The sequence below is a fragment of the Amblyraja radiata genome, chromosome 12 (genome assembly GCF_010909765.2).
Source record: "Amblyraja radiata isolate CabotCenter1 chromosome 12, sAmbRad1.1.pri, whole genome shotgun sequence".
NCBI lineage: Eukaryota > Metazoa > Chordata > Chondrichthyes > Rajiformes > Rajidae > Amblyraja > Amblyraja radiata.
This window is the reverse complement of record NC_045967.1, coordinates 44347438-44414375: the sequence shown is the minus strand read 5'-3', so window position 1 is coordinate 44414375 and position 66938 is coordinate 44347438. Positions and strand designations below refer to the sequence as shown.

General features: G+C 43.1%; 1 long non-coding RNA gene across 1 annotated transcript; it reads right to left on the bottom strand.

Moving 5' to 3' along the window:
* Nucleotides 1–20388: 20388 nt before the first annotated feature.
* Nucleotides 20389–42131, bottom strand: LOC116979402. The gene is made up of 3 exons (XR_004413712.1): nt 42120–42131; nt 31191–31195; nt 20389–20452 (listed from the first exon to the last, which is right to left on the bottom strand). It is a non-coding gene; the product is annotated as an uncharacterized LOC116979402 (long non-coding RNA).
* Between the last annotated feature and the right edge of the window lie 24807 nt (nt 42132–66938).

The following is a 66938-nucleotide window of genomic DNA, read 5'->3' as shown; positions in this document are numbered from 1 at the left end:
GAGTAACCAGAGTGAGACTGGCCCTTGATTATGCTGGTGGCTTTGACGAGGCAGCATGAAGTATAAATGGAGTCAATGGAAGGAAGTTTGGTCTGCGTGATGGTCTGGGCTGCGTCCACAATTTTCAGAAATTTCTTGCGGTTTTGGATGGAGATGTTCCAAAAAAATGATGTGATGCATCCCGAGCTTCTCGGCATTCCGGTCCCGGAGTCACAACCCCCTGCGGCAGCCTAACGCTGATGTGATGGTTACAGTCAGGGTCTGTTGCACATTCCCAAAGATCCTGCCTCAGGAAATGAGTCAGTCATAGCAGGGAGAGCCCACCTGCTAGAATTCTAACCCAGATTGCAGTCAATACCTCCCGAGAAGACAATATCTTCATTGAGAAACTCTTCACCTTACCATTCTCGTTTAAATTTCTGCTTTAAAAGGAATGTTGATTCTTTTAGTTTCTGTTCATGGACCTACAATTTGCGTATCAATACAAATGTGGATCTTTTCCTCTTTTTAGTGACCAATTTAGATCGATCCATGGCTACAAAGGCATTTTGCTAAATCTTTTTCTCTTAAGCAATCCTTTGATAGTGAGGATCCCTTCGATGGTGGGGTGGTCAGTCCCCGTGAGGAAGTGAGTCAGAGAGGAAATGGCAATATTTTCAAGGAGGATTTGAACTCATCGATAGTATTTTTCCTTTGACTGCCTGGTGATCTGTTTCCATGACAGACCTTAGAATAGGGTGTCCATTTGAAGGTCTGGCAAATGGCCTGTCGAAAAAGTGGCTTGCACAACGGAACATACTCAATATGATTAGGTTCTTCATTGCTGGAGATGTTGGCCTGGAAGAGGATCCTAACATTGGTTCACATTCTTCACATGAAAATTGAGTAGTTTGCAGATACATTTTTTTGCTGTACCTCTGCAGTGCCCAGTTTTACTGTTAAGTCCAGATCTCAGAAGATACAGAGGGAATAGGGATTTCTGGTGCGCAATGAAACAATCTATTTCATGCCAGGTCTAAGTGCTGGCCCTTCTGTTGACCTTTTAACTAAAAGCTGTGCCGCCTTTAAAATTATTCACTGAAATATCTTGAGCTGGATTGAGTGCCTTTAAGCATATTGGGAGTACCAATACATTTTTAAAATCTACAAACAGGTTGTGGGTGGAAATAGAAGTTAAGAGTAAAGAGGAATCCCACAACTTTGATATTTAAGGAATGACAAAGGAGACACAGGAATGAATCCGTAGTTCAAAAACTGAGGATGCCACGAAGAGTTGAAATAAGTTGCAGAAGATATATCAGTAAAATAGAGAATAATTAAAAATCCAGTGATGGAGAAAAACGTGTTAAGAACCAATGATGAGAGAGAAATCCTAAAAACGTGTTAGGAACTCGGGCGGCACGGTGGCGCAGGGGTAGAGTTGCTGCCTTACAGCACCAGAGACCCCAGGTTCGATCCTGACCATGGGTGCTGTCTGTATGGAGTTTGTATGTTCTCCCCGTGGGCTTTCCCTGCGGTCTCCGATCTCTTGTTTTCTGCAGAGACAAAAGGAAAGGTGTTGGTTGTTTCTCTCCATATATGAGAGCATCTTTTAAAACAGATGGGCTTTCTGGAAAATTAACAATTTTGAAAGGAAAATAAATGTTTGGCATCGAATGGGAATCAATTTTGAAAGCAGCTTCAGCAATGGGGAACATTTAAGAGATGAATGTGCGGGGAGCAGAGCCCACACATCCATCTGCCCACCTGAATGCACATCAGCTAATAAACACAGTATTTATCTTTCCTTTTATCTTCACGTCCATGACTAACAGATTGGACAGATAGATAATACTCACTTCCGGACCCATGTGATTACTAGTCTGAAGCTGATCACCAGCCCCAGTGTAAACCCATTCCAGGAATGTGTTTGTCTGTATTCTTTCCACTCCCCCATCATAGGAAATACTTGTCTAATATTTTAGCCACACTGGCTTTACTCAGGGATTCAATGATGCAGAACGCAGGAATACCTATAATCATTATAGTATACGTATATGAAGGACAGACTTACATAAATTCTTTCAGATTAGCAAAAATGAAATTTCTGTCCTCGGATATCTTTATTTGTCACAGAGTAATAAAAATGATTAATCGTGGTCTTAAGAGTATGTTACAATGACTTTATTGCAATTCAGATGCAGACCTATGAATGATTGTTCTGACAGACAAAAAAACATATACCCCTAACTGGTTATAGGAAGTCTTGAGAATCACTGCTTCTGCCACAAGTTGAATTTGGGATAATATCCATTCCCCCCCATCTATTCCTTTATCAACAACCCCCACCCCCTTTTCTCCCGCACACCACCCTTTCTAGTCCAACCGCCTCCCTCTCTCCACCCCTATGACCCACCTGAACTCCCACCATTTTTTCCCATTCAACCATCCCCCCACCCTCCCGGTGACTTTACTCTATTTAGCTTTGCAATTTGTAAATCCTGTCCCACATCTTCTGCTGTTATCTCTGGGCTTTGCACCAGATATCTTCCTATCAAAACCCCCCCTCGCCTCTCTCCACATTATGACATGCCACACTTTGTTTCTCCCCTCTTCCAGCTTTATTCTCCCTTCCCCACTCCCTCCCCACAATTAGTCTGAAGAAGAATCTCGACTCGAAACGTCATCTATCCAGTTCTCCAGAGATGCTGCCTGGCCTGCTGTCATTCTGGCACTATGTGTCCTGTTGTGTATTAACCAGCACCTACAATTCCTTGTTTCTAAAATTCATCCTTTCCAGAACATAAATATAACAAACAAGGGTGGCACGGTGGCACAATGGTAGAGTTGCTGCCTTACAGTGCCAGAGACCTGGGTTCGATCCTGACTACGGGTGGTGTATGTATGGAGATTGTACGTTCTCCCTGCGACCACGTGGGTTTTCTCCGAGTGCTCCTGTTTCCTCTCACACTCCAAAGACATACAGGTTTGTAGGTGAATTGTCTTCGGTAAAGATTGTAAATTGTCCCTAGTGTGTTGGATAGTGCTAGTGTACGGGGATCACTGGTTGACGCAGACTCACTGGGCCGAAGGGTCTGTTTCCGCATTTTATCTTGAGACTAAACTAAACATAAAATATCAATGAGTACGGCAATGTAGAGGCTGGTCCTTGGCTTCAGCTATCGTACAGCCATTCAGCATTCCCTCCAGAGGAAAATCATCTCGAAAGTGAGGAAGTGATGGAAGATTAGACTCTAATTAGTCTCTTCAAAGAGCTTCCTGTGCAAACAACCCACAAACCATTGTTCTCTGGGGGGGTCTATTGTATTTTGAAACTTAATGTAGCATAATACCTGGGTTGATATACCACAGTTATGTTTTGAGAGTACTTGTAAAATGTAAAAGTAGTAAGACTTGAGGAGGATGTTTAACCCATTCTCTAGTCCAAATAAATTGTAGTAAAATAACATCATTTATAACAACATTAGTGTGCTTTTACATAACGTTGATAATATAGAAAATATTCCATGCAATGCAGAGATGAAATAACGAGGTTGAAATAAATTCTGATTTATATTGGTTTTGGAATTACTATTTTTATTATTATTTTATAAATTATTATTTTATTCTGAGTGAAGAAATGTCAGTCCAAAATAATTTCCCTTATTTTAAAATCGTAACATCCCCATTCCAGCTTAATTAAACGGGGGAGGAGTTATGCATATGTACCCTAACACGTCCCAACAGGTACTTTGATAGACACAAAATGCTGGAGCAACTCAATGGAACAGGCAGCATCTCTGGATAGAAGGAATGATTCCTGCTGGCCAGAGATGCTACCTGTCCCGCTGAATTACTCCAGAATTTTGTGTTTATCTTCGGTTTAAACCTCTTTAATAATTGACTCCAGCATCTTTCCCACCGCCGAAGTCAGGCTAACTGGTCTGTAATTCCCCGTTTTCTCTCTCGCTCCTTTCTTGAAAAGTGGGATAACATTAGCTATCCTCCAATCCACAGGAACCGATCCTGAATCTATTGATCATTGGAAAATGATCACCGCTGCGTCCACTATTTCTAGAGCCACCTCCCTGAGGACCCTGGGATGTAGACCATCAGGCCCAGGGGATTTATCACCCTTCAGTCCCATTAGCCTACCCAATACTATTTCTCGCCTAATGAAAATTTCCTTCAGTTCCTCCACCCCCTTAGATCCTCTGTCCTCCAGTACATCTGGGAGATTGTTTGTGTCTTCCTTAGTGAAGACAGATCCGAAGTACCTATTCAACTCTTCTGCCATTTCCTTGTTACCCATAATAATTTCACCCGTGTCTGCCTTCAAGGGACCCACATTTGACTTTGCTACTCTTTTTCCCTTAACATATCTAAAGAAGCTTTTACTGTCCTTCTTTATATTCCTGGTCAGCTTCCCCTCGTACTTCATCTTTTCAACCCGTATTGTCCATTTTTTCCCCTTCTGTTATCCAATGAAAGTTTCCCAATCCTCTGGCTTCCAGCTACTCTTTGCTGTGTTATACATCTTTTCTTTTAGTTTTATTCCATCCCTAACTTCTCTTGTCAGCCAAGGTTGCCTCCTACTCCCCTCAGAATCTTTCTTCCTTTTTGGAATGGAATGATCCTGCATCTTCCGGATTATGCCCAGGAATTCCTGCCATTGCTGTTCCATCATCATTCCAGTTAGGATCCCTTTCCAGTCTACCTTGGCCAGCTCCTCTCTCATGCCTTCATAGTCCCCTTTGTTCAACTGCATCACTGACACTTCCGATTTAACCTTCTCCTTCTCAAATTGCAGATGAAAACTAATCATATTATGATCACTACCTCCAAGTGGTTCCTTTACCTCGAGTTCTCTTATCAAATCTGGTTCATTGGGCAACACTAAATCCAGAATTGCCTTTTCTCTGGTCGGCTCCATTACAAGCTGCTTTAAGAATCCATCTTGGAGGCATTCTACAAACTCTCTTTCTTGGGGTCCTGAACCCTGATTTACCCAGTCAACCTGCATATTGAAATCCCCCATCACTACAGTGGCATTACCTTTGTTACATGCCAGTTTTAACTCCTGCTGCAACTTACACCCTACATCCGGGCTACTATTTGGGGGTCTGTAGATAACACCAATCAGTGTCTTCTTGCCTTTACAATTCCTCAACTCAATCCACAGTGACTCTACCTCGTCAGTCCCTATGTCTTCCTTCGCAAGGGACTGAATTCCATCCCTCACCAGCAGAGCTAACCCCCCTCCTCTGCCCACCTACCTGTCCTTTCTATAGGATGTATAACCCTGAATATTAACTTCCCAGGCCCGATCCTCCTGCAGCCACGTCTCAGTAATCCCCACAATGTCATATCTACCAACCTCTAACTGAGCCTCAAGCTCATCTACTTTACTTCTTATACTTCGCGCATTCATATACAATACTTTTAATTTCTTATACATCTCACCATTCACATCGATCCCTATTACACTTGTCTACACTCTCCAATCCCTTTATGAGCTTTCTTGCCCGTTAATTCTGGAGTCATTAACCATCCCTTTACTCTCTTTCCCTTTAACTCCGTCCTTGACTATACCATTTGACACTCCTCACTCCTTATTTAGATTAAAACCAGCCGTGTAGCAGTGGCAAACCTGCCTGCCAGAATGCTGGTTCCCCCACCTGTTAAGGTGTAATCCGTCCCTTTTGTACAGTTCCCCCTTACTCCAAAACAGACGTTTCGGGTGGAGACCCTTCTTCAGACTTGATATAGCAAGCATATTTTTACTCAAGTAAGGAGATCAGAACTGTGCACAATACTCTGGGTATGATCTCCACAAGGCCATGTTTGATTGCAATAAGTCATCTTTGCTCTCGTACTCAGATTCTCCAGCAATGAAGGCCACCATAAAACTGGTAGATGTATATAAGAACATCAAAGTCCCTTTAAACATCAGCAACAAAACTCCCACTATTTAAAAATATGCTAAGTATTTCTACGTTTTTCTCCATTTACATTTTTTCGCACCATTCTCCATCTGCCATGTTCTTTTCTACTCACTCAGCTTCTCTATATCCTCAAGAGGCCATTTTGTATCCTCATCACTCAATACATTGTCACCAAGTTTAGCACTATCCTCAAAACTGGAAATGCTGCATTAGATTCCCTCAGCCAAATATTGATAAACAATGAACGAAAATATTCTAAACTACTGACATTTGGCCAAGCGGTTGGTAGTTCTGTGATGTTTTTCCCTCTGTCCTTTCTTAAACAGGGGAGGTCTTATTGATCACCCTTCAATTCTGCAAGAACTCCAATTCCAGAAACTCTGTATTTTGGATAGATGATAGCCAGAATATATAAAGACATCTTCTTTAAAACTCTGGGACGTTGACCACCCTGCCTATTGGATTATTAGCCTTTACGTTTCTTACCATCTCTGCTATTATAAAGAACAGTACAGCGCAGGAACAGGCCCTTCAGCCCACAATGTCCAGACTGAACATGATGTCAGGTTAAACTAATCTCCTCTGTCTATACATTAACCATATCCCTTCATTTCCTGAGGATCCAAGTGCCGATCTAAAAACCTCTTAAATGCCTCTCTTGTGTCTGCTTGCACTACTATCCCTGGCAGTATGTTTCTGGCAACCCCCCTTTGTATAAAAAACATGTCCCGAACATCTCCTTTAAATGTTATCCCTTTCTATCCTACATATCTACCTACCATAATCTGGTATACTTTTATCAGATCTCCCCTTAGCCTCCAATGCTCCAGAGAAAACGATCCATTTGTTTAACCTCTCCTTATAGAGAATATCATCTAATCCAGGCAGCATTCCAGTTAACCTCTTTTGCATCCTCTCCAAAGCCTCCACATCCTTCCTGTAATGGGGTGATCAGAACTGCACTAAAAACTCTAATTTTGACCTAACCGGTCCTATAAAGCCGCAATATTGGATTGGATTGGATTGGATTCAATTTTATTGTCATTGCACTTTTCAGTGCAACAAAATGGTTTAGCCTGCAGCCATAACACAGAATAAATAACAAAACAAACACTCAACACAGTTTAAAGTCCCAAAGTCATTGTCTCTTCCCTCCTTGCTCTCCCTCTGCGCTGAGGCAATCCAGGCCTCCGATGTTGTGACCCCGCCGGATGATGGTAGGTAAGTCCCGCGGCTGAATCCGAGCTTCGCAAATGGGCCGGTTCAAACTCCGCGGCCCGGGGCGGTCGGAGTTGCCGAAGCTGCCGCCCTCCATTCCAGCGGACGCAGCAATATGACTTGTCGACTTATTTTTAATGGTACGATCGATGAAGGCAAGCACACCAAATGCCTTCTTTACCATCCTATCTACTTAGGTTGCCACTTATCAGGGAGCTATGAATTTCTTTGCTTGAACTAATTTCTTTTGCTTCTACAATTTCCCCCAATTCTTGGTTTTCCAGAGTTTCTGGCAGGCTATTTTTGTCTTGTTGATGAAGGCAGATGCAAAGTATTTATTTCCTTATTCCCCATTTCAAATTATCCCTGCTCTGTCTGCAAGGGAAACACACACCCCTTCCTATTATTTTCTTTTTACATACCTATCGAAGCACTAACCATCTGTTTTTATATTTCTCGTCAGTTTACTTTCACATTCGATTTTCCCTGTCTTTATCAATTTCTTGGTCATTCTTTGTTGAATTCCAAAACAGCCATTCCTCAACCTTCCAGCTTTTTTTTTTCTGGAAACCTTTTTCCTTATTTAGCAACATCTTTAATTTCACCTGAAATTCAAGAATGGGTCTTTATTTTTCCTTTTGGGTCTTTGTACTTTAGAGAAATCAATATCTGTTACAAATCAAGTTAATGCTAGCCATGGGCTAGCCACTGTTATACATTTTAAGACATTTACCTGCCAAACATCCCTCACTCAGATTTTCATAGTATTCTGAGTCCAGATGCAGGGTCTTAACCCAAATCATCAACTGTTACTTTGCTTCTACGGATACTGCTTGACCTGTTGAGTTCTTCCAGCAGTTGGTTTTTCTCAAGATTTATCAAGATTCCAGCATCTACAGTCTCTCGTGCCTTGGTATTTTTATTTGTTTAGATTGCAAGTCCTGTTTTCAAAATGTCCTATGCCTATTTTTTTAAGTTAATGAAAAATCATATACGGCCTCTTGAGGCATGCTTACCACAAGATTTTTTAACTGACCTTGTCTAGGTGTACAGGGCAAGATCTAAAATGGCCTGTTCTCTAGTTCAATCCCTCAAAATACTAATTTAGCAATTCCAGAAAATTATTTTCTACATCATAAGTACTACTTGATTTGCCAAGTCTGCATGTAGATCAACTTCCACCATGATCATTGTATTACCCAGATTACGTAGATCGCTAACTTAATTTGCACTATGTCCTACTTCACTACTATGTGGAGGCCTATGAACTATTCCCATTGATGTTTTCGTTCCCCTGCTGTTCCTTTGTTCTGCCAGATCTATTCCATTCCTCTCTGTAAAGGTGCCTTTGCCAAGACGTGACTTGAGTCTAAAGAGTAGAGAGGTACAGCGCGAAAAAAAGTTATTTGTCCCACCGAGTCCACGCCGACCAGCGATCATCCCATACACTAGCACTATCCTACACACACCAGGGGCGATTTATAATTTTAACTTACAAGCCTGGACGTCATTGGCGTTTGGTAGGAAACTGGAGCACCCAGAGGAAGGGCATGTGGTCTCAGGGAGAACATACAAACTCCGTACTGGCAGCACCCATAGTCAGGCTCAAACCCGGTTTCTCTGGGGCTGTAGACAGCAACTCTACCACTGTGCCCCCCCTAAATCCTTCCCGATTGCTGTACTAATATTATCCCCGAATAATAATGCTACTTCTCATCCTTTCATTTCTGCCTGCTCTTCCTGAATTTCCCTGGAATACTCAGTTTCCCTCTCAACACTCCGCACCCATGGTCTAATGTGGCAGCTAGATCATTTACCACCCACTGTGCCATTAATTCATCAACTTTATTGCATAAGTCCATAAAGATATTGTGCATTTAGATTTGTCCATCTAATTTTTTTTGAATACTCTGGTTCTCTTTGTTATGTGCCTTTGTACATACTGTCTATTTATTTTGCTTATTGAAATTCTAATTTTCACCTCCAGCTTTATTTCTCCCCCTCCTGGTTCCCAACCCACTGCCAAACTGGTGTAATGCTCGCCAAAAACAACAGCAAATGCCTTTTGCAAGGGATTTGATCTCAGTTTCTCTTGAATTAACAATAGTTTGTTAATCTGTTTTTAATCTTTACTGAGAAAGAGCTTCAGCTCAGAGGTGGACAGACAACATGTGATATCATATGAGATAACCAAAGCAAATGCAGGACGTTCAGCAGGTCAGGCAGCATCTGGGGAGAGATGAATTACCAGGTTGATCTAAAGGTAAGTAATTCGCCTGAAATGTTAATAGCCCTGTCCCACGGTACGAGTTCATTCCAAGAGCTCTCCCGAGTTTAAAAAAAAAATCAAACTCGTGGTAAAAGCACGGAGAATGAACGTAGCGGGTATGTCGGAGCTCGGGGACGTCTCTTAATGCTAACGGCAGGTACTCAGGATGAATCGGTAATGGCAGGTAAGCACGGGAAGACTCGTGAAGATTTTTCAACATGATAAAAAATGTCCACGAGAGCCCCGAGTACCGACGAGTGGACATTACCGTAAATCTCCGAGTTCGAATCAGGGCAAACTCGGGAGAACTCTTGGAATGAACTCGTACCGTGGGACAGGGGTTTAACTCTGCCTAACCCAGTGAGTGTTTGCAGCGTTTTACTTTTTTTTCCTTCTGAATTCCAATATCTGCAGTGTTTCAAGTTTGGGTTTGTATGAAGTTGCATAGTTGGTTAAATTAAAAAAATGTCTTCCCCATTTTTTATATGCTCACATCAAGGACTGGCTCTCTGCAACAGCATGGTTGAACTGAAAAATTCAGCTTGAGGACAGTTGTGGTTATTATATGATTTGTATCTAGTGGTTTCATAATATTGCTCTACACCATGTTTTGAAACTTGTGAAATGATATATCAATTCCACAACTACATACTTTTATCAATGAATAAAGACACAAAGAGCTGGAGTTACTCAACGGGTCAGGCAGCATCTCCGGAGACAAATAATAGGTGATGTTTCGGGTCGAGACCCTTCTTCAGATCAATAATCTTGTGTTTAAAAATGATTAGATAACCATTCTTTAAATACAATGGCCCATGAATTGTAAAGTGCGTAGCAATGCAGATTAACTGTAGAAAAAAAGAACTGCAGATGCTGGTTTAATCCAAAGATAGACACAAAGTGCTGGAGTAACTCAATGGGTCAGGCAACATCTCTGTGGGAAGAAGATAGGTGACGTTTTGGGTTGGGACTCTTCTTGACCCTTCTTCCTTCACAGTCTGAAGAAGGATCTCGTCCCAAAACTTCTCCTATCATTTTCCTCTAGAAATGCTGCCTGACCCATCCCTGGCACTGTAATGCAACAAATCTGCCGCTTCACCAACATGCCGCCCTTGCACCACCCCAATGGGCTAGATTTTTTTGACACTTGACCTTGCATGGCTACAGATCTGGTGCTGGACGTTTTTTGACACTTGTACCTTGCATGGCTACAGATCTGGTGCTGCAAAAGTGGGATAAGGGTTGGTACCTCTCTTTTTACTGACATGGACAAGGAGCCTCCTATGCTATTAATTCTGTGAAGAATACGCCATATAGTCAATCAAGCAGAAAACCACTCAGTTAAAATCTGTTGTGTTTTGTCACAAAGATTCAATTAAGTGTTATGTGTGAGCTATTCTCTAGTGGTGTTGGAGAATGATCTGGATTACGTGTACAGTAATACAGTCGTCCACCAAGACCTATCTACTTGGCCGTTCTCAAACTGTTCTCAGTTGCTTAATGTGTGATTCTTTTCCAACAAATCAATGTTCCCCCAGGCTGTGCATCCTCTCTTCTGGTCGTTCTTTCCTTGCATTAACTTTCTCAATTGTCATCACATCCCATGAATCCATTTGTTGATACAACTTGCAGCTGTTGGCACCCTTGAGGGTACTACCACCAATTCTTTATGTATTTCTGCCATTCAGATCCTTCCTGCTGCTCCAAAGCCGACGTTATCCATTAACTAGACACCGTGCATAGCAAATTGGGGCCTCTTTTTAATATCTCCATTTAATCCCTTCACGGCAGCTGCTGTGTTCTATGTTATAGGTTAGTCCCATATTGATGGTGTTTAATTTAGTTTAGTTTTGTTTAGTTTAGAGATACAGCGCGGAAACAAGCCCTTTGGCATACCAAGTCCGTGACGACCAGCGATCTCCATACAGTAGCACTAATCCTACACACACTAGGGCCATTTTACAATCTTACTGGTGACAATTAACCTACAAACCTGTATGTTTTTGGAATGTGGGAGGAAACCTGAGCTCCCGGAGAAAACCCACAAAGGTCACGTGGAGAACGTACAAACTCCGTACAGACAGCATATGTAGTCAGGATCAAACCCGGGTCTTTGGCGCTGTAAGGCAGCAACTCTACCGCTGCACCACTGCGCCGTCCTTACAGAGTCTGTGATTCATATACACTTTCTGATTATAGACTTGTGAACAGATGAAAATAGCCTCTTAGAGCATCCTGCATTTCAAAAATCCTTGAGTCTAAACAGATTGCAATGTTCTCTCCAGATATCAGGTGCAGATATCCCAGTGAACAATGTAACAGTTACTTTGGCTATAATGGACTTCACATTGGTCATATTACTGATCTGGGACCTGGAATTTAGTGCTCTGATTGGATTTAATAATAAACCCTTCTGCATTATTGCTCCTTATAATATTTTTGATTCATGCAGCAGATGTGAACACTGATGCCGTTAGGAAATCGTAACTTTATTTCTCATCCCTAATTTCCCTTCAAATTGAATGACTTGTTGAGGGCCAGAGTGAGTAAGGATGGCAGATTTCCGTCGTAAATGAAATACAAAAAGGGAGCGGCACAGTGGCACAGCGGTAGAGTTGCTGCCTTACAGCGCCAGGTACCCGGGTTCGATCCTGACCACGGTGTTGTTTGTACGGAGTTTGTACGTTCTCCCTTTCAATAATTCACTGCCAGGCCCCAGGTAGTCAAGATGGGAGGGAATACATTGAAGTCCCTCACTGTGAGCACAGGATCGCCCCAGGGTTGCGTCCTCAGCCCCCTATTGTACTCCCTGTACACACATGACTGTGTGGCTAGGTTCAGCTTCAACTCAATAATTAAGTTTGCTGATGACACTGTGGTGGTGGGCCTGATCTCAGACAACGATGAGAAGGCCTACCGCGAGGAGGTGGCTGATCTAGCACTCTGGTGCCAGGACAACAGCCTCCTCTTGAACATCAAAAAAACTAAGGAGCTGATCGTGGACTTTAGGAGGGCACATCATCCGAGGACGTACACACCTTTGAGGATAGGGTGAGCTGTTTTAAATATCTGGGAGTCCACATCTCTGAGGATATGACATGGACATCACACGCCGCAGCACTCGTGAGTAAGGCAAGGCAGCGCCTTTACCACCTCAGGCAATTGAGGAAATTCAGAGTGTCTCCGAGGATCCTCCAGTGCTTCTACTCAGCGGCTGTGGAAAGCATCTTGTCCGGAAATATTACAATCAGGCCAAGAAGGCTCTGCAGAGAGTAGTGCGTTCGGCCGAATGCACTATGGGAACTTCACTCGCCCCCCTGCAGGAACTATACATCAGGAGGTGCAACTCCAGAGCCAATAAAATCATGGGAGATCCTTTCCACCCCTGCAACGGACTGTTCCAGCAGCTACGGTCAGGGAAACGCCTCCGTTGCCATGCTGTGAGAATGGAGAGGTTGAGAAGGAGTTTCTTCCCAGAGGCCATTCGGACTGTAAACTCCTATCTCACCAGGGACTAACTTTACTGAACGTTTTTTCCTTCCGCCCACAATATTTAGTATGTAAAAGAATATGTGATTGTGTTTATAGTTTGTTTGGTTGTTTGTTTGTTTGTCTTTTTGCACAAAGTCCACGAGCATTGCCGTTTTTCATTTCACTGCACATCTCGTATGTGTATGTGACGAATAAACTTCTTGACTTGACTTGACTTGGCATTGTTCATGAATCGCTTCCAGCAGCAACACCCTGGGTTGCCCATTTTATTTTTCTAGTATCACCTGCAACAGCTCACCCAAAAAGCAACATTCACACAATTGCCAAGGTCAATGGGCAATGGCAGGGATTTGCGTACTGTCCAGCAGAAGAAATGCAAAATTCCAGCAATCAAATTGATGGAATTTAACCCGCGTTGTCGTAATAGATCGGGTAGATGCACAGAGTCTCTTGTCCAGAATAGGGGAATCGAGAACCTCAGGGCATAGGTTTAGGGTGACGGAGGAAAATTTTTATAGGAATCTGAGGGGTACCTTTTTCACACAAAAGGTGGTGGGTGTACGGAGCTAGCTGCCGGAGGAGATAGTTTGAGGCAAGGTCTATCGCAACGTTTAAGAAACAAATAGACAGGTACCTGGACAGGTGTAGAGGGTTATGGGCCAAATGCAGGGAAGTGGGACTAGTGTAGATGGGATCATGTTGGTCAGTGTGGGAATGTTGAGCAGATGGGCCTTTGTCCACATTGTATGACTCTATGACTCTATATAAATGAAACTACCACATAATTAAGACAAGAGATTCCAATGCTCATCCAGAACCTTTTGGAAAATGGTATAGAGTGCTCAATGCATGGAATCTCTATCTTTTCTTCCTTATCTTTCAGTCTGAGGAAGGGTTCCGACCCGAAATGTCACCTATTCCTTTTTGCCAGAGATGCTGCCTGACCCACTGAGCGGCTCCAGAATTTTGTGTCTGTGTATCTTCGGCATGGAATGAAAGTTCGACTGATCTTAATGCAATCATCTGCTTTCATCTGCTGCACACAAATGAGACAGAATTCCATCTCATCATACCTTTTATTATGGAAGAGAAATGAAAGCAAGCACGAAACGACCCTTCAGCAGCGTAGCATTATTTTCAACATCTTGCTTTCCTTTCGATTTGCAAGCTTCGGGATTTTTCCCCCCTATAATCTCTCCGTGACAAGGCTTTTCCTAGCACACAGCCTTTATGCCGTATTCTATTCTTGGAACAAGCAAGCAGAATTTCAAAGATTAAAGAACATAAATGTCCTCCCTGCCCCCCCCCCCTGCACCGCCCCCCCCCCCCCACCACTCCACTTGCATTGAATGGACTCACTCCCCAGCAGCTGGTTTCAGTTGTTGGATAAGTACCATGCTGCCTCTTTCATCTCAGCACAACCCTAACTATGCTTGAAGTGGATTTTAATAAATAAAATATGAGCATAAATAAAATATATAAATTAATTTGTACATTTTATGGAACAATAATTAAAGCTCTTAAGATTGGTAATGACAATTTCCAACTTAAAACTTGATACCAACTTAATATAAACTCTGCATGTCGGATAGAGTCATACAACTTGGAAACAGACCCTTCAGCCCAACTTGCCCATGCTGATCAACATACCCCATCTGCATTAGTCCCACCTGCCTGTGTTTGGCCCATATCTCTCTAAACCTATGCTATCCACGTGCTTGCGTAAATGCTTCTTAAATGTTGCGATAGTACCTGCTTCAATTACTGCTTCGGGCAGCTCATTCAATAGACAATAGGTGCAGGTGTAGGCCATTCGGCCCTTCGAGCCAACACCGCCATTCAATGTGATCATGCACACACACCCACCACCATTTGTGTGAAAAACTTACCTCTCAGGTTCCTGCGAAATATTCCACTCCCCCTCACCTTAAATGATGTGGAGATGGATTTAACATTTTTTCCACAGAGGTAGGATATTGGTTTGGCTCTTCACTCTGTGATGTATACGCATCTCCTCAATCCTGTGTGTGTGTGTGTGTGTGTGTGTGTGTGTGTGTGTGTGTGTGTGTGTGTGTGTGTGTGTGTGTGTGTGTGTGTGTGTGTGTGTGTGTGTGTGTGCGCGCGTGCGTGCGTGCGTGCGTGCGTGCGTGTACATGTGTGTGTGTGCGTGTACATGTGCGTGCGTGCATGTGTGTGTGTGTGTGCGTGTGTGTGTGTGATGAGCCCATTTCCGAACAGGTTAGGATAATGCCCCAGTGTCATAGCTGGGAAATGCCTCCTCTCTTCCTCTGCCAAGGGATGTTCCAAGTTTAATTGCTTAATTTGATAAATTTCGGCAAAAAAGAAGAGATCGTTAAGATAAAATGGCACGTCTAAAGGTTGAGAAGGAACAGAGGGACATGGGGAACCTTGCACATAAATCCTAGAAAGTGGCAGGGCGTGATGTATCGTAAGCTACATGGAACTGAGGGATTCATAAATACAAGTACGGAGCACAAAAGGAGGGGAATTGACATTGAAACTGTATATAACACTGCTTAGACCAAAACTGAAATATTGCATTCATTCCTAATCTCCTTTCTTCTGGGAGGATGTGAAGGTCCGGGAGAGGGTGCCGAAAAAAATGTAATTGAATGGTTCCAGGTTTTAGTGATTTCAACTACATGGCTTGGGTGGAGGAGTTGATGAATTTTCTTTGGATCAACGCAAGTGGAGAGCAGTTTTAACGGAGGCGTAAAAGATCACCACTGGTTTACATAGAATGAATAACAGGAAACTGTTCCTATTAAGGGCCAAGGAACACAAATTAAAAATGTTAGTTGAAGAATATGAGCGGATGTGAAGGTAAACCTACTTACATAGAAAGTTGTTTGGATATTGAACCTACTCGCTGTAGGAGTGGTGGAAACAGAATTGATCAAGGATTCATCCGGGATAGCACTTGAATGGATATAATCTGCAGGGATTTGGGGAAAAGCAGGAGAAGGGAATTTACTTTTGGGTCTACGAAACAACAAGCACAAACATGATGGGCCAAATGTTTTTAACAACTCTATATTACTATATTTTCCGGACAGTATTGAAAGGAATATCAGTTAGGGTACCCGAGGGATGAAATTACTTTAACGGAAATTGGAGACACAAGGAATTGCACATGCTAGTTTACAAAAAAACCCCACAAAGTGTTGGCATACTCAGCAGGTCAGGCAGCTTCTCAGGAGGACGTGGGTAAGGGATGACTCGGGACGGGACCCTTCTTCGGACCTTTTCAGTTCTGACCCAAAACATTGCCTAATGTTGGCCTCCAGAGATGTTCCTGATCTGCTGGGTTACTCCAGCGCTTTGTGTCTTTTTTAACTGAAAGTGTTTCTTTGTAAAGGACCATACATCCTAATCCCATGCTTTGGAATGAGCAATATCACCCCAACATTTCAGGCCACATGTGTGAACATAGGTTTAGAACAACCCTGAGGCAACTTGTGATTCCTCTGTAGTGGAATAGCCACCGGTGATCACTCAGTTCTGAGGAATGGCAATTTGAGTAGGTAATGCTGATCCCCACTTAATGATATTCTATAAATGCAGTAACGATCTTTGGTTGAGATGGAGGGGTAATGATTCTCTCATTATTCAATTTTCCCAAAATTCCTTATGGAAATGCAGAAGGTCTTGTTTGCTTCGTTTAGGCTATTTTTGATGCATTTCTGAACGTTATTTTACTGAGGTTATTGTGTGCAATCTGGAGAGGCACCATGGAATACCTCTCATCTGCGTCAGCACCTCCTTAAATTATAAGGAAAGTAACAATAAAATGTTTAAGCGTTTTGTCATGGCGATGAGGGATTTCAAGGGGGATTTTTCCAATCCCTTGCAATAACTTCAGCAGAGAGGGTGGATAAATGTGGGCGATCAAGAGGACTCTTGTGAAAATTGTACCTCAATCATTCCAGCAACTTGCAGTGGGCTCTCATTTGGAGGAGATTGCAAGGATGGCGAATTACAGGTCCTACTGGAATTGCCATCTTTACAAAGAAACAGATGTGCATATCAGTGCTGTGGCTGACTCAGGGTTATGGTTAGTGGTTATGTCACTGCATTAGTAATCTAAAGGCCTGGGCAAATAATCTGCAGACATGAGTTCAACTCCCACCATGACAGCTGTGGAATTTGAATTCAGTTAACTAATGAAATAAATCTGGAATTAAAAAGCGAGCGTCAGTAATGCTGACGGTAAAGCAACAGCTTGCTGCACAGCCCCATCTGGCTCACTAATGCCCCTCAGGGAAAGAAATCTCCCTCCCTTTGCTCAGTCGGGCCTCCATGTAATTCTAGACACACGCCCTCAAAACTGTCCTTTGAAATGTCTTGATGAGTGCCTTAGTTACATCGAAATGAGTACCAGGAACGATAACAAGGACTTCTGCAAATTATTACATTTTTGGCAACTCTAGTGGGTGGCTCAGTGGCGCAGCGGTTCAGTAACTGCCTTACAGCACCAGAGACTTGCGTTCGATCCTGACTATGGCAGCTGTCTGTATGGAGTCTATACACTCTCCCTATGGCCGCGTGGGCTTTCTCCAGGTGTTCCAGCTTCCTCCCACGCTCCAAACACGTACAGGTTTGTAGGTTAATTGGCTTCTGCAAATTGTCCCAGGTCTAGGATAGTGCTAGTGTACAGGGTGATCGCTATTCAGTGTGAACTTGGTAGACCGAAGGGCCAGTTTCCACGCTGTAACTCTAAAATCTAAAATCTAAAATGACTTTGAGGAACATTTTAGAGACATTGAGGATGGATATTGCTCAGCCTCCACTCTGCTTAAAGTATGTTACCAAGTTTTCACTGTCTTTAAGAAAGGTATTAAGAACAGCCTTCAATCAGACAGACATTCAGCCATGATTGAATGACGGAGTAGACTTGATGGGCTGAATGGCCTTATTTTGCTCCTACCACTTATGAATTTATGAACATTTTAGCAGGGATACCCACAAATGAATAGTAAATTTGTCAAAGGCATCAGAGACATATTACAATGAACTGACCAGCAAGATTAACTAAGCTAGTAAGGTTAACTTAACTAAGCAGTTAAAAATGGTATAAAGATTGCAGAAGTGATCCAGAGTTTCATTACTAACATGGGTGACCTTTGACCGGACAAGCATTTTCTTAAGTCCGAGTGCCAATCGGGTTAGGTGCATCAGAGAACTTTCCCACTGTGAATGGCAATTTAATGGATGTCCTAGAGACAAATGCAGCAACGTGTTGTGAAGATCAGATAACGATATAGAATCAAGCAGCACAGAAACAGGCCCATGCCAATGCAACATTCCCCATCTACACTTCACCCAAGTTGGGCCCAAGGACATTTGGCCCATAATCCTCTAAACCTTTCTTATCTGTGTACCTATCCAAATGTCTTTTGAAGGTTGCTATAGTACCTGCCTCAACTACCTCCTCTGGCAACTCATTCCTTATATTCACCACCCTCTGGGTGTAAAGGCTGTTCCTCAGGTTTCTATAAAAAAAATTCCGAGCCACCTTAAACCTATGTCCCCTGGTTTTTGATTGTTGGATTCTGGGTAAAAAACTGTGCATTTATCCTATCTATTCCCATCAGGATCTGATACAACTCTATCATATCACACCTCACATTCCTATACTCCAAGGAATAAAGTCCTAGTCTACCCAACCTCTCCCTATAGCTCAGCCCCTCAAATTCTGGCACCATCCTTGTAAAACTTCTTTGCACACTTTCCAGCTAAACAGCACCCTTCCTTTGGCAAGGTGACCAAAACTGAACACAATACTCCAAATGCGGTCTCAGCAATATCTTGTGCAACTGTAACATCACATCCCAACCTCTGTACTCCACGCCCTGACTGATGAAGGCACAAAAACTAAAAAGCCTTCCTGAACACCCTATCTATCTATCTGTGACACCACTTTCGAAGAACTATGTACCTGTACTCTTAGATCCCTTTGATCTACAACACTCCCCAAAGTCCTGTAATGTACTGTGAAGGTCCTGCCCTGGTTTGACTTTCCAAAATGCACCACCTCGCACTTATCTGCATTGAACTAATTAACTCAGCCCACTTTTTCACTGATCAAGATCCTTTTTGATAACTATCTTTCATCACCCACCTTATGGGGCTGTCCCACTGTCGAGCTAATTCAAGAGTTCTCCCGAGTTTCCCCTGATTCGAACTCGGAGAATTACGGTAATAGCCACTCGTAGGTACTCGGGGCTCTCGTGGACATTTTTCAGCATGTTGAAAATTCTTCACGAGTCTTCCCGAGCTTACCGCGTTTCCCGAGTACCTGCCGTTAGCGTTACGAGCCGCTAAGAGACGTCCCGAGCTCCGACGTACCCGCTCCGTACATTCTACGTACTTACCACGAGTTTGATCTTTTTTTTAAACTCGGGAGAGCTCTTGAATTAGCTCGTACAGTGGGACAGGCCCTTAAGTGTCTCATACAAACTTACTAATCATGCCTTCTACATTCTCATCTAAACAGCAATGGATCCAGCATTGATTCCTGAGGCACACCGCAGTCTGAAAAACAGATGCCAAATGGTGAACTGGATGGCATAGACGTCTTTGCACTGAAATCACTTGATTTTAAACGAGCTACAATGCATTGTCGTTTCAACGAGTGGCTTGATTGAGGAATAGGGAAGGTGCCAAAGTAGATATGTGTTAAATCCCAGTCTTGCTTCAGGCCAGTATCAGTGCAAAACTCAGACTATGCTTCATTATTTTGGCTGGTTGCCCCGAAAAACTCTTTGAGTAGGGTGAATAACTTTATGGGCAGTTGATTTTTCAATAGGATCTTATTGAAGCCATTTCCATTTTCTTTTATAGCTCAATAAATACTACCTGGAAAGGTGCCTATTTTTTTCAACCTTTCTATTGCAAAAAGCACAACACCAGCAGCCCATTTTCTAACTGGCTGTAATTTTACTGATGTTTATCCAGTCGTCTCACACTCTCAGGCTCAATAACCATGAACTGTAGACTACATTTTCATTTTATGCATTGGCATATCGGAAAATTGCTAACACAAGGTTTCCTCGTGCTTGCACATATTTGGAAAATACCCCCTACATGTCTATTTATTTTACATAACTCCATTGCCCTTGTGGCATTTGTTATTCATTTTGGTTAGTAACAAGCTCGGAAAGACTTGCATTGGTTCAGAACATGTGGTCTGAATTCATCAGCCATCTCACTGTAACACCTACAAGCACTTCTGGATCAAAGGAAAAGTCAGAGTACTTTCTGTGCTTAATCATGGATCTACAATTGGTACAGTACAGCTGGACAACCAGGAGATCTTCCTCGGTTATTTCAGAATCACTAAAGATGACATTGCAGACAAAGTATATAGTAACCTTCTACTGTTTCACGGTTTGCTCAGCAGTAGAGTTGCTGCCTTACAGCACCAGAGACCAGGGTCCGATCCTGACTATGGGTGCTGTCTGTACGTTCTCCCAGTGACCTTCGTAGGTTTTCTTTGGGAGCTCCGGTTAGCTCCCACACTCCAAAGCTGTGCAGGCTTATTGGCTAATCGACTTGGTAAAATTGTAAATCGCCCCTTGTGTGTGTAGGATAGTGTAAAAGCCCTGTCCCACGGTACAAGTTCATTCCAAGAGCTCTCCCGAGTTTAAAAAAAAATCAAACTCGTGGTAAGCACGGAGAATGAACGTAGCGGGTACGTCGGAGCTCGGGGACGTCTCTTAGCGCTAACGGCAGGTACTCGGAAGACTCGCTAATGACAAGTAAACACGGGAAGACTCGTGAAGATTTTTCAACACGTTGAAAAATGTCCACGAGAGTCCCGAGTACCGCCGAGTGGCCATTACCGTAAATCTCTGAGTTAGAATCAGGGCAAACTCGGGAGAGCTCTTGGAATGAACTCGTACCGTGGGACAGGGCATTTTAGTGTGCGGGGATCGCTGGTCGTCATGGACTTGGTGGGCCGAAGGGCCTGTTTCCATGCTGTATCTCTAAACTAAACTAAACATTATGCACTGAACCATTGAGATTGTTTACATTAGTCGAACACTATGGTGAAAATGCTTAGTTTTGTGAAAGGCCCATTCTTAGTCACGTGTGTGACAAACAAATATGAACAATTGGGGAATACATCTCTTCTAATTCTGAAAGAATTACAGGTATATTGTTTTGTACTGTATATATGATTCATATTTTTTTCAAAGTTTATCAAGTGAAATGTTTAGGTTATGCTGACAATGTTCGTTTCGGGTCAGAAGTCAAATATGACTGGTCACGTGTGTGACCTCACAGGGAAGCATTTTTTTCATTACTCAAATTTTTATCTGACAAGCTCTGTGAATTTTAAAAAGCTAGAATGTTCATATATTTAGCAGACATGCATTATAGTTCTGTAGGTAGGGAAATAGCAATGAATAAGATTAATCTCTTACAATATTTTTTTTAATGTATTACTTTATGCGATGAGATCTGGTCACGTGTGTCACATTTTGGTTCACTTTCCAACGAATGGCCCAAACACCATCCAAATATTGAGGGACTATGAAGGAAACTGGATTTGCCTCAAGCATTATTTCGCAACATCCAATAACCTCTGACTGAAAGCCTGCCACTAGGAATGTCAAGGTGTTGTTCATTAGTGAAAGAACAGCAGACTATTCCTTCCAAGATGAAACCAGGTTTGTCTGGAGTAGGGTATAGGAGGATCATAGGGAAGAGCAGCTCGGACCTTGGGATGGGTGGATAGGGTCAGGGATCAGGCCTTGATTTAGAGGGAGAGGTTCGTCGGGTTAAGACTTTATTTCTTGGAGCGTGGGTGACCAAGGGGTGATCTTGGAGAGGTGTGCAAAACCATTAGGGGTACAGAACGGCTGAGTACACATAGTCGATTTCCTATTGCAGGGGAATCAAGAACTAGATACCATAGGTGCAAGGTGAGAGGGGAATGATTTAATGTGAACATGAGGGACAACCTTTGACACAGAGGGTGCAGGGTGCATGGAATGAACTGCCAGAGGAGATTGGTGCAGGTACAATAACAACATGGCAGCACGGTGGCGCAGTGGTAGAGTTGCCGCCTTACAGCTCAAGAGACCCGGGTTCGATCCTGACGAAGGGTGCTGTCTGGACGGAGTTTGTACGTTCTGCCCGTGACTGCTTGGGTTTTCAACGGGTGCTCCAGTTTCTTGCGAGATTTCCTCCAAAGACATAATTGGTTTCGGTAAAAAATTGTAAAATTTCCCCTAAATGTGTAGGATAGTGTAAGTGTGCGGGGATCACTGGTCGGTGCAGACTCCGTGGACCAAAGGGCCTGTTTCTGCTCTGTATCTCTAAACTAAACTAAACTAAACTAAACTAAACTAAACTAAACTAAACTAAACTAAACTAAACTAAACTAAACTAAACTAAACTAAACTAAACTAAACTAAACTAAACTAAACTAAACTAAACGAAACATGTAAAAGACATCTGGACGTGTACATTGGTAGGGAAGTTGAGGGGATTATGGGCCAAACAAGGACAAACAGGGACTAGGTAAGATGGTACTTGTTGGTTGGCATGGACAAGTGGTGCCAACGGATCAGCCTTTGTGCTGTTTGAGCCCATGATTCTATTGTATGACTCTATAGGTGTTGGGTCGGGTTGGCAACTTGAAAGGGGGGGTGGCAGATTGGTGAGCGAGTTTGGGCAGGCATTGCTGAATGGGTATTGGGATATAATAGGGAGAGACTGGAGGTAGGGGTGGTGGTGATGGTAGAGTCCAAGCAAATGCACTAAATAAAGGAGATTACCCAAGTGGACTTCATGGGTTTTGTGAAGATCTGCTTCAGTCTGCATAGCGCTCGGATGATATAGGCCACAGTGAACTGAGAAGATGAAGCAAGTGTTTTTCAAGGTAAACATTGCTACTGTGCTTTTCTGGGCTCCTTACTATTAAGTTTTACAGTAGTTGAAATAAAAGGCACATCACATGACTTTCCAGGTGAAGGAAGGTTAGAACAAAGGCGTATAAAAGGGTGATTGAAGTTATTGCGGGATTCCCTACTGTGAAAAGCTACTTTCAAAAATTGTATTTCTTCCCTGGTAAATTGTAAATTTTATTAACAAAGGATGAGTTTAAATCTGCTTTCTTCCTGGATGACTCTGTAATGCAAATTGAGAGCAGCTCTTTGGATCTCAGAGAAAATCCTTTGGAAACAATGCAGACTGAAACGTTAGATCCATTGGAAAGGTCCCACGGAGTTGCAATAAAAGACATCTGGCTACTGGCCGTCAATGCTGAACTTGCAGAGAGAATCCAGATCTCTCAGACCCTTCAGCTTCCAACTTGGTCTAAGTTTTAGTTTAAGTTTAAATTTTGTTTTTGTTAAGTTTAGTTTAAGTTTAGAGATCTACCGACCAGTGATTCCCATTACACTAGTTCTATCCTACACACTAGGGACAATTTACAGAAGCCAATAAACCTACAAACCTGGAATGTGGGAGGAAACCGGAGCACCAAGAGAAAACCCACGTGGTCACAAGGAAAACACACACAAACTCCATACAGACAGCACCCGTAGTCAGGATCAAACCTGGGTCTTTGGTGCTGTTAGGCAGGAACTCTACCGCTGCGCCACTATGCTGCCCGGGTTGAGCTTTGCGCATCAATATTTATTTCCATTGGAACTGCTCCTCTAACCTTGATCCTTTCCAATGACAACAAAGAGAACTTTGTTAAGAGTTAAAAGCTTGCAAACAAAATGGACTTTAATAGCTGTTGCCTTCATCCTATAAAAGATTACAGCATGTTGCATAAGAGTTCACAGTTACACAACTTCCTCATAATCAATGTAATTGTTTTAAAGACATTGAGTTTTGTTCACAAATACTTCTTGAGGCAGTTAACATGGTGAGCTGAGGGCCTTGAGAGGCAGTGTCAGTACTAATTGCACACTACAGCTCCGCGAAATGGAAGAGGGAAAGATGCAGGTTTGAATCCCATTCGACTTATTTCATGATTTAAGTCAAATTTGAGGTGAGATTGATTCCAGTTTGGCAATAGCAGGAAGAGGAAGTAGTTGGAAGGGGAATTCAATCCTCCATGGCCTCTGGTATTTCCCAGTGGCCAGTTGCAAGAGATACTGACAGGAATCTGGGAACAACTGCATTCTTGACTAAGTAGGTTGGTAATCAGTAGCAGCAGGGACGTTGCTCCTGGTCTGTTTCTTTTACTTCACCTGGAACGGCATTGCTCCCTCTATAATGTAAAATATCACTTTGTGCAAATATTATAATGCATCAGAAAACACAGACAGATGAGGGCTGGATTGTCGTGTGTTAGCAGCAAGCAGTAGGCTGCCAATTGTGGAGTCAATACATTTCTGCTGATTTATCCACCCTGTGTGGAAAGATAATTTCCTTGAGTTCAAACAAAGAATGAATATGGGGAAAAATGACATATTGCATACAAACATGGTGCATGCACATGCCCCTAGCAAGTAATGTGTTCTCAACTATTGGGCATATCAATTGCTTAAGATTATAATTGCCTTACGTGTCTGAACTGTTAATTTACTCCAAATATAACTGGGATTGTTTTTCAACAATTCAGAAAATGGAAATGGAAATTGTACCTAAGTAGCCTAAGAGAGTCAAATAGCATGGGTGTCATGTGGAATGACATATGGAGAAGGAATCATCAACTATATTTCTGAAAAATATGGAGAGAATTATCCCAGACTGCCTGGAAAGTAGAGGGAAATGTAGAGTTCTTTTTAATCCAATGTAACATTGGGAAGAAAATTGTGGACTGGAGAAATATTCAGTTGATAGGGAGTTGCCTGGAAATAATCCCCCAATTAGTACAGCTAATTCAATTTTACCAACACTTCATGCGCTGTTTCTGAAATTCAATTTAGTTCAATTGGCTGGAGAGGAAAATGTATTTGAGTTATCCCAAAACATTAAGCAGAAAAACACCTTGCGCATGCCAGTAATTAATTGATTTAATTGCTTTAAAAAATATCGAAACTGGTGTAACTAACCAGAAAAGTATGGAAGATATACGCAAAATGCTGGACTATCAGGCAGCATCTCTAAAGAAAAGGAATCGGTGAAGTTTTGGGTTGGAACCGTTCTTCCTACAGTCAGAAGAAGGGTTCCGACCTGAAACTTCACCGACTTATTTTCTTCAGAGATGCTGCCTGACCCGCTGAGTTACTTTAGCATTTTGTGTCTATCATCGGTATAAACCAGCATCCACAGTTCCTTTCTACACAGAAATAAGTTAGGGATTCTTTACCAAATGACAGGACGGCTTGTTTCAGTTGCACAGCTTTCCTTCAGTTAATTGCTGCAAGTGAATATTTTGTAAGGAATATGATTAAATAAAAGTGCTCATTTGTTATGGCTGTGATGTGGCTAGAAGTCAAGTGGTGTTGGCAGAACTCAAGTTGGCATTGGTAATCAAGTGCAGTTCAGTTGGTAAGACATTCCAATGCTTTCCTGATGATTGAGAGTGGACTGATTGAGCAGTAATTAGCCAAATTGAAATTGTCCTGCTTTTGTGAATATATTTTGTGAGGATTGCACGGTGGGACAGATGCCACCTTACAGCGCCCGGTAATATCCTAACTATGGGTGCTGTTTGTGTGGAGTTTGTATGTTTCCCCTGTGACTGTGTGGGTTTTCTCTGGGTGCTCTGGTTTTCTCCTACATTCCCAAGACATGCAGCTTAATTGATTTCTAAATTGTCCCTGGTGTGCAGGCGTGGACTTGGTGGGACGATGGGCTGTATCGCTAAACTAAATGAAGACTAATCTAAACCTGGACAATTTTCCACATGTTTTTTTTGGTCTCTAGTGTTTGAACTCTACTGAATAATTGTAGTACAGGCAAGGCTACTTCTGGAGTGCAGATCTTCAGTGCTGTTGGTGGGATCTTGGCTTGTTCTGTGGCCTTTGCTGTATCCAGTGCTCTCAGCACTAACATGATTTTGTGCAAAATGAATTGACTTGGCTGAAGACTAACTCCTGTGAAGGTGGGAATTTCAGCAGATAGCCAAGTTGGGCCCCACTGCTGAGGATAGATTCCTTTTTAGATCTTAATTCATAATGATGGGGCAGGTCTGGAATACTTTGATATCATCCATTGGTTTTAAGATAATTCAGGTAGTTTATTGTTTAATGTAGTGTTTAGCTTAGAGATACACCGAGTCGACGCTGACCAACGATCACCCGTACTCTAGTTTTATCCCACACCTTACAGGGACATCTTACAGAAGCCAATTAACCTACACACCTGCACGCCTTTGGAATGTGGGGGGAAACTGGAGCATCTGGAGAAAATCCACGCAATCACAGGGAGGACGTGCAAACTCCGTACAGACAGCACCCAGAGTCCGAATCTGGGTGCTGTCTGTACGGGTCTCTGGCACTGCGAGGCAGCAACTCTACCCCTGCGCCACCGTGCTGTCTATTGCAGGCTTTTTGTTAACAGGTCGGCATGCATTTCTGCTTAATTATATCATAGTATGACAATGCATCTATAAGAACTTCAAACGATCAAAGCTGCAGGTTCAAATTTTGGGACCATATTGTGGATCTTTTTGGTGTTTTAGAGGTGGTTGAAGAAGCAAGGAACTGTAGATGGTGATTTACCAAAAAAAAGACACAAAGCACCAAGTTCTGACGTTTTCTGACATGTTGCTGCCTGACCAATTGAGTTACTCCAGCACTGTGTCTTTTTTTTGTTATCTGATGCATGCTAGTAAAATGGTGTGGGATTGGCACTAGTCAACTGAGTGTAACCAACTCTCATTCAGAATATACAATCTTGATGGGATGTGACAAGACCTAATGTGCTGCATTGATACCTGTCACTGCTGTTGGTTTGTACCTCAGTACACCAGCTGACACCTCTCATGATCATGCACTGCAGAACACATCAGAGAATATCAGTGAGACTTCTTGCCAGCATTATTTCAAAGTACGAATGACTATGGACTATAATGGATAAGATAAGATCGGATAAGAATCGTTAACTTCCCTTATCCACCAGGTCAACGGAAAATCGAATGATCACTATCAATATCCTCTATAAATCCACTGACTCTCACAGCTACCTTAGCAAATCTTCTTATGCTGCTTCTTGTAACATCACTTTCCTACCCTCACAGACAGGTGCTGTCTGTACGGAGTTTGTACGTTCTCTCCGTGACCTGCGTGGGTTTTCTCCGGGTGCTCCGGTTTCCTCTCACACTCCAAAAAGACAAACAGGTTTGTAGGTTACTTGGCTTCTGTAAAATTGTAAATTGTCTCCAGTGTGTGTAGAATAGTGTTAATGTACGGGGATCGCTGGTCGGCATGGACTCGATGGGCCGAAGTGCCTGTCTACACACTGTATCTCTAAATTAAATTAAACCAAAACTTTATTAATGTTCAGGCTCATTTTTGCTTTATGAAATATGGTTCCGATGTCACCTATGTTCCTGCAGTTCACAGGAACAGACTGAGAAGGAAGAGAGAAGGGATACAATGAAGCAAAATATTTCAACATGTGAATGTAGAAATAATGCTGCCTTAAGGGCCTGTCCCACTGTACGAGGTAATTCAAGAGGTCTCCCAACTTCTCCCCTGATTCGAGCTTGTGTAATGTACGTAGCGGGTACGTAGGAGCTTGTGGATTCACGTAGCGGCTCGTACGAGTAACGGTAGGTACTCGGGAAATCCGGTAAACTGGTGACGTTTTTTTAACACTGTGAAAAATGTCCACGAGTAAAAAATTACTCGTGATGAAAAAAATTGTTACTTTTTACTCGTACGAGCCCCTACGTACCCGCCACATACATTACACAAGCTCGAATCAGGGGAGAACTCGGGAGAACTCTTGAATTACCTTGTACAGTGGGACAGGCCCTTTAGCAATAAAAACAACGTTTTGATTCTTGGCCCTGAATTTTCCGTTTCCCATTATGCAATGGTTGTTTGTTTCAGATATGCTGTTTGTGACAAGTTTCATAATTCTGCTGAGAACATGAAAGGTGTTATTTGTACATTCATCTGTTTCATAATTAACTGATGACTCAGTTGGATGTGCTTAACTTTAATTGGAACTACATTAGTAAAATTATGTTCATAAAGTTACTGCAAAATTAAATTGAGGGTCAGCATCTTCATCTGCGTGACAGATTGGAGCTGTATACTTATTGAGCTCCATTCTCAGGATACATCCCCCTTTTGTGTTCCTCTTCAGAAATTGGAAATGGTTGAGGTTATGCTGCCCTGTGTTTTAAAATTTGACATTGATTTAGTTATTTTGGTCTTAAAATCATATCCAGCGGGTCTTGTTTTACCTGGGATCGATGTGTCTGGCAATGGCAATGGCTATCAATATTGGTGTTTGGAACAGGCAATAAAAAAAAGTCCCTCTGTCCTCTCAGATGGACTTACAAGTTTCCAAGATTCAAGATTCAAGAGATTCAAGAGAGTTTAATGTCATGTGTCCCTGATAGGACAATGAAATTCTTGTTTTGCTTCAGCACAACAAAACATAGTAGGCCTGACTACAGAACAGATCAGTGTGTCCATATACCATTATATAAATATATACACACATGAATAAATAAACTGATAAAGTGCAAATAAATAGTTAATGGGCTATTAATGTTCAGAGTCTTGTCCGAGCCAAGTTTAATAGCCTGATGGCTGTGGGGAAGTAGCCATTCCTGAACCTGGTCGTTGCAGTCTTCAGGCTCCTGTACCTTCTACCTGAAGGTAGTGTGGAGATGAGTGTGTGGCCAGGATGGTGTGGGTCCTTGATGATACTGCCAGCCTTTTTGAGGCAGCAACTGCGATAGATCCCTGCAGGGTAATGAAAAACCATGGAGTTACCTCTACTGTCTGAGCTCATGGTTATTCCTCATTAGCTGTCTTAACTGATGGAGATTTCTTAACTTTGCAATTCAACTCCCAATCAACAGTCAACCATTTGCTGACACGCCACAAAAGTTGTCATTGGCGCTTATGGGAAAATGGTGCTCTTTCTATCCAGGAGTTCAGTTGTAAAGCGAGGATGAAATCTTTGTTTCTATTAATACGGCAACAATATTACAAGTGTCACTGTGAATACTATGCATCCTCAAGGCTTTGACATTACTGACCTATGAACACAAAGTTCAAATAAAGACAGCAGTATGACTATGAGCATCACTATATCTGCTGCTGGAATGCATCATGCACTTGATACACAAGGCTGGTGAATCCATGTGTTTGGTTTAATTTAGTTTAGTTTATTGTCACGTGTACTGAGGTACAGTGAAAAGCTAGTTGCTGTGTGCTATCCAGTCAGTGGAATTACTATATATGATTACAATTGAGTCATCCACTGTGTACAGATACAGGATAAAGGAATTATGTTTATCATCATCATTGAAAACATCAACGGGCACGGTGCCTTACAATACTATGTACGACAGTGATCGCAACTTCTACTGAAGTGTGGATGGCCGTTGGCTTGCTAGGAGCCCAGCCGCCCTTTGACAGGTCTTGTTTTGGGTCCTGCTGGGGTTCCACAGCCCCCTCCTCATTTGGCAAACCAGGTGGGGGAGGCAGTTTAGTCGCCGACTATCTGACTATGGAGCAGGTGGACGGGGATCACATAGCACCCGTGGCGGGGGGGGGGGGGGGGGGGGGGGGGGGGAACTCTCCCCGACTTGACTCTAAATGTTTAGTGTAATATAAAGCCCAGTAAAGTCCAATTAATGACAGTCTGAGGGTCTCCATTGAGGTAGATAGTAGCTCAGGTTCAGTTGCCTGATAACAGCTGAGAAGAAACTGTCCCTGAATCTGGAGGTGTGCACACTTTTTCACACTTCTGTACCTCTTGCCTGATGGGAGAGGTGAGAAGTGGGAGTAACTGGAGTGAGAATCATCCTTAGTTATGCTGGTGGCCTTGCCGAGGCAGTGTGAGGTATAGATGGAGTCAATGGAAGGGAGGTTGGTTTGCGTGATGGTCTGGGCAGCGTCCACAATTCTCTGCAATTTCTCGCAGTCTTGGATGGAGCTGTTCCCAAACCATGCTGTGATGCTTCGTGATGAAATGCTTTCCACGGTGCATCCATAGAAGTTGGTGAGAGTTGTTTGGGACGTACTGAACTTCCTAAGCCTCCTGAGGAAGTAGAGGTGTCATGGGCCTGTCCCACTTGGTGATTTTTTAGGCAACTGCCGGTGACTGTCATAGTCGTAGCAGGTCGCCGAAAAACTGGCGACAACCTACGTTATCCTGGTGACAACCTATGACAGCACCTACATCAAGAGATCAAATTATGCTCATTGGCGCCAAACCCACTGCTGCCGAAAATTTTTCAACATGTCGAAAATTTAGCGGCGACCAGAAAGACGCTACGAATTTTTGCACGACTGACGAGACTACTCGCGGCGACCACCGGCGAACATGTGGTGACAAGCTAGTCGCCTGTAGTTGCCTAAAAAATCCGCCTAAGTGGGACAGGTCCATTAGTGTGGTTTCATTGCGATTGCTTCGATATGGATGATCCAGGACAAGTTGCAGGTAATATTACTTCTAGGAACTTGAAGCTTTCATCCACCTCAACTTCAGTGTAGTCCATTAGCCACACTGATCACTCTCTTTTTAAAGATCACCATAATTGGGACTAAAATGGTTCACCCTAAAAACGGAACCGTTTTTACCTGGTTCATGCCGTTGATCTCTGATTTTATTAAGTAAGCACTGGGGGAAATGTAAAAGAGCTGCAAAGTGACACTGACAGATTAAATTAACGTGTAACCATGTGGTAGATGAAAAATAATGAGAATGTGTGTTTAATTACTTTATTACGAAGAATGGTAAAACTGAAAAAATGATGAGAAGCTATTAAATGTTAATCAAAATAATTGATGTTTCCTTGAATGTGCAGGATGGAAAGTTAATGTGAAGCAATTAAGAAAGCAAATGAGGAAACAACGAATTGCAGATGCTGGTTTACACAAAAGGGCATAAAGTGCTGGAGTTTCTCAACGGTCAAGCAGCATCCCTGGAGTACATGGATGGATAGGTGAAGTTCCGGGTTGGGGCCCTCCTTCGGATTGATTGTGGGGTGCAGAGTTGGGAGGTGGGAAGAAAACTGGAAGAGGAGAGGCTGGACAAATTGTAGTAGGTGGACATACTGTAGGTGAGGAAGGCTTTTGATAGTTGGAACAAAGGCTGGATATTAGAACATTCCTTCATCTGGCTTCACAATTTGCAACTCTTCAACCTGTCTGTCTCACACCTTCTGCTCTAATCTCTGGCCTTTGTTTCAACTCTGCCTATCAACCCCCCCCCCCCCCCCCCCCCCCCCCCCCCGCCTGTCTTCATCAATTGCCTTCCGCGCTTTGTCCTGCCTCTGCTCTCTTCCAGCTCACTTCCAACCACCCTGCCTCCAAACAAATTGAGGAAGGGTCCCAACCCGAGACGTCACCTATCCATGTACTCCAGAGATGCTGCCTGACCCGCTGACTTACTCTGTCATTGTGTGCCCTTTTAAGAATGCAAATAGTTGACTGTTGATTGGGTGTTGAAGTACAAAGTTAGGCGACCTCGGTGAAATTGCACCAAACTTTAGTAAGACTGCATCCGGAGAACTGCGTGTAATGTTCTTTTGCCAGTAGTGGATGGATATACTTGCCTTGGAAGCGATGGCACAGAGATTCATTACCTTTATTTCTCGGGATAAAAGGATTGTCTGAAGAGGAGTGATTGAGAAGGGTAGATCAACATATTTTTAGTCATGACCTTCATTAAATATTGACGTTGGGATTTAAGTGTCAGCAGTCAACTCTCTATCATGAATGAACACAATTAGCTTAATTCAGTTTCGTTTCGTTTATTGTTACATGTACCGAGGTACAGTGAAAAGCTTTTGTTGCATGCTAATGGGGCCTTTTCACGGGGCGAGTTGACGCAAGATGTCACCAGAGTGAAGAGGTCGTGGTCCAGCACGAGTCTCGCACGATATAACGGGGGTAGATAAAGAGTTCCCACGGTACTCAGCATGTCTGTTATTTGTGCGAGTGACTTGTCCGTTTCCCGAGCTTTCGCGTTAAATCTTGAATGAACATCGTGAACTACACGTGACACAAATGATGTAACTTTTTTTTTCACACACTATATATATCCTCCCTTGGTTGAATTGGCTCATTTGGAGACATATTTTACTGTGTATGTGGGAGACACAGATGGACTGAGCACAGTACCTCGGTCTTACTGTGTGTGGGAGAGGGGGAGAAAGAGACGTACACTCACAGAGGCAGAGTCTCTCAGCCTGTGTAAGAGGGAGGGAGAGAGAGAGAGAGGCACACACAAGGTGGATGTGAAATCTCACCTGCCTGTTTCAGTGACAGACACCCGCCGCCAGTAAATGAAGACACCCCCATCTGTCTCCCCCTCCTCTCCCTCGACTCCCCCACCTTTCCCTCCCAACTCCAGTCCCGTCCCGACCCCCTGGGAAACTGAATAGAGCAACAATATAGATATAGAAACTGAAACAATATAGAAACTGAATAGCGCAACATGGCAAAAACATCTCTGACACGCTTTACCCCCTTTCTTTGAGATTTTCTGGGAGCCATCTCTGCAAGTGTTCCTGTTAAAAAGATTATCCAACAATGACAATTAGGTGGGACGTCCTCGAAGGACACATGTTCCCTTGTCGATATTGAGACCACCTGTTTTACTCACCTTCTGTCCCCTCTGTCCAGCTTCCGGGTTTACCGTTCGCAGGAGTTCCCACGCGCTATATCTCTAAAATCTGAAGTTAGGTAATGTCTAAAGGAACTGCAGACACTGGTTAATGCTGGTTAATACGCACAGAAGGACACAAAATGTTGGTGTAACTCAGCAGGTAAGTCAGATCTGGGAAGAAAAACATAAAAAGCTGGAGTAAGTCAGCGGGTCAGGCAGCATCTCTGGAGAAAAAGAATAGGTGACGATTCGAATCGGAGCCCTTCTTCAGACAGCCTAATCGGAATTGAGTCTGAAGATGTGTCTCGTCCCGAAACATCAGCTATTTTTCTCCAGAGATGCTGCTTGACTCGCTGAGTTACTCCAGCTTTTTGTGTCTGTCTTCGATTTAAACCAGCATGTGCAGTTCACTCCTTACACGGGTCTCTGTACAACATTGATTGGTAGCGTTCCGGACCCCTGGACCCGAGGACTCCGACCTGTATCTCTCAAAGAAGTACATGTGAAAAATTTCTCACGGACCATAAAAATGCGTAACCTTTCAGTAAAGTCCCTTTTAAAGTCCCTTTTAAAGATTATAGTTATTTTCTTGAATCTCATTAACATAACTCATGAATAAGTTGATGTTCATATGCGGATGCAAATCTTTATTTTTATTTATTTTTTAAATTCAATCCCACAGAAGATAATTTTTACTCACCTTCTGTCCCCTCTGTCCAGCTTCCGGGTTCACCGTTCGCAGGAGTTCCCACGGTACCCGCAAGAGTTATAACGGATATCGCACTGGCCACTACGTTCATATAATGTTGCAATACTCAACCACAAGTGTACAAGTCAATCTTGGAGAAATTCAAACTTTCTTGAATTTTCTCCCGAGTGACCAAGTTACACGATGACCTGCCGTTAGCGCTACGGTGGTCCACGGTGGTCCACGAATGCCGTACTGTTATCGCACGAGGTTCCCACGATGTTAAACTCCGGTTAACTCTTGCGTCAAGTCGCCCCGTGAAAAGGCCGCTTAACCAGTCAGTGGAAAGATAATACATGATTACAATGAGCCATCCACAGTGTACAGATCCGTGATAAAGGGAATAACGTTTAGTGCAAGATAAAGTCCAGCAAAGTCTGATTAAAGATAGTCCGAGGACCTCCAATGAGGTAGATAATAGCTCAGGACCGCTATCTTCTTATTGATAGGATGGATCAGTTGCCAGGCGACAGCTGGGAAGAAACTGTCCCTGAATCTGGAGTGAGGCCCACCATAAATTGGAGGAGCAGCACCTCATATTTTGCTTGGGTAGTTTACACCCCAGCAGTATGAACATTGACTTCCCCAATTTCAGGTGGTCCCTGCTTTATCCTCCCCTGTCCAGCTCTCCCTCAGCCCACTATCTCCGCATCTTCCTTTCTTCTTCTCGCCCGCCTCCCACCCTCACATCAGTCTGAAGAAGGGTCTCGACCCAAAACTTTGCCTATTTCCTTCGTTCCATCGATGCTGCCTCACCTGCTGAGTTCCTCCAGCATTTTTGTCAACCTGAATCTGGAGATGTGAGTTTCACAATTCTATACAGCTTACCTAATAGGAGAGAAGAGTGAGACTTGTCCTTGATTATGCTGCTGGCCTTGCTGAGGCACTCTTATACATTACTCCAGAATCCTGGACCGACTGTCACGGAGTGCAATTTCTAACATTCTTAGTTCAGTTCAGTTTAGTTTATTGCCACGTGTACCGAGGTAGTGAAACGCTTTTGTTGCGTGCTATCCAGTCAGCAGAATGACAATACACGATTGCAATCAAGCCACTCACAGCGTACAGATACATGATGAGGCAATAAAGTTTAGTGCAAGGTAAAGCCAGCAAAGTCCAATCAAGGATAGTCCAAGGGTTACCAATGAGGTAGATAGCAGTTCAGCACAACACTCTGGTTGTGACTAGGATGATTCATTTGCCTGATAACAGCTGGAAAGAAACTGTCCCTGAATTTGGAGGGGTGCATATTTCACTCTTCTATATCTTCTGCCTGATGGGAGTGGGGAGAAGAGGGAGTGGCCAGGATGCGACTCGTCCTTGATTATCCTGCTGGCCTTGCCGAGGCAGCCTGAGGTATAAATAGAGACAATAGAAGGGAGGTTGGTTTGTGTGATGGTCTGGGCTGCATCCACAATTCGCTACAATTTCTTGCGGTCTTGGATGGAGCTGTTCCTAAAACAAGCTTTGATGCTTGTTACATCATCATGGTATCTATACTTTTAATAGGTGCACTTTACCCCTGATGCACTTTGCAAAGCATAATCTCCAACAATATGACAGAAGATGCACTGATTAATTGAAAGATAAAGCATAGAAACAGACTCTTCATCCCATTGAGTCCACATTGATAAACCAACTCAAACTAGTTCCATATTACCCCACTTTTGCATCCACTCACTATTGACAATTTATTGAGGTCAATTGCCCATCAACCCTGTACATCCTTGGTTTATGGTAGGAAACTGGAGAACCAGGAGAATACTCAAGTGGTCACATGGTCAGAGGGAGAACATGCAAACTCCACACAGACAGCACCCGAGGTCAGGATTGAACCTGTGTCTCTGGCACTGTGTGAGGCAGCAGTTCTAGCAGTTGTGTCACTGTGCCACCCTATCCATTGTCAGTAAATTATTGCATATAAGTAATTCATTTCCCGCCAGTGCCCGATTCTTGTTTAAATCGCAGCCCTTTGAGAACCAGGATAAAATGTGGTGCTATTTAATCAAGAGTGCCACCAGCCCTGCTCTTATTCCTGTATCAGTAGCCGATGTAAAACAGTTGGTGGTCAGGTAATGGGAGAGGGATGGGGAATCCATATTGCAAAGCTCAGTGTTATACTCGTGCAGCGACATCAGTACTACTGGCAGCAGTTTTACTACGACCGCATGTTGGGGTCTATAGTTTTAGGAGCCGACACTGAATCACAGAGTGCACGACTTTTCCAGGTGAAAAGAAATTACTTTGATGAGGTAGCAGACACTGAGGGAATCCACAGAATGAAATCATAGCCGCGTGGGCCCAATCATGTTGGAACTGATGGATTCCTTCTGTTTCTGTATTAAAGTACTTGTATCCGTGCACTGAAATGGGCCCAGTGCACCCATAATGAGGCTCTGATAGAATCAGCCTTCGCTCCAGCTGAGTTTCACTGTTACACAAATATATTTTTGCCGCGATGTCCCACCTGCAGTTCACAGAATGTCCGAAAGGTGGCAAGATGAAAGGAGGCCACTTGGTCTGCCAATTCTGTGCTGCTCCACGTAACCGCAATTCAATTAGTCTGATCATCCACCCCCTCACCATAACCCTGCAAATTATTTCCTTTCAGATGCTTAGTGAACTTCCTATTGTGTGCTGCAAGTTAATCTGCATTGACCTCTAACTCTCGCAATTCATTCCAAACCTAACTACCCACTGTGACCTTTTATTGTCATGCGCATGTCCACTAGTCTTTGACCCCTCTGTCAATGGGAACTGATTCTTCCCATCGACTCACTGTAGACCCTTCATGATTTTGTATAATTTTAGTTTAGAGATACTTGATACTTCTAGCAGATCCCTTGCAAATTCCACATTTCCTGATAGAACAACCTCAGCATCTCCACGGTAAAGTTACTTTTTTTAATTTATTTTTTATTTATTTTTTTATTATGAAACTACTTTTATTCAAAAAATAAACATAAACATAGAGTATTAACACAATCAAAGACTGCCTATGCTGACAGTTTACAAACAAATGATCGTCAAATTAATAACATCAACGTCAACTGGACCCACGAATGGCCGTTGAAGGTCGAGTGTTCCGTTTATCAACAAAACACCCGACCTTCAACGGCGACCAGTATCCATGGAAAGCCTCCAAAGTCCCCATGGACACCACGTGTTCCCTCTTAACACTTAAACAAAATTATCAAATTAAAATATTAACATTCTTATCGATAATATATTCAACCTCCTGTGGTGACCAGCGTGCACAGAAGACCTCCACAGTCCCCATGGACACCGCGTGTTCCTTTTCTAGGGACACGCGAGCTCGGACGTAACCCCGGAAAGGGGCAGGCAGGCGACCGGTGTGCGGCCATCGACTGCCCGCTGCCTGGACCCGCGAATGGCCATCTTGGCCAGGCCCAGGAGCAGACCGACAGGGAGATCCACTCCTCCCTCCCAACCTTCCCCCCTCTGCACCGGATGCCCATAAATTAATAATGTTGGACTAAAATGTAGCCAAAACTTGAGGAGCAGCCCTTTCAGATATTCGAACAGTGGCTGCAACCTCTCACACTCTATGTACACATGGAACACGGTCTCTACCTCACCGCAGAAATGACAAGCAGGGGAGGAGTCCGTGAACCGGCTCAAATACCTATTACAGGCCACGGCTTTGTGCAACACTCTCCACCCCAGGTCCCCGATGTAAAGGGGGAGGACTCCCTTGTAGAGAGACCTCCACTGGGGACCGCTCCCCTCGTCAGGTGGTAACACGGACCGCCAGGGTGTGTCTGGACGAAAGACGAGGGCGAGGAAGTGGAGAGTGTGCAGGAGCAGCCTGTACAGTACGCGCCTCTCCGCGTCACAGAACGGTACGCTGGGCATCTCGGAAAGGCGGCTCATGTTGGGCCCTATGAACAATTCCGACTGAACGGGGGCAAGCTCGTCCGGAATCGTTCCATGCACACGTCTCTCCTCAACACCCACCATCACAGCCACGACACCCCCCTCCCCCTGAGGAGTAGGGCCCTGGCTGAAGGTGACCAAATTCCTGGCCTTCAAGAGGTCACGGTAAAAGCCAGGCAACTCCCGCCTAGCGCGTCGACTCATGCCCGCTAATGGGAGCCGTGAGCCCTCCTGAAGGCAGCGCCCCTGGCGTAAAAAATACGTCGCCAACACGTGCCATTTAGGAGGGTAGTCCGAGTAGACGTACCTCCGCAGGGTCCTGAGTCGGAGAGCCGCCACCTGGGTGCGAATACAGACCAGCGCCTGACCACCCTCCTCCAATGGGAGACTCAGAACCCCAGCAGAGACCCAGTGGTTCCTCTCGCCCCAGAAGAAGTTGACCAATCTCCTCTGTAACATGGTTATAAAATAAGAGGACGGGACCATAGTGGCCATCCGGTACCACAGCAGAGAGGCCACCAGCTGGTTAATAACTACAGCCCTGCCCCGGTAAGAGAGCACACCAAGGTAAAAAAAAAAAAAAAAAAAAATAAAAATTAAAAAAAAAAAAAAAAAAAAAAAAAAAAAAAAAAAACCGTAAAGTTACTCATGTTGTGAATCATTTAAGTAACCTCTTTTCCATTCTCTCTGGAATCATTGCTTCCTTCTTAAAGTACCGCACCCAGGACTTGACACAAATCCTCCAGTTTGGCTGAACCACTGCTGTGATAGGTTCTCCCTAACATCTTTATGCTTGTATACTCTGTGAGCCAATTTGTAGAGTGTAAATTTATCTCAACTTGCCCTGCCATTTTCTAAGCACCCTGATCTCCCTGTTCTTGTAGCCTGTTTAGGGTTGTGTTCTCTAGTTGCATTGTCTCTTTCCATTCTTCTTGCCCAAATACAGCACGTCACAATTCTCAGCATTACCTTCCATCTGCCACTTATTCTGTCTACATCTACATCTAAACTAAACATCTACTCCATGTCCAACACTATCCTCCTCACAGATCATTGTACCTCCAGCTTACGTGTTATCTACAGATTTGGAAATTGTGCTCTCTGCATTCAAATTCCAATCAATAATATGGCAACAGGACTAACACTAACGCATGGGGAACTCGAATATATACTTCACTCGGTCAGAGACAGCCATTCACTATGCTCAGTTTCCTGTTACTTACTCAATATTCTATCCATGCAGTGTAGGAAGGAACTACACTGGTAGATGCTGGTTTACACCGAAATTAGATACAAAATGCTGCAGTAACTCAGGCAGCATCTTTGGATAGAAGGAATGGGTGGCATTTCAGGTTAAGACACTTCTTCACACCACCCGAAACATCACCATTCCTTCTCTCCAGAGATGCTGTTTGTCCTGCTGAGTTACTCTAGCATTTTGTGTCTATCTTCTGATTCTATCCATGCAGCTGAGTCGCTTTTATTTCAAGGCATTCAATCTTGATGACAAGGCTATTACTTGTCACCTTATCAAATGTCCTTTTTTAATTCCAGATGTATTACATCAACTGTATTTGCCTTATTCATTTTTCATCTACACGTTGGACAAATTTTGCCAGTACCAAAGCTATGTTGGGTTTTCCAGGCAATCTACACTTGACCAAGTGATAACTAATTCTGTCCCTGATTTCTGTTTCCAGAAAGGACATAAAGTAACTCAGTGGGTCAGGCAGCATCTCTGGAGAACATGGATTTGTGACATTTTGGGTCGGAACCCTTCTTCAGACCTTGCTTCTCAAGAAGGTTCTGACTTGAAACGGCACCCATCCATGTTCTCCAGAGATGTTGCCCAACCCACTGAGTAACTCCAGGACACTTTGTGTCCCTTTGTGTAAGCCAACACAATTCTACGTTTCTACTATTTCCTAGCATCAAGGTTAAACTGAATGATCCATAGTACTAGATTTATCTATGCAACGACATAGGACTTCTTACAATTATTATATAGGACTGTGAGATGGCTCCTGGACTATGGTGAACAGTTTTTATTTTGTTACTATAAGAAGGGGTGTGGTAAAGACTAACTAGAATGGTGTAGAAATGAACTGCAGATGCTGGTTTATACCAAAGATAGACACAAAATGCTAGAGTAACTCAGGGGGTCACACATAATCTCTGGAGAAAAAGGATAGGTGACGTTTTGGGTCAGGACCTTTCTTCAAACTGAAAGTAGAGGGGATGGAACTGGAGATCAGAGGTCAGAACAAAGCAGGGCCAAAGTAGGGTGGAGCCCATAATGACCCAATGTTGGCTGGGGAAGAGGTGATAACAAGGAAGTGAGCAGTGGAATTAATAGGATGGCTAGGGTCAGTGTGGGAGGAGAGAGGGACTGCATGGGTTACTTGAAATGAGAGAAATCATTGTTCACACTGCTGGGTTTTAACCTTCCCAAGTGAAATATGAGGCACTGTCCTCCAATTTGCATGTGGCCTCTGTCATTCTGACAGTGGAGGAAGCCCAGAACGAGATATTGTCTGACTCGCCGAGTTCCTCCAACACTTTGTGCTTTGCTCAAAATTCCAATATCTGCAGTTTCTTGTGTCTCCAGCTGTTCTGGCTGTTCTTCTTTTAGATGAATATCTATCTTAATATTTCCTTCATTCCTCCGACTCTGAGCTCTATATATCAGGAACGAACCCAAATAATCAAATTCATTTGAATGGAAAATTGCCGAGGTAAGAATTTTGGAAAGCTCCACAAGTTAGTTGTAGTCATTAAAAATCAAAGGCAGGATATATTGGTCTGCAGCTTAAATATTGACCAGGTTAAACTGTTTCTCAAAGTCAACATCGTTCCCACTGAAAGCAACTTTGTTCTTTACAAAAGATTTTCATTTTTAATTTAAATTTGTTCTAGCCCATTGATTTATTTGGATTCGTCAAGAGTGTTTTCCATGAAAATGGACATTGCCCTGCAAATCTATCAAGCAGCAATAACAACTCTCCATCACAGCCCCCCCAAGTAAGACAATGAGAAAATTAGAGGCAATTTTAATTACACATACCTTATTTCGATTGTTTCAGGATAAGTACCACAGAAGATAATTTATCCATTTCGTTTTAATGGGCAGATATCTTTCAGCATATTTCAGTTGCCGTCAACATCAATATTCCCTGAATTATGTAATTTATTTGGATTGTTTCTACGTGCATTGAAATTGAACTAATTATTTGTAGTATGAATAAAAAAAAAGCTTGAAGTACACGAGGTCAAACACAACGCTGACCACATATGGGTTTGTTTTCTTTCAACAAACTCAACTTTTGATGTACTGCACTACACATTTCTAAATTATATGAACCATATATCATTATTAAGTAAGCAAACAAACTTGAGTCTGTAACTGCTGCTCCAGCTTAACAGTGTAGCCAGCTGGAGTTTACCTTTTAGATAACATGAAAACAAGGCTTAAAGTTAACATTTATCACACAACACAAAGTAAATCTGAGCTCTTTATAGAGGGAACATCACAGTGAAGTGAAATTATCATCTCTTGTCATCACGAATATTATGAGACATTGATTTATTATCTTTCAATGAAATTTTATATTGTATTTAAATGTCAATCCTGATGCTTAATCTAAAATCAATCATTGCTTTTTATATGTTACAAATGGTATAATCGTAAATGTGACCATCCTGCATCCTTTTAAGTTATGCAGATTTCAGATCTTCTGTTTTTAACGCTTCCTTCAATTAAGTGAGTAACTGTTTGATTAACATGCAGAAATCAGCCCAGTATCATCCATGAAACAGAACTCTGCTCTCCCCACCCCCATTACTCACAATAATGATTTTTGCAGTTGTTCCTCATGGGAGATTTATAACCCTTGAACTACCAACAGACCTGGCATTGAGGACCAGGTGAGTGAAAAGCAATTTGAGAATTAATGGCCTCATTCTCTGCTTGCTATGCGAGAAGTTTATTTCTTGCATATGGCCTGATACAATAAGCTGTCTGCTTTATAGTCCTAGTTATACAGCATGGAAACGAGCCCTTCAGCCCAACTTATCCATGCTGACCATGAGCTAATACAATTTGTCTGTGTGTGCCTCCTATCCCTTGAAACCTTTCAGGAACTCAGGACAATGGGGAGCCTAGAGCTGGACAATAAGATGAATACTGAGGCCTGAAGTTAGGTAGAGGCTCTAGAGACTAGAGGGGGAGTTTGAGTTATCTGGGAGGACCAGATGTGAGGTCAGAGTGGTAAACTGGTGGAGAGGGGATGGAGTTTTGGGACTCTATTGAGAGAGGTGATCATTAGGTTGAACTAGATGATCCAAGTAAGTTAACGGCTGGAGGCCTGCAACAGCCTGGAACTTGCCTGAAATGGGCACCGCTCATAAGAACTAGAGCGTGGATTGGACTTTGAAAATGGCGCCAAAACATGGTGTCTCTTGCATGCAGGATCAGCGGACTATTTCTGTACACCTGCTAATCGGGGTTGTACTTTGGCATGGCAATACCCTACTTCACTGTTTGTAAGAAAATAATTTCACTGTGCCTTTGCACTTTGTACATGTGACAATAATAACCACTGAACCGTTGAATCTTTGTACAAGGACACTGTGTATGATGGAGGCACAAAGTTTGAGTAACAGTGATAGGCTGTACAGTTGGGTGGCGCAGCAGTAGAGTTGCTGCCTCACAGCGCCTAAGACCGGGTTTGATCCTGACTACGGTTGCTGTCTGTATGGAGTTGGTATGTTCTCTCCGTGTCGTGTGTGCGTTTTCTCCGGGTGCTCCGGTTTCCTCCCACACTCCTAAGACGTACAGGTTTGTAGGTTAATTGGCTTGTTTAAACTGTAAATTGTACCTCGTATGTGTAAGATAATGTTAGTGTGCGGGGATCGCTGGTCAGCGTGGGCACGGTGGGATGAAGGGCCTGTTCCCGCGCTGTATCTCTAAACTAAATGATACGAGGATAGAGGCCATTATCTGTTTGAACTGCAGACAGTCTTGATAACATTGAGGATTCTGTAAATGTTGTAGTTATCAATGAGTTGCTGTGCTCCTTTCACCTATCATCTGCTCTTTGGATCAAGTGCTTTCTGTTGGGCTGTAGTGTTCGTGCTCTGGCAGAAGTGTTTCTTTTCCGTTGAGGTGTGGTGGGGATTCCATCCCAGGATCAGCCAGTATTAGCAGTTCATTAGTTTAGATTAGTTTGGTTTAGTTTAGAGATACAATGTGGAAACAGGCCCTTCGGACCACTGAGTCCGTGAGACCGGTGATCCCTGTACACTAGCACAATCCTACACACAAAGGAAAATTTACAATTTTTACCGAAGCCAATTAACCTACAAACCTTTGGAATATGGGAGGAAAGTGTAGCATCCGGAGAAAGCCCATGCAATCACAGGGAAAACGTTCAACCTCTGTATAGACAGTACCTGTAATCAGGCTCGAACCCGAGTCTTTATCACCGTAAAGCAGCAACTCTACAGGGCCTGTCCCACGAGCATGCGACCTGCATGCAGCAAGCGCGACCAAACCGGAAGCGGGGGCCGCGCGGAGGTCGAGTGATCCCCGTACAGGGCCGGTCCCACCAGCATGCGCCTGCATGCGGCGAGCGCGACCAAACCGGAAGTGGGGGCCGCGCGGAGGTCGAGTGAGTGACGTGAAGTTCGAGCGAAGTCCGCGGGAAGTTCGCGCGTGACGTACGGCGTCAAGACACAGCGTACGGCGTCGAGACACTGCGCACACCCGTTGAGGCGGTGCGTACGGCGTCGAGGCTGCCGCGAGCCGGCAGGCCATTGCCGCGCGGAAATTTTGAATACGGTCAGTTTTTCGGAGCCCCGCGCGATGTCTAGACCAGCTCCGCACAACTCCATACGGCTCCGGCGATCGAAGTGGGACGTTAGGTCGCGCTTGCCACATGGAGTTGCATGCTCGTGGGACAGGCCCTTACCGCTGCACCACCGTGCCGCCCCCTGGTTTTCTCGATCCTCTTCATTAAACCAACTCTGGTGTTTTCGGGCAGTGAAGTTATGAATTTCTTTGCAGGGGGCCTAATTACAGTGTAACTCAGGGCAGTGTAGTCATTGCGAAGACCTTGTAGCTGCTGTTAGTTTGGTGTTATCACTTCATATTTGAGCTCTTTGCAAGTATCCCACTGGCCGACCGGCAGATGAGTCCGCAGACCCCACGTTGGCCTTGACAACCACCTCGGAACAGTCCTCCCCCGAACTGCAATGAAAGCAAATCATACTCAACCTGCGGGGAATAATTCAGGAGAAGAAACTAAAACTGCACATAACTCTGCAGATGTTGTCACCAAAATCTGGTACGGTCGCAGCAATGCTTCCTGACTCTGTCATTCCAATTCTATTTCAGTTAAAAAAAACAACAAACCATTTGTCTTCATAATTGCTTCAAATTAACTTCCTATCCTTCATGTTCAAGGGAAGGCAAATTCTTCTGAATAATCTTTTAATTGCTTTTCAGCATTATTTCCATTCTTCTTACCAAAGTAATTAAGGTGACATTTTCGCCCATTATTTTCCATGTACCACCTGGCTATCCATTCATTTAATTTGTCAGTATCACTTTGCAGCTCATTTACATTCTTCCCGGTGCTTGCTACATCAAATCAGAGCTCAACTATATGAATCAGGTAAAAAAAATGTACTGAGTTTATTTCCAAATTTGACAGTAAGAATGATCAGTGCAGGTGACTGAGAAGCCGATGAATTCAGCAGCCCAGTGCATTAGATGTATGGTGCATTATTTCTATGTGACGTGCATTATAGAGGCAGACTTTATCTTGCTAACCTCGTGCTGATAACTCAGTCCAGTGAGAGTACAATTGAGAATTCATTACATTCAGAGCGACATTCAACTCTGAGATTGCACCCATACACCAGTACTATTACATGCAAAATGCAGGCTGCATAAAAATAACCTACCATTTCATTCTGTCATAAGAAACCTCTATTTAAATAGAGAACTTTCATTATCATAATGAATGCTGGACAAATGTACATTCATTGCAACACCTGTTATCAGAGCCTTGAATGGCCCTCATAAACTGAGGGTGTCGTCCCAATTTCCCATTCTAATTCATGGTGGCCCTTGCATTTTTTTTAAATCTGCACTTTTTTCTGGAGCTGTAACGTTATATTCTGTACTCCATGTACTTTCTCTCTTGCACTCTCTGTTGTACTCGGGTATGGTTTGATTAGAACGAAGATTGACACAAAATGCTGCAGTAACTCAGCGGGTCAGGCGGCATCTCGGGAGAGAAGGAATAGGTAACGTTTCAGGCCGAGACAGTCAGAAACTTTTTCCCAGCTTGGAAATATCAAATATTTAGAAGAATAGCTTTAAGACGAGATGTGTAGAGAAGATATACAGGGCAAGTATTTTGAATGCAGGGCAAGTATCTGGAACGCACTGCCAGAGGTGGTGGTGGGGGCAGATACAGTAGTGGCATTTAGAAGACTTACGCATAGGCACGTTGATATGTAGGGAATGGAGATATATAGATTATACTGTATGCAGGAAGATAAGAATTGGGCTTGGCATCATGTTTGGCACAGACATTGTGGGCTGAAAGGCATGTCCATGTGCTATACTATTCTATGTTCTATGTGCTAAAACCTCCTCAGTATTGCACTGTGTGTCAGCTTAGACAGTAGTGGCATTTAGAAGACATTGATATGTAGGGAATGGAGATATATAGATTATACTGTATGCAGGAAGATAAGTGTCAGCTTAGACTGAAGTGTCATTAAAAGCAGGTGTTTGATCTGTATTAGCATGTGCAAGAGTGAGGCTAATTCTGGAGTATGATGTACAATTTTGGTCGCCTAATTATAGGAAGGAAGTCAACAAAATAGAGAGAGTACAGAGGAGATTTACTAGAATGTTGCCTGGGTTTCAGCAACTAAGTTACAGAGAAAGGTTGAACAAGTTAGGTCTTTATTCTTTGGAGCACAGAAGGTTAAGGGGGGACTTGATAGAGGTCTTTAAAATGATGAGAGGGATAGACAGAGTTGACGTGGATAAGCTTTTCCCACTGAGAGTAGGGAAGATTCAAACAAGAGGACATGACTTGAGAATTAAGGGACAGAAGTTTAGGGGTAACATAAGGGGGAACTTCTTTACTCAGAGAGTGGTAGCTGTGTGGAATGAGCTTCCAGTGGAGGTGGTGGAGGCAGGTTCGATTTTATCATTTAAAAATAAATTGGATAATATGGACGGGAAAGGAATGGAGGGTTATGGTCTGAGTGCAGGTAGATGGGACTAGGGGAGAATAAGTGTTCGGCACGGACTAGAAGGGCCAAGATGGCCTGTTTCCGTGCTGTAATTGTTATATGGTTATAGTTACTAAAGCTAGGAATCAAGGAGCTTGATAGGACCTGTGGGTTGAAAGATCACTTAAGATCTATGAATTCATGCTGGTTCTGCTGTTCAGTGCAGATGTAGTCTTGTGTTGCAGGTTTACCAGGAGGGCAACTGATTGTTGCTCTCATATGGCCTTCTTAACCCAGCATGAAAGCATTTGGTTTAATGTAATGGTACAATGGTAGACATGCCAGGCCATGAGGTTAGATATGTCTGGACTAACTGCATGGATCATCCAGGTCCTTGATACATGGGAATCCATTCAGCATTTGAAAGAAATTTTCAAATGCTAAAGATGCTAAAACTAGAATTCCCATTTGTCTTGCTTTGAGCACCATCTCTGTCAGTTGAGTGGTCATTCCAGCTAGTGAGTATATGGAACATCAGCTCATCAATACAAACAGATTAGTATTGGATAGTTACAAATAAGAAATGGCAACTACGCTGGCAAGTGTAATTTGAGATTCTGCTTAGATTCTGAACGACTGTTATTGAAATGGTAAATGATATAGAGTCTTTGCTATGTCTTTGCAACTGGCACGATAGCCTATGTACACAACTGAGAAAATTTACAAAGGTTGGTGACTGTAAACAGCCGTTTAGGCTAAGATTAATGAATATTCTGACAAAGTCTCAGGTTACAAGTACACAAAATTCAAAAGATGTTTGTTAACCTATATTTAAGGACTGGTCAAATGTTATTAATTAATATAAAGCTAATCTTCTCTGTGAATGGTTATTTCTACCTCCTTATAGTTTTTTATTGCTTAAAGGGCCTGTCCCACGAGCATGCGACTGCATGCGGCAAGCGCGACCAAACCGGAAGCGGGGGCCGTGCGGAGGTCGAGTGATCCTGTACGAGTTGACGTGAAGTTCGAGCGAAGTCCGTGGGAGGTTCGCGCTAGGCGTACGCCGTCAAGATGCTGTGTACGGCATCAAGGCGCTGCATACGGCGTTGAGATGCTGCGCACGCCCGTCGAGGCGGTGCGTACGGCCTCAAAATGCGGCTGCGGCCCGGCAGGCTCAAGCGACCACGTTAGGTCGCACTTGCCGCAGGCAGTCGCATGCGCATGGGACAGGCCCTTTATGGTATTATAAGATATACATTTGTAGGCAGTATGCACTGAACAGATGATGCAGGGGATACATGTGTGATGAACTCTGTGATTCATATCTGTTGGCTGTTGTCGGAACTGCGTTTTGGCAGCAGATTATACGCATTCTCATAGCTACATTGAACATCTAGTGCTTGCGCCCAAGGATGAGTTTTTGTTTGCTCCATTATGATAGAAATGCCAAGATCAATAAAGAACTGTGCAATTCACTAAAGTTTTAGCTTTTAAGAAATATTTGCTTTGAATATGAGTTTGCCATTATTATTATTGGCAGTGGTTCAGGTGTCAATTTTCTATATACTGCTCAGGTGAATCAATAGATAGGCATCTGATTGCTGCACAAGTATGTTTATTCATTAGATAGACATAAGATGCTGGAGTAACTCTGGGTCAGGCAGCATCTCTGGAGAAAATGGATAGGTGACATTTCGGTTTGACCAATATCTCCGGAGATGCTACCTGATCCATTGAGTTACTTCAGCATTTTATGTCTATCTTTGGTATAAACCAACATAGAGAATCATGGAGTCATACAATGTGGAAACAGGCCCTTCGGCCCAACTTGCCCACACAGACAATCATGTCCCATCTACACTAGTCCCGCTTGCCTGCATTTGATCCCTAATCCTATCCTATCCATGTGAAGCATATGCAGTTCCTTTTAATTACATTATGTTTATTCATAGTTGGAGTTTGGATGATCTAATGCTTCAAAAGCCTATGGAACCAAATGCTCATCCTAATTAACATTTCGCCCAACAGTGTCCAGTTTCCTCAACTATACTCCACGGGGTAGGTTTTGGACATGATCCATCTTGACAACTCCTGCAATGGCAACTAGAGCTTGCTGCCAATTTTCCCCGATGGAATGCCAGCTTTCATTTTTACTGACCCAATCACAGACTCAGGGTGATTGGACTTATGTTTAGCTGTTACATAAGTTCATTAGTTATAGGAGCAGATTTAGGCCATTCAGCCCATTAATTATACTCTGCCATTCAGTTATGGCTGATCTATCTTTCCCTCTCAACCCCATCTCCTGCCCTCTCCCCATAACCCCTTAACCCCTGACACCTGTACTAATCAGGAGTCTATCTATCTCTGCCTTAAAAATATCCCTTGCCTTGGCCTCCACAGCCTTGAATCTGGCAGTGAATTTGACAGATTCACCACCCTCTGACTAAAGAAATTCCTCCTCATCTCCTTTCTACAGGGATGTCCTTTTACTCTGAGGCCGTGACCTCTTCTCCACATCCACTCTATCCAAGCCTTGCATGCCCAATGGTTGAGTAATAGAGAGTAATCAGAGTTTAATGAATCACCTCACCCCAATCTGTTATTTATTCCATGCAGTGGAGTCAGCAAACGTTTCCACTCCATGCAGATGTGACATCGAGCAGGCAAAGTTGCCAACTCCTGTTTGAAACCTTAAATCACAACATTTATCATCTGTCAAATATTGTTAGAAACAGATTTTGTTAACCTGTCTACTTGTTTGACATGAAACAACTTGCAATATAATTTACTTCTGCACATATTACTGGTATTGAAACCAGGTTGTGCTGTATTAAAAATAAAGGAGCATCTACACATGTATCTCTCCTACCAGATACAAGTGGCTAGTATGGTAGGGTGCAGCAGTTATTGTTGATGCCTCACTGCTTCAGCAACTGGGGTTGAATCCTGACCTTGGGTGCTAAGCTAATAAAACAAGCTGCCACAGGAAATGGTGATGAGGAATTCCACCCTTTTCTTCTCCATTTTTCACCTCCAGTCTTGGTTACTATCTCCACCCTTCTCTCCCCAACGTGACTCATTTGTCAATCTCTCATTTCCTAAATCCACCTATCACTTACCTGCTCTTGCCCCACCCCTTTCTCCTCACCTCTTTCTATCGGCCATCTCCCCTTTACTCCATTGAAGAAGGGTCCTGCCTCAAAATGTCATCTGTCCATTTCCCAGATCTGAAGAAGCATCGTGACCCGAAACGTCACCCATTCCTTCTCTCCAGAGATGCTGCCTGTCCTGCTGAGTTTCTCCAGCTTTTTGTGTCTGTCCTTGACCTGACCTGCTGAGTTCTTCCAGCAGTATTTTTTTCTCAAGCCTCCAACTCTGCAGTCTCTTGTGACTATATTTCTCATGCTTCTGCCTTTAAGGTCTAGCATGCATTTGTTACTGTCCTTTTACACTCTGTGGAAGCTTTTGAAATATATATTTTTACATTTCTTCCCAGCTCCATGCAAAACGTTAAACAAAGCTCCTAATGCAATCTGAGTGAATAGATGAAGAGATTATTTGAAAACAGAAATGCCTTTCTACTTCTCTGCAGTATATTTATTATTATTAATGAGTCATATAGTTAACTTAATTATTTTTCTAAAGCTTGATTATTCTGAGTAAATTACTCTATGTGAGAGAGAGAGCGAGAGAGAGAGAGAGAGAGAGAGAGAGAGAGAGAGAGATAGTTAAGGGCCTGTCCCACTTAGGAGACCTAAACAGCAACCTCTGGTGACCTTGCCCGCCACCCAAGGTTTCCATGAGGTCACAGGAGGTTTTGGTCACTCTCCCTAATGGTCGAAAGTGGTTTCCGCGTGGTCGAGGCTTCATCTAGGTTGCTGCTATTTTTTCATCATGATTAAAACCGGCCTCGACTAAAAATAGGTTGCTGTTTTAAAAATCGATAATTTTTTAGTCGCAGGTCTAGTCGAAGCCGGTTTTCTTCATAGTCGACGAAGGTTTTCAACATATGCGTGGGAGGTGGTAGGAGGTTGCAGGTCACCTCGACCTTGATTTTTTTTGGTGGCGGGCAAGGTCACCAGAGGTTGCTGTTTAGATCTCCTAAGTGGGACAGGCCCTTAAGAGATGGATAGAAAACTAAGGGAGATGTTAAAGTTGCAAATTGCAGATCAAAGGCACTGTGGAAACCTGGTCAGTTGTGAAGCAACTTATCTTAAAATTGTTGAATATAATATTATTTTAAAGATGTAAGTTGGTGTGTTGTTCCTCAATCTTGGTTTGTTGGAACAGTGTGGGAGTGGATGGGGAATTAAGGATACAGGAAGCTACAGGATCACCCTTTGGACTGAACAAAGGTTCATAAGTTCATATATCATAGGAGTAATAATAATAATAATAATGGATGGGATTTATATAGCGCCTTTCTAATACTCAAGGCGCTTTACATCGCATTATTCATTCACTCCTCAGTCACACTCGGTGGTGGTAAGCTACTTCTGTAGCCACAGCTGCCCTGGGGCAGACTGACGGAAGCGTGGCTGCCAATCTGCGCCTACGGCCCCTCCGACCACCACCAATCACTCACACACATTCACACACAGGCAAAGGTGGGTGAAGTGTCTTGCCCAAGGACACAACGACAGTATGCACTCCAAGCGGGATTCGAACCGGCTACCTTCCGGTTGACAGCCGAACACTTAGCCCATTGTGCCATCTGTCGTCCAAAGTCCAAAGTCCAGAGTAGGAGTAGGCCATTTGGCCCATCGAGTCTACTTCACCATTCAATCATGGCTGATATATCTTTCCCTCTCAACCCCATTCTCCTGCCTTCTCCCCATAACCCATGACAGCCTTACCAATCCAGTATCTGTCAATCTTCACCTTAAAAATAATCCATTGACAGCCACCACAGCCACCTGTGGCAATGATCCACCACCTGCTGACTAAAGAAATTCCTCATCATCTCCTCTCTAAAGGTATGTCCTTTTATTCTGAGGTTATGCCCTCAGATTCTGGGCTCTCCAACTGGTGGAAACATCCTCTCCACATCCACTCTATCCAGGCCTCTCACTATTTGGTAAGTTTCAATGAGGTCGCTGCTCATCTGCAGGTGTTATTTGCAGGTGTCCTGCAAAGTGATCACCCAATCTGGATTTGGCTTCTGTGTTAACTAAATGGCTCCATAAACAGTGGGCATCTAGGATAACCCTGCCTCACGCTGTCTGAGGCATTCCTGCCCATCCATCCCCCATCCTCTCTGCAACAAAATTATTTTGTTTCCCAATGCAGATGAAGTGTCTTTGAGTTCAAACATAACTCTGTTTCTCTTTCCACTGGCACTGCCTGGCCTGTTGAATGTTTCTGGCAGTTTATGTCTTTATTTCAGATTTGCAGCTTTGTTTTATTTAGAAGTGTAGATTGTTCAGATTCAGCTTGTTTTCAGTTAGATACAGAGAACAATATCTATAGTTTGGGGAGAATAAGGTTGGTGATGGAGTCCAAAAATCAGTCAGGACTTTCAGACACAGTTTGAACCATCAGTGTTATTAAAGTTGACTTTCCTGTAACTGAACATTGTCTGTCATAATTACAATCAACGCACTTGAAAATTAGCCAGAACCAACCTTGTATTTTACATTACTCTTGACATCTTGGGGCTTTGGAGAGGAAAAGACTACAAAAAGTAGTAAACACTGCCCAGTCCATCATTGGCTCTGACCTTCCTTCCATCGAGGGGATTTATCGCAGTCGCTGCCTCAAAATGGCTGGCAGTATCATCAAAGACCCACACCATCCTGGCCACACACTCATCTCCCCGCTACCTTCAGGTAGAAGGTACAGGAGCCTGAAGACTGCAACAACCAGGTTCAGGAATAGCTAATTCCCCACAGCCATCAGGCTATTAAACCTGGCTCGGACAAAGCTCTGATTATTAATAACCCATTATCTGTTATTTGCACTTTATCATTTATTTTTTCATTCATGTGTGTATATATTTATATTATGGTATATGGACACGCTTATCTGTTTTGTAGGAAATGCCTACTAGGTTCTGTGTGCTGAAGCAAAGCAAGAATTTAATTGTCTTATACAGGGACACATGACAATAAACTCACTTGAACTTGAACTTTGAACACCAGAGAAACAGTGTTAGGTCACTTGCTACCCTCATACCAAATGAATTCTTATCAATGACTGGCTTACCTGCTGTTGCACAAAATGTATTCCTACATTAAAATGGAATGCCAACATTTTGAATGGACAGATGAGTTGAAAGGTTGTCTGTCCATTCCCTCCACAGATACTGCCTGACTAGCTGAGTTACTCCGGCACTTTATCTTTTAGCTAAATATTCCATCTTCATTTTCTTGAGTTAGTCTGAAAGAAGGTCCCGACCAAAACGTGAGTTGTCCATTCTCTCCACAGCTGCAGCCTAAATGGCTGAGTTCCACCAGCATTTGGGTTTTCGGTCTAGATATTGAGGATTGGAGTATACTGGGTTTTTTCAGCTTGGTCTTTCATTTTGGGCGTTTCCCAAATCGAGCAATGCGGTGTACATTCAAGAAACAGATTGCAGAAATTTCAGGTCAGGAGATGAGTCACTGAATTAGATAAAAATATATATTTGTGCCTGGTGTGGGTGGCACAGCTGCGCAGCAGTAGAGTTGCTGCCTTACAGCGATTACGGGTGCTGTCTGTACAGAGTTTGTAGGTTCTCCCCATGACCTGGGTGGGGTTTTCTCCGGTGCTCCAATCTCCTTCCACACTCCAAAGATGTGCAGGTTTGTGGGCTAATTGGCTTTGGGGAAAAACAAGGTAAATTGTCCTTCGTGTGTAGGATAGTGTTAGTGTGCGGGGATCAGTCGGCTGAAGGGCCTGTTTCAGCGATGCATCTTTAAACGGCAGACACACAACACACAGACACACACAGATACACAGACAAAAAAACACACACGCATACACTCACATGCACACTCTCTCACACACACGCACACACATACAAACTCAGAGGTTTACATATACAAAATAAATACACGCGTACAAACGCAGTTTCAATGACGGAATCATTCATTAATTCACATTTTCTATAAATAATCCAATGGATGTTCCTGGAAATAACAGGAAAACACCTTAAATACTATTGTCATCTGGGGTGGCACAGTAGCGCAGCTGGTAAAGCTTCTGCCTCACAGCACTGAAAACCCCGGTTCGATCCTGACTTTGGGTGCTGTTTGTGTAGGTGGGTGACCAGGTGGGTTTCCACTACTCCGTTTTGCTGCCACATTGCCAAGATGTGCGGGGTTGTAGGTTAATTGGCCTCGAGGTATATCGCCTCGAGTGTGTCGGGAACTATTGTGAACGGTGGATCGATGGCCAGCATGTTCTCGGTGGGCTGAAAGGCCTGTTTCCATGCTGTGTCTTTCAATCAATTCAATCAATCACTCTCTGCTCTGCCTTTTCTCCATCAGAATTCAAACACTTGAAGTGAAAACAGAATGTGTGAAATTGGGAGCAGAGCCAGGTTTTTCTGCCTTCCAGGGAGTAGAGGCTTTTCAAAGTATGTGTGGTTGCAGGTATTTCTGGGCTAGTTGCCATCTCTGAATGTAGCACCTGGCAATCACAGATGAGCTATTATCTTACATTCCCCATTTCTCCACGGTTGCTATAATAACAAATTGTCTCACTCTGTTGTTCACCATGTCTCCAACTTCCACAAAGGAATCTGAATTGAGAATCGTTGCTGTTACCTGTCTATCTGCCCTGCTATTGAGCAGAAAACATTTGGTCTTGTTACCGTAGTTCTAGGAATATTTGCCCCAGTGAATCTCACCCTTCAGCACACCGAGTCCTCCCCAACCAGCAATCCCTACACACTAGTGAATCTCACCCTTCAGCACACCGAGTCCTCCCCAACCAGCAATCCCTACACACGAACTCTATCCGACATGCACTAGGGACATTTTACAATTTTAACAAGCCAATCAGCCTACAAACCTGCACGTCTTTGGAGTGTGCAAGGAAACCAGATCACCCGGAGAAAACCCATGCAGGTCGCGGGGAGAACGTACAAACTCCGTACAAACAGCACCCGGAGTCAGGATCAAATCCAGGACTCTGGTTCTGTAAGGCAGGAACTCTACTGCTGCGCCACCATGCCGCCCCATGTTGAAGGAATCATTAACCACAAAGGGAGGGCTTTCACCGGATAATCCCAACATTTTTAAAGGTAATGTCATGGCAATTTCTAACTTTTCCAGTGTCTTCTTTTCCGTTGCCATTACTACACAGGTAAGTAGGAGTGATCATACGCAGACCAAAAAGGCCAGATCTACCAGTGGTTCTTTATTGAAGTAGTTGTACAAATAAAGAGATGAACGTACCAGGCTTTCCTTATTTTGCATACAGGCTGTAGCTATCTGGTGAGAACTGTTTACTCTCCAATACTGTGCCTGGCCTGAACCACTCCCTGTCCACTATGCCCATTAATATACGTCCCTCTGTGCATCTAATGACTGCTCCCCTGTGCCTGGAATAATACTGTAAGATATATCTCGACAAAATAATATAATATGCCTCCAGTAGCTAGCCTAAACATAAATGGCTCCTGCATGAGCTGGGCTCCCTGAATGTTCGAGATATCTTAATGCGCAACTTGGTGACTGACCTCCCAACCTGCTTGACTGCTGTAGCTCATCGAGCAGGACATTCTTGCTATTGAGGGAGTGCAGCGTAGGTTCACAAGGTTAATTCCCGGGATGGCGGGACCGTCATATGATGAAAGAATGGAACAACTGGGCTTGTATTCACTGGAATTTAGAAGGGTGAGAGGGGTTCTTATAGAAACATATCAAATTATTAAGAGAGGCTAGATGCAGGAAACATGTTCCTGATGTTGGGGGAGTCCAGAACCAAGGGCCACAGTTTAAAAATAAGTGGTAGGCCATTTAGAACTGAGATGAGGAAAAACTTTTTCACCCAGAGAGTTGTGAATTTGTGGAATTCTCTGCCTCAGAAAGGAGTGGAGGCCGATTATTATCTGAGTCTGAAGAAGGGTCTCGATCCGAAACGTCACCCATTCCTTCTCCCCAGAGATGCTGCCTATCCCGCTGAGTTACTCCAGCATTTCGTGTCTTTGATTTTCCTCAGTGATACCTGACTGGTGTGTAGGCCCCATTTCCCAGGCAGTCACTCGCTTATTCAAATCCCACCACAGAGAAGTGATTGTAATATCAAAATATCAACGTGTCCAAAGACAGGCAGCTCAATTTGTTACTAACACCTATGTGAGAGAAGCGAGTGTCACCAAACTTCTGAATTCTCTGGGGTGGAACCCTCTCCGAGACAGACGTGAAGCTCACCGTTTGACCTGTTTTTACAAAAATGTTAAATGGTCAGCTCGACATAGACTACAAGACCTACACCAAACCCAAACCAATTAGGAGCAGACGAGGGCATTCGATCCAATTTGTGATCCCAGCTACAAAGACAGATGTATACAGCAATTTGTTCTTCCCCCGCACAGTTAAAGCATGGAATAATCTCCACCCAACCAGATGCAACTAAATTTAAAGTAGCTCTTTCTTCTCAATAACCCTTTCTGGCTTAAGCCCTCCCTTCACCACCTCCAGTTTAAATTCCATTTGGAATATTTTGGAGGACCAAGAAACCAAGAACCAAGAACCAAGGGTGGTACCTTTGCATTGCACTCCTGAATGTCTGAAGTTGTATCATTTGAGCACCGCCTCTGCTTATTGTGAAAGGTTGCAGACATGACTGAAAGAAGTGAAAGGGAAATACTGTAATTTCTCTGTCCAGGATAATCCCTTGATCAATATCACAATAGCAAAGTATCTACCCACAGTGTCATTACGAAGTACTGCTGCAGGCAAATTGTCTGCTTTTGTTCATACGTTATAGTGGCCATTACACTTCAGAAGTGCTTAATTGGTTCTAAGCATTTGAGATGTCTAGAAAGTGATAATTAAATATGTTACATAGAACATAGAACATAGAAGAGTACGGAGGTACACAAAAATGCTGGAGAAACTCAGCGGGTGCAGCAGCATCTATGGAGCGAAGGAAATAGGCAACGTTTCGGGCCGAAACCCTTCTTCAGACTGATGGGGGGCGGGGAGAAGAAAGGAAAAAGGAGGAGGAGGAGCCCGAGGGCTGAGGGAGAGATAGGAAGGGAAGGAGACAACAAGGGCTAACAAAATTGGGAGAATTCAATGTTCATGCCCCCAGGATGCAGACTCCCCAAGCGGAATATGAGGTGCTGTTCCTCCAATTTCCGGTGTTGCTCACTCTGGCCATTAAGGAGACCCAGGACAGAGAGGTCGGATATGGAATTGTAGGGGCAGTTGAAGTGCTGAGCCACCGGGAGGTCAGGTTGGTTAATGGGGATGGAGCGGAGGTGTTCGGCGATGTTCCAAATACCCAATTTTTTTAGCCATTGCTGTCTCCTCCCCTTCCTAGCTCTCCCTCAGCCCTCGGGCTCCTCCTCCTCCTTTTTCCTTTCTTCTCCCGCCCCCCCCCCCTCCCCTCCACCCCCCATCAGTCTGAAGAAGGGTTTCGGCACGAAACGTCACCTATTTCCTTCGCTCCATAAATGCTGCTGCACCCGCTGAGTTTCTCCAGCATTTTTGTGTGCCTTCGATTTTCCAGCATCTGCAGTTCCTTCTTAAACACATAGAAGAGTACGGCACAGGAACAGGCCTTTTGGTCCACAAGATCTGTGCCGAACATAATGCCAAGATAAATATTCTCATCTGCCTCCATAACCCCTCCATTCCCTACATACCCAAAAGCCTCTAAAACACCACTATTATATTTGCCTCCACCACTACCCCTGGCAGCATATTTCAGGCACCCAGCACCCTCTGTGTAAAAAAAAACTTGCCCCTGCACATCTCCTTTAAACTTTTCCCCTCGCACCTTAACTCTGGCCCAAAACATGACATAAACAGAAGTGGTTCTTGATTTCATGGTATTTCCAGGGTCAGTGAGCTCAACAGAGTTGAGTGCTTTAATGGACCTTAGTGCCCCAGAGCTAGAAGGGGAGCAAATGACCCTGGGTTCCCAATCCCCATGATCGCTACTGGTGACATATCTCCAAAGGGACTCTAGCTTCTAGCTGAACACTGGAATGTGAACTATGTGGGCAAATTGCAGCTTCATTTACTTGGCTGAGGCAATTATCTGACCTCAGACATGAAGCATACACAAATGTAAAAGTAAGTACTGCCACAGGAAGGGAAGGGGAAAAGAAGTGCTGCTGGGCCAACCATGTTAACGTTCATTTAAAGGAAACTTGTCATGAGCTGTAAAGTAGATGGATGTATGAATGTGTTAAGAATAAACATTCCACTGATTCTTTCAGTGAGGACAACGTTAATTGGGTCGCATTCAAAACGCAGCTCTATTTGGTGAATACAGGCAGTGAATAGCCTTTGGCACTCTGTCCAGTATAACATGGTGTTTGAACTCTGACACAGGAGTATGCCATGCATTGTCCTCCTTTACTTACATTCACCAAGTACACAATGGGGAAGAAATGTATCTTTGTTTGCAAGGCGAAAAGTATGTGAGAGTTTCGGGCACTGGTTGTGTTCACCTCTGTTGCCCTCCATGGAACTTAATGTGCAGAGGTTAGTACAACCTATGACCTTAACCTCTATTGTGTTTCCTGCCTTCAGCCAAAGACAGATTTCTCACTATTTATCTTTAAGGAAAACAAAACATACAGATAAATAATTCATTTTTTTATTTTTTCATGGGTAGAACTACAAACTTGTTGGTCCTTTAAAATCATGTCAATTCTCGACAAAGTCAGGGATTTTTGCAGTTCCTCAAGTTGGAACAGAGGAAACTGAATGGATATTGAACTGTGGAGCACAAAATGCTGGAGTAACTCAGTGGGACAGGCAGCATCTCTGGATAGAAGGAATGTGTGATGTTTCGGGTTGAGACCCTTCTTTTGACCTGAAACGTCACCCATTCCTTCCATCCAGAGATGCTGCCTGCCCCGCTGAACTACTCCAGCATTATGTGCCTACATTTGGTGTAAACCAGCATCTGTAGTTCCTTCCTACACACATGCACAAAATTATGAAGGGCTGAGAAAAAAACAAGAAGGATCTATTTCCCTGCACATGGGAGGGTCGAGGTTTAAATTTATTAGAAATACCAATAATATCACCTGGAGAATTGTGGGGAATGAAATATCAGTGTCTGGAAGGGTGGTAAGGCATAATTTCACAGTGCATTTCAAGAGTATTGGATGTGGATTTGAAATGTGGGAACCAGTAGATTTATGGAGTATGAGTTGGGAGTTGGTTCAGACAAATTATTTTTGGGACTTAAAGGCAAGAGGCCTCGTCTTGTCTTATAGGCGCCTTACTTTATTATAGATGATGAAAACTGGCATGGCATGCAGTACTGAGAGGAAAAACTCCAAACAATGTAATTTTCACAATGTGACAAAATTTTGAGATTTTAAAAATCAAGTCTGCAATTTATCCCATCAGATAAAGCACAAAAATAAGTTTAATTTGACACCTAATTCACTTTCATATCTTCAGTATTAAAAAAGTTATGGCCATTTTCATACTCGGAAATTAGCATCTTGTTCCCTATTGATTTTCCATTGACTTAACACAAAGTGATCGAGGACAGTGAAATGGCCATAACTTTCTTAAAAACTAAGAGAACTGAAAGAAATTTTCAGTTATTATAGATTGAAGCATTCTGAAACAAATATGAAACAATCTTACTTGGATGACCTGAAATTAAAGCATATAATTAGTTAGTTACCCAATTGTAGCTAATTCCAAACTTCAATTACTAGATCTAAACATCTATCCATTTCTTAAGAAAGGATTAACATTTTTAAATAGCCTAAGTGTCCAAATAGCATTCACAAAGAATTCACAATAAAACATGATTTTTAAATCTCATTGACATTAATTTATAGGCCAAATGGAAGGAATTTAGTGTTCAATTGCTGTAAATTAATGGCCATAAAACATGATTTTAAAATCTCATTTACATTAATTTATAGGCCAAATGGAAGAAATTTAGTGTTCAATTGCTGTAAATTAATGGCCATTTAAATCAGCTTTCGAGTGGGATCCTGTGGAACTCTGTGGAACGCGCTGGTTTAGAACGTTCCCATTGCGGTGAATTTGTACCCCAAATGCCCAGAAAAATGCTGCGGGATTTAATGGGGCCCCAAATTAGCTACTCGCAACATAAAACTTTGTATAAAGGGATCTTAAGAAGCCCTTTTTAATGTAAAATAATCAACCTACCTTCCGTTGTCCCTTGTATGAGATCCGTCCCGTTGTTGGCGGTCGCGGGTTTAGAGGATAATTTTTAACCTACTATAACAATTAAATGAACCAATTAAATTCAAAAATAGCTCCAGCGAACGAAACTTGAAGCGATTTTTCGTCAGCAACTAAGTAGGCTGAACAACCTCGATTTGAATAGCCTAGGGAAAATCGCGTTTTAAACCCGCCCCCCTCTCAACGGTGCCAAAATTGCACACACGGGCTTGGACAGATCTGCAGCGACGCTTAAGGTAGGTTTTGCAACATACCTACTCAATGTATCACCGAAGGAATAGAGCAGCACAGTGGTGCAGCGGGTGGAGGCAGAGTGCCAGGTTTGAGCCTGACCTCGGGTGTCATCTGCATGAAGTTTGCACGTTCTCCCTGTGACCATGTAGGTTTCCTCCAGGGGGCTCCGCTTTCCTCCCGCATTCTATAGATGTGCCGGTTTTTAGGTTAATTGAACCTCTGTAAATATCCTGAGTGTGTAAGGAGTAGATGCAGAAGTGGGATAACTTAGAACCAGTGTGAACGCGTTATCCAGGGTCGGCGTGAACTCATCGGACCAAAGGGGCTGTTTCCATGCTGTATCTTTCAATCAATTCAATCATCACCTCTTGCTGTCATTCTTTTTATTTTCTATTCCCTTGCCTCAAAAGCTGCCAAGCTAACTCTTATCTAGGGTGGCCATGAACACAAGACATTCACATCTTTTGTATTCTGCCCTATCTTAACATATATGTTGGAAAAGGCTTTATATCATATTCTGTAGTAATGAATAAATTTCAATGTTTTATTAAGGAATAAGAAACAATAAAACCTTTAAATATATATGGATACACAGCTGAAATGATTTTTGCTTGTCCTTGAAGTTACAAAAACCATTTCAGTTCATCAATTCAATTAGTTTTATTCTTTGAATCTCAAATGTTTCATGCAGCTCAGAGGAAACTCCACCTGTTTTCCTTCTATGCTGAGAGCATGTGGAAGCATTCTCTCCCTCTCCCCCTCCCCCCCCCCCTCTCTCCACCCCCCCTCTCTCCCCCTCTCCATCCCTCTCTCCATCCCTCTCTCCACCCCTTTCTCCCTCTCTCCCCCCCCCTCTCGCTCTCCCCCCTCTCTCACTATCTCTCCCCTCTCTCGCTCTCCCTCACCTCTCTCGCTCTCTCCCCCTCTCTCTCCCTCCCTCTCTTCCCTCTCTCCCTCCCTCCCTCTCTCCCTCTCTCCCTCTCTCCGTCTCTCCCTCCCTCTCCCTCTCTCCCTCTCTCCCTCTCTCCCTCTCTCCGCCTCTCATTATCTTCTGGCAATACAGCTGTGGAACCAATCCTGTTCATGTTTTAAGTGCTACTTGATACTAATTTACATAATGATTACCATACAGCCCCTGAGGTAATGTCATACTTACTAAATCAATTATAAATGGTACAATTCACATGTACCCATGTGCACGCTGTCCTTGTTCTAGATGAAAGATGTCGTGTGTCTGTAAAACATTGTCACTGGAGTTTTGATGAGTTGCTGCTCTACACCTTGTGTGTGGTCCACACTGCAATCCCACTCAGCCAGTGGTAGAGGGAGTGAACTGAAATTGGAAGATAATGTATCAATCAAGTATGATTTTTTTATTTGACCTGGATGACGTTGAGGTTCATGAAAATTGAAGTTGTGTACATGCGGGCTGTGGGCGCGATGGAAGCATTCCGTCACTCCCAGCTGTCCACATGGAAAACCATTGGAGAATCATTAGAATGCCTCACTGAGCATCCTTTCTCCTGGAGTGCTGTATGTGTCTGCGTTAGGTCCACTATATTCCTGAGAAGATAAATAGGGAACAACTACAACGTTAGTGGATTGCAATATTATCCATGCTACAGTATTACCATTGAACGTCAAGAGCATGTGCTTGGACTTACGGTTATCTGGAGGTTATCTTTGTCTTGCACCTTTACTACACCCATCTCTTGCCCCTCATTGCCCTCCAACCTGAAGCACACACATATTTCTCCAACCATCTCCAACCCCTCCCATCACCAACTTCCTCTCTCCTCCTCCATACGTTTGTTTCTCATCCCTCCCATCTCTGAGTAGGGCATTTCCCATTATTCCCCCTTTTCCCCCTCCCCGATTCACATCCCTCCCTCTGGCTTTACATTTTCACTCCGCTGCTTCTTTCCTTATCAGACACAATTTTGTTTCCTTTGCACCTCTAACCTTTGTCACCCTGGCAAAGGGATCGCGGGCTCCGTGATGTTAAAGTCTGCAGGCACCCGTGGTGGAGCTCTCGAAATCATTCAGATGTTAGGCCGCAGTGATACGATACGGAAAAAAATCTCATCTCTGTCGAGGTAAGAGATTAGAAAGAGTTACCCCCAACCACATAAAACAAGCAAAAGAACACTAAAAACATACATTTAACACATACAAACAAATAACAAATAAGAAAGGGACGGACAGACTGTTGGCGAGGCAGCCATTGCTGGCTTAAAAGATAAGGGCAGTTCCATCGTCTGAGGAGGTAAAACCGAATTATTGTAAGTAAATTTAGTTTAGTTTAGTGTGAAAACGGGTCCTTCGGCCCATCGAGTTCGCGCCAGCCAATGATCACCCGTTCACGCTCTCCTACACACTAAGGACAATTTACAGAAGCCAATTAACCTACAGATCTGCAGATCTTTGGAATGTGGGAGGAAACCAGAGCACCCGGAGAAAACCCACGAGATCATGAGGAGAACTTACAAACTCTGTACAGACAACAGACGTAGTCAGGATAGAACCCGGGTCTTTAGCGCTGTAAGGCGGCAATTCTACCACTGTGTCACTGTGCACCCCTTCTGACCTTATTCCCTACTCCTGAACCTATAATGATGGGAAGGATGCAGTTTAGAACACTGGGCCCAGAATTCTGTGGAGGGGAATTTCTACAGTGTTCTCCTGGAGCTGAGCAGACTTGCTTCCAGCAAACCAGCTTACATTTATTTTACATGATTGCGTCCGGATGGCATGAACGTTGAATATCCCAGTTTTGCTAACCCTTGCTGTCTCCTCCCCTTCCTTAACCCTCGAGCTGTCTCCTCCCATCCCCCCGCCCTCGGGCTCCTCCTCCTCCCTTTTTCCTTCCTTCTCCCCCCCGCCCCCCATCAGTCTGAAGAAGGGTTTCGGCCCGAAACGTCACCTATTTCCTTCGCTCCATAGATGCTGCTGCACCCGCTGAGTTTCTCCAGCATTTTTGTGTACCTTACATTTATTTCTCTATTTCTCACCCCTCTAAACGCACAGCCCTCCACTCACTCAACAACAATCCTCACGCTGTTATTAACCCAAACCCCTTCTACAATCAGTCTGAAGAAGGGTCCCAACCGGAAACACTAGCTATCCACATTCTCCAAAGAAGCTATCTAACCCACTGAATTACTCCGGCACTTGTTATCTTTCTTTGTATACCAGCATCTGAAGTTCCTTGTTCAACAATTTACTCTTGCTCTGGATTGACTTCAACTATGGGGAGTCTACTAATATATTCTCACTGACTTCAATTTTATTTGGTGTTCCTCACAGCTCATTTTGTTAAATAGAGTCATAGAGTCCTACAGTGTGGAAACAGGCCCTTCGGCCCAACTTGCCCACACTGGCCAACAAATCCCATCTGCCCTTGTTCCAGCATCCTGCATTTGGCCTATATCTCTCTAAACCAGTCCCATCCATGTACCTGTCTAAATGTTTCTTAAACATTGTGTTAAGTACCTGCCTCGACTACTTGCATCCTGCCATTCGTTCCGTACATCCACCACCCTTTGTGTGAAAATAAAAAATTCCTTTACCTCATGGGCAGTCAGATTTAGAGTTCTGATCTCTTATTTACATTTAGATCAAAATTTAAATGATTTCTAGAGCTGCTTGATCCTGGTGAGCCCAGACTGATCATTGCTGAGAAGGTTAGTAATGAATACATGTAGAGTGATGGCACCAGGATAATCCTGAACATCGCTTTATTAATGACACAGAGGAGGCTGGTAGGATGATCACTGAATAGTTTGGATCAGTTCTACTTTTAAGATGTTTAAAGCCTGGGTAATCTTTCACTGCGATGGGAATATACTAGTGTTGTAGCTGCATTGGAAAGCCTTGGACAAAGGTGCACCATGGAGCACATCGATAGTCACTGGAGTCTACAGATGCTGGAATCTTGAGCAAAAATCAAAATGCTGGAGGAACTCAGTGGATTAGGCAGCATCTGTGGAGGGACTGGACAGATGATGTTTCAGGTAAAGTCCTGACCTGTAACGTCGTCTGTCTATTCCTTCTACAGATGCTGTTTGAACCGCTGAGTTCCTCCGGCACTTTGTTTGTTGATGGGACGTTATCTGGCCTTGTGGTTGGATCCAATGTGCCCAGCCATTATTTCTTGATATTATGTGCAGTGAAATGAATTGACTGAAGATAGTTTGTTGTAATCGTGAGGATCTCAAGTAAGAACGTAGATTGACAGTTTTAATTGAAGACGGTTGCAAATACCCCAACCTTGCTTTTGGCATTTTCAGAAAGGGCCCAGTTCAATGCTGTATTACGTCAATAGTCTTATCTTCCACAGAATGCTCTAAAAGTAGCATTGCCTCAGGTATGACATAACTTGAAGGACAACAGATGTGAAAGTCATATCACTTGAGCAAGGGTAATGCATAGCCAGAAGTGCCCGGTTGAAAGTCTGCATTGACACAAAATGACCTGGAACTTGCTGGGAGAAATTCATTTTTAGTTATTTAAAGCTAAAAAAAATAATCCTCAAGCAAATGCATTTTTAAGTAACTCGGGAGACAAACACAAAAGTGGCAAAGGATTGGGTAATAAGATACCAGCCTAACAGTGAAAACAACATTCCACAAATGAAAAAAGTTTCATATTTCACTGTTGACCACATCAGCTGATACCCGACCTGAGCCACCACTCCATTGTTGAAGTGCTCTGTAAACCAGGCTCAGTCACAGACTGTTCCTGGGGTTTCAGTGCCTTGTGATTAACAACCGCACATACATTAAAAGTCAACGTACCCTTCCTGATGTAAAACCTTATGAATGCAGACAACCAAACTCCATTACTCACATGTACTGTGTACTCACTTGTCCTGTGACAAAGGCAAACTTAAGGATGATGTTTTGTCACGTTATAAACTGAAGCTCAGTTAGCACACTCAACTTCGAAAAAGAAGATTCAGCATTGTGAGCACTAAAATCTCTCGTGTTCCGTACTAAGGGAGAGCTACATTAGAGTAATAGAGTCTACAGAACGGAAACAGGACCTTCGGCCCAACTTGCCCCTGCCAACCAACATGTCCCATTCGCACCTGCCTGCATTTGACCATTACCCCTTTAAACCTTTCCCATCTAACTACCAGTCCAGATGTCATTTAAATGTCATTATAGTACCTCCTCTGGCAGCTCATTCCATGCCCTACATTCAATCAGATGAGAAATGAAAATTAGGTAATTTCTGCTCTCTCATATATACAAAAAAGATCTTGAAGAAATATATTGCAATATTTAGAATAATAACAGTAGATGATCCCTCTATTAAAAAATTCTAAAACCATTTATCTGTTCATTATTATTTTGTGGTTTTAGGGACAAATGTAGTTATTATATTTAGCAATTACTACTTTTCAACATTAATTCATTGGCCGTAAAGTGGTTCAGTGTATTCTGAATTCTGCATAAAGGACGCCACAAAAGTACATGTAGTTCTATTTTTCTTTTTAGTGGTGTTCAGTGGTGCATGGTGCGAGAGTAACATAAACAATGCCTTGGGAAAACTGCCCTGTGTGTAATTAGTTGGGCCTCTTAACGCACAGGTCTAAAGTAGGCATTATGTTGAATTTTAATCACCAACGACTCAACCTATAATGGAATGGAACCTATTTCTTAATAAACACACTTCATAATAATGTGCAAATGTACTCTGCATTCTCATAATCAATGATGAACCAATCTTGTACAATCACAGCTCGGTACATAGTCCATCAGTAGAAAATCAAAACACTGTTTAAATTTGTTCGTTATAATTTCCACAGGTCAAGTGTTAAACATGCAATTATTACTTATAGATTCAGTAAATTATGCACTGCATCATGCTTAAACTGATTTATTTGATGTCACATGTAATTATTATTATTTTTTTTCACTCTGCATCAAAAGATTTATAGAACTAAACTTGTCTTCTCTATTATTGGAAAAGGTTCGTACCAAATAGGTGCAATGCATCATCCTTTTATCTGTAATCCAACACTGTGATGGTGTTATCACTCTCATTTTGAAGCTTGTCTTCATGTTAACTTTTAATCGAAGTGTTTTTGATTTCTCAAGCTTTTGGGCTGTAGAAAACACCAAATAAATGAATAATGGTGTGCACTCAGGATTTCCAGCTAATCATTCTAAGTTATTTTCATGATATGTTGGATGGGATAGCATAGAATTGAAAGCATAAGCAGTACCTGACCAGATATTCAGATGTGTGAGAAGGTTTCTTCCCAGCTGGAAGCAATGTAGCTATTGAAAGGATTTTGATTTCCTAATCTTTTGGGGCACATGTTGATAGATGACTTGAAGATAGTCAACCATGTGACCCTGATCATTTTTAAATCCCCCTTTTCGCCTTTTAAACAATCTTGAAAATATGCTTTTTTTTGCAGAGTTCCCAGCGTTTTCTACAATGATAAAATTTCTGTTCTGAAATTGTGACAATTCTCCCGCCCCCATCCCCCCCCCGCCCGACTACAATCAGTCTGAAGGAGGGCCCTAATCCGAAATGACACTTAGCCTTGATCCCAATCCACATTGATTAAAAGTTCCCAATTTCCCAAGAGCAAATCAACATATAATGTCCAGGAAAGTGCAGGAGTTAATGGCGTGTTAACACCTTCAAACCTCTGGTAACCATGTCAATAATCAGTGGGTAATATTAGAAATCCATAATCTACCTGCAAAGGTGTGCAACAGAATCAATTTCTGGGAGATCCATGTCTGTCAGGAACTGAAGTGAATTTGAAAATGGCATGGTCATAGAATAATTGTTGCATACTTGTCAAACAAAACTGATATTGTACGTTAGAGTATCACCTATTGGTACAGGTTCTCCTTTGGATAATGGCCTCATGTAGGTCAGAATGAAAGGTGTTGAGAAATATACAGAATAGATAGTTGGCATACACACAGGGTACTTATTGACTGATCCTATGGTCTCTGGATTAATAAGCAACAATATTTTCCTATCGCCTCCTTATCTTTATTAAGTTGAGAAACTAGTTTATCAGAATTGTGCCATTACCACATGTGAGATTTAAAATTGAAATTTTTAATAATGTATGACTGATGTATATGAAAAGTTTTTTTTACTATAATATGCAACTATACTTTATAATATGTCTACTTCTAATAAAAAATATTATTTAAAAAAAAGAAGAAAAAAAAAGAATTGTGCCATTACCACATGTGAGATTTAAACATATACTGCTGGAACGCCAAATCTAGCCTCGATGATGCTGTTTTAGTTGAGGTGAGAGTGCCCCCAGCTCTCTTCCAGCTTTCTCCCCCTACTACAATTAGTCTGAAGAAGGACCCTAATCCAAAATGTCACCTATCCTTGGTTAGTACGGGTGTCAGGGGTTATGGGGAGAATGCAGGAGAATGGTGTTGAGAGGGAAAGATAGATCAGCCATGATTGAATAGCGAAGTAGACTTGATGGGCCAAATGGCCTAATTCTGCTCCTATAACTTATGAACATAAACGATCCAAGTTCTCCAGAGATGTTGACTGGCCTGCTGAGTTGCTTCATTACGTTGTCCTTTGTTAATCCCTCTTTAGTTGCCCTTTAACTTGTGAGTCCAATGTAAACATTTAGGTAGAGAACCTATAGGCCTGATTGGATTTGACCACTCCAAATAAAACAATAAGGATGTGCATTCAGGATTTCCTGTGAAACATTCTAAAGTTATTTTCATAATATGTTGGATGGGATAGCATAGAATTGACAACATGAACATTACCTGGGGTAATTGGATTTTACCACACCG